This window comes from Canis aureus, chromosome 11 (assembly GCF_053574225.1).
Source record: "Canis aureus isolate CA01 chromosome 11, VMU_Caureus_v.1.0, whole genome shotgun sequence".
Classification (NCBI taxonomy): Eukaryota; Metazoa; Chordata; class Mammalia; order Carnivora; family Canidae; genus Canis; species Canis aureus.
Window position 1 is genome coordinate 30,049,313 of NC_135621.1, and position 59,522 is coordinate 30,108,834.

A 59,522-nucleotide genomic window follows, 5' to 3' on the forward strand; every position below is an offset into this window, starting at 1 on the left:
CCTGGATCACATGCCCCACCTCCTGGTCCAGAGGCAGGTGAGAGCGGAGGAACAGCCCCACCAGAACTGCCAGGAAGAGGGAAGTTCCTTAAAGGAAGGATAACTGGGTGGATAAAAGCAACAAATGTCTACTCTTGCTATTTTTGGGGGGGTAAATATTGATTTTTTTAGTGACTCTCGTTTTTCTGCTGCAGATGATCCTGGACTATATGGATCGGTATAGAATGTGATCCTCAACCCAGGGCTGAGTGTGTGTGTCTCTACATATAGTTCCGGGGTCAGAGGCAGACTCTGGAGCCAGACTGCCCGGGCTCCGATCCCGACTTCGCCGCTTTCTCACCATGGTCTTGAGCAACCGATCCCCAGCTGCCTCATCTGTAAAATGGGCATAATAACAGTGCCTACTTCATATCATTACTATGAGAATTAAAGAAGTTAACCTGTGTCAAGTACATTTGACTGGTGCTTGATGTGTTGTCGGTTTTGGATAAATGCTAGCCTTTGTAGATGCCTAGAGCAGAGGTTGTCAGCCTGACGGGGGTCAGGTAAGCTAAATGAGGGACACGGACCTCCTTGCAGGCATAACAGGAAAGGAGGGGGGGTGCTTGTGGCAAAATGGAGAGGCTTGCCCCGTGTGAAGTGGCCAGCTGACTGTTGCCTTGAAAAGACAAGAGCCAGGGATGGTCAGATCTCTTTTTCAAAAGGATCACTGGATTTACACATTTGTGTGTGATATTAATAATCAAGTCTTTTTTTTTAAATTGCAAAATGCAAAATGCTGAGCTGCACAGCGAGGTGAAAGCCAACAAAATGGGTGGATCTGGCTCATGGTTCACCCGTTTGATGCCTCAGCTATAAACACAGGAGGGAAGGATGTCCACCAAAATGTTAACAGATATATTGTTGCTGGGTTGTGGGAACTGGGGTGATTTGAATCTTCTTTGCATTTTCTCTGTTCATCTGAGACTTGGACTCAGATCCAGCCCTACCCGTGTGGCCTGGGCACATGACTTTACCCTGTGAGTCGGCTTCCTTATTGGCAAAGGGGAGATAAGAATGCCTCCCTTTTTTGTGTGGAGGAGGTTGCAAAAGCAAAACCTGTAAAGGGTCGTGGCCCAGTGTTCGTGGTGCAGGTGCATATGGGATATAGAGCCAGCTGGAATCTAGGTGTGATGCCCAGTGCAGGCATCTGAGGACCTGCCCCCCTGTGCTGGAGAGGTGTGTGTCTTCAGGATCCCCAAATGGTTCAGTATGAGCATGGGACTCGGGAGGTAGAATTTTGAAGGAAGGGGAGATGTTAGGTGAGAGTCATCTTTTCACACTGAGTAGGTGGCCAGGAGTTCCTGGATGCAGCCTAGTGTGTTCGGTGGTAGGGACAGAAAACTCAAGAGCCACCAGCAATACTCAGTGGCAAGCCTGGGGCTTGAGGGGCTCGGAACCCATTCACTGAGGGCTTCACAGAGCAGGGGTGCCCATCCAGAGTCTTGGGTATTTGTTCAAGAAAGGAAAGAATCCTCTGGAAGGTCAAGCAGCAGTTTGTGCTTCAGAGAAGGGAGCGGTGGGAGGTGTTCTAGGTTGAAGGAACAGCATGAACAAAGGCTCAGAGGTCTCTTCCTCCCTTGACTCCTCCTCCCAGGCCTCCGCCCCCTACTTCTCCTTTCCAACACAGGAGTTTCGGGTTGGGGTTGGGACTGTAGTTTCTTCTGGGGACCAGAATACACTACTGCATATGAAGCATATGTATACATGCATGTCGTGTGCACACAGAAGGCGGCCCCAGGTTCTATCCTCCTTGAAGACTCCCTGGAGTGGGGCCTGGAAGAAGCAGAAGCCTCCAGGGGGCCTGGGGGGCTGTGTTGTGGGGTGGAATGGAGCCGAGGTCCATGTCTCCCCGCACTCTGCCTCCTTCGGGTTTGCCCGATGGCTTTGACCGTTTCAGGTGTCTCTACCTGTTTGGCCACACCCACCAGAGCTCTAATCATCCCATTTGGTCCAGGCAGGTCAACCTGGACCTCACATCTGGATGCAAGGAATCCTGGGAGACAGGACACTTGGCATTTGGAGCATGTAGGTGGGAGGTGGGCTCCCCCAGCCAGGGAGGTGGAATGGAGGGGGATGCTGGGTGTTAGCCTGTGGGGCCTTGGAGGGAAATGTTGCCACAAGGCTGGTTGCGGAAAGGAGGGAGCAGAGGGAGGCCCAGAAGGAAGCCGGGCATGGTCCGAGACCCCAAGATGAGGGCCTTTGAAGAAGTGGTCAGCAGTGCCTCTGGTGGGTGTTGGGGAAGTGAAGGTCTCTGAGCACCCAGTGCATTAGCAGCTTGGGGTGGGAGGTGGTGGGGCAGGGGCCACAGGCAGGAGGAGTTGAGGAAGTAGAGGCAGAGAGGAGGGATGTCGAGAAAAGATCAAAAAGTAGAGTCCACTGGAGCAGGGATGGGGTGGGCAGGGTGTTTTTAAGAAGGAGCAACTCTATTGGGGTTAAGTCGCCAGAGACTCAGGCGTCTGTGGCTGGAAGGGCTGCTGGCAGGAGGGGACAAGAGCCCCGAGGAGGGGGGCTCGGGCCTCAAGGGAAAGGCCAGAAGGTTCCCCTGGCCTGAGCAGACATCTCCACTGCCTGCCTTACCGATCAGGAAACAGAGGCTCCGAGGGGCTGCTGCCAACACGCAGGGATTCCGGCCCAGAGTTTGGTTCTGACTTTTGTGTTCTTGTGGTTAAGTTTGAGTCATATTTCTGGGACATCAGTTCTAGTTATTTTGGAGGCCACTCCTCTAGAGTTTTTGTCTGTCCTTCAAAGATTGAAATCTGATACTTGAGGATTTAAACTTATAGTAGGTTCGGTCTACTGTGGAGACTCATTTTTTTGTTTTTTTGCAGAAAAAATGTCATTAATGACTTGAACAAAATGATCTGTTGACACATGTTCTCATGGGTCCCCTTTCTGCCTTTTTGGTGTCATCTCTTCAGCTCCCGGGGTCACGTTCATGGGCGCAGAGGCCTGGGGAAAGGCCGGGGCTCCCCAGCTACACCTCGTGGGTTGCAGGCCTGGTCTACCAGTTGCCACGCCATCCAGAATCTGGCCCCTCCCCTACCCTGGGGCAGTGATGGGGCTCCCTGGGACTTCCTGCTTTGAAAGCCAACTGGTCGCATCACTCTTCTGCTTAAAAACCATCCGGGGCTTCCCCCCACCCTCCAGATGGCATTGAGACTCCGGAGCATGAGCTGCGAGTTCCCCTGGAGGCTGACTGCTGCCCACCACTCTGCCCTTTGCCCTATGCTACAGCGCCATGGACCATCCTTCCTTGTCTTGATCGGCCCATGTTCTCTCATGCCCCAGGGCCTTTGTAGATGCCACTTCTGCACCCTGACTTACTCTTTCTCCTCACTGTCTCTGGCCAGCTCCTACCAGTGCTTTAGGCCTTGGCACAGAAAACTGTGCTTTCTCTGGGCACTGTGTCCTAACCTGAGTGCTCATGGCTCCTGCACACTCTGCCGGAATCTTAGAACCCATCACCCTAATCACTTGCTCAAAATTTGTTTTCATCACTAGAGCATAAACTCTATGAAGGATGAGGCCGGGTCTATCCGACTGGCCTGTGCTGTCTGGCCTGGTGCTAAGGTAGGTTTTGCTGAATGAATACTAGCTGACATGGGGGTCAGGGATCTCCCGCCTCAGCTTGAGGGGCCTATGGATCCCCGACTTATGATGGCCCGCAACAGTCCAATGCCATTCAACTGAAAGGCAGCCGCCCAGCTGGTCGGAGTCCGAGCATCTTCCCCACCGCTAACCTGTGTCAGAGGTGGTGACACTCCCTCCCTGTGCAGCCCCGGGAAGTGAGAGCAGAGTCTGGCAACAGTTTCCAGCCAGGCTGGAAGTGTGGGGCTTGGGTCCTCACGCTTGCCCTGTGGTTGGCCATCCCCATATTGGGGGGCGACCCCGGTCATCAGGTAACCTTAGGTATCCAGGTGTTGGGTGAAACAAAGCAGCCTGGGATGGCAGTGAGCTTGTGACCCAAGTCCTCAGACGTCCTGCTGGAAAGTCCTCAGGGATCGTCTGAGGTCTGTCCCCTAATGAAGAGAAAACCATGGCAGGAGCGGGAGGCCGGGGACCTGAGCACCCCGAGGCCTCCTTTTTATTCCCTTTTCCTATTGCCCTTTCTATTCCCCTCAGCTACCCTGGGAGGAGGCCACTCTGGTTTCTCTGTGTGGTCCCAGGTCCCCAGGGTCCCAACACAGCCTTGGCACAGATGTGGGATGCAACTTGCCCAAAGTCAGCACAGAGGTGGGAGGGACAAAAGACTCCTGAAGCCCACCTGCTAGAACCTTCTATCTTGACCTGATTGTGTTTTGAGATCAGGACATGGGGCCTCACAGGTGGGGGTCACATTGGGTAGCCTGAGAGCACAGGTTGGCACACAAAGAGCAGGGGGCTTGTGCTCAGGTAAAGCCAGCCTTGCCCCTGGCTTTGTGCCTCCCGGCCGTGCGATGGGAGCTGATCACTTGGCCACGCTCAGCTTGGTCTCTAACTCTGCAGGATGGGACTGTTCATTCCCTCAACCCTCAGACATGTCCAGAATGCATGCCCTCTCCCTCTCTGGGCTCCGTTTCCTTTCCTACAAAACCGGGAATAATGACGGCACCTCCCATGAGGATAGGTGTGAGGGGGGCATTGGAAGGGCCTGGCTTGGGTCCTCAGCTCCAGGGAGCCTGGGCCGGAAGGAGGAGCCAGACGGAGGTGGGGTAGGATGGAGTGGGATGGGGGCACTGGAGGGTCGGTCCCCTAGGTCACCCCCTTCCTCGGGTTCCCTCACAGACCAAAGGCAGCCCGCGGGCTCCTCCCTGTGGTGGCGGCAGGGATGCCACTCAGAGAAGCCACAGCCTGGGATTCCCTGGGGGCGGGGGTGGAGGAGTCCTGGGGCCGGGACTGTGGCGGGACTGGAGGCTGAGCAGAGCCTGGCAACCCGGTCCTCACTCCATTCCTCCTGACTCTCCATTACTGGCCTTGGGGCAACGGTGGGGGTGAAGTGGTGGTGGTGGGGCGGGCGGCAGGAAGGTTCTGGGTTGGTAAGTAGGGCCTGGACCACGGTGAGGTGGGTGAGGTCACACCAGGGCTGGTTCACATCCTATCTTTATTTAAGTGGTGGATATTTTTCCCACCATGATTTATTGCTTTGATTTTGATTTATAAAACTATCACAAATTATTATTTATCTTGATTCGTGAAGTTTTGGCTTTCTCTTAGATTCTGAGGTTAGTGTCTGAGGTTAAGTGTTAGTTAAGTGTCTGCTCAGGTCATGATCCTGGGGTCCTGGGATGAAACCCACAACAGGCTCCCTTTGGGGAAGAGTCTGCTTCTTCCTTCCCCTGCTCATGTGCACACTCTCTGTCTCTCTCTCTCCCTCTCAAATCAATAAATAAAATCTTTAAAAAAAAGAAAAAAAGATTCTGGGCCTGAGTTGATGCCTTACCTGCCTCCCCCTCCCCTAGCCCTGTTGGGGGGTGGGGGGAGCAGGGGAGGAGTGGCTGGGCTGCAGCTGGAGTTTGAGAAGGCCTCTCATGGAATCCCCCAACTGTTCCTTTGTCCTCTCTCCCAACCTCCCTCCATCTTCCACCATCCATCCCTTCATCACCTGTCCATCTGTCCATGGTTAAGAACCTGCATTCTCCAGTTAGGTGGTCTGCGTTTGCATCTTGGCTGCCCATCCTGAGCGAGCTATGAAAATTTAAAATTTGGGATCCCTGGGTGGCGCAGCGGTTTAGCGCCTGCCTTTGGCCCAGGGCGCGATCCTGGACACCCGGGATCGAATCCCACATCGGGATCCCGGTGCATGAGGCCTGCTTCTCCCTCTGCCTGTGTCTCTGCCTCTCTCTCTCACTGTGTGCCTATCATAAATAAATAAAAAAAAAAAAAAAAAAAGAAAAAAGAAAAGAAAATTTAAAATTTTGTGTGTAAAATTCACCATCAGAGTAAAAAGGCAACCCACAGAAAGTGAGAATATATTTACAAATCATACATCTGATGAGAGATTAACATCCAGAACATACAGAGAAATTCCCAGACTCTGAAAATAAAAAAGCAAGGGCACCTCGGTGGCTCAGTTGGTTAAGCATCTCAGCTCAGGTCTCCATCTCAGGGTCATGAGTTCAAGCCCCATGTTGGGCTCCATGCTTGGCATGGAGCCTACTTAAAACAAAACCCAAGCTTGATTAAAAAATGGGCAAGGCCTTGAATAGATCTTTCTCCAGAGAAGACATACAAATGGCCAAGGAGCACATGAAAGGATGCTCAACGTCATTCATCATGAGAGATGCCAATATAAACTCCAAGGGATATCAGCTCACATCCATTAGGATAATTTTTAGTAAACAAACAAACCACAAAGAAGTGTTGGTGACGATGTGGAGAAATTGGAACCCCGTGGGCACCTTGGGCTGGAAGGTAAACTGGCGCCAGTGTTGTGGGAAACAGTATGATGGCTCCTCAAATAATGAAAAATAGAATTACCAGATGATCTAGCAATTCCACTTCTGGGGACACACCCAAAAGAATGGAAAGCAAGGTCCTGAAGAGATATTATAAACCCGTGTTCACAGCAGGATCATCCACAGTAGTTACAACGTGGAAACGCCACACGTGCCCCTTACAGATGAATGGATAAGCACGTGTGCCTCCTCCTTACACTGGAATATTTTTCAGGCTTAAGAAGGAAGGAAATTCCACCATACGCAACAACGTGGATGGACCCTGAGTTCATTATGCTCATGAAGTAAGCCACAAAAAGACAAACACTGTATGATTCCGCTTATATGAGGTATTTAGAGTGGCCAAAATCAGGGAGGCAGAAAATAGGAGGGTGAGGGCCGGGGGCTGGGGGAGCAGGGGGTGAGGAGTTAGTGTTTAATGAGGACAGAGTTCCAGTTTTACAGGGTGAAAAGAGCTTTGGGGACAGATGGCATTGCTGGTTGTTCAACATCATGACTATATCCAATACCACTGAACTGTCTGCATAAAATGGGTAGGATGGGAAATTTGATGTTATGTGTATTTCTGGCTGTGGCAAATATTAAAAAATTGGCTCACTGAACGGGTCTTGAGCTCCACAGCAAGATCTAGTTAGGAGAAATGTATCTGGGTGTCATTGACATGTATCCGGGTGACCATGAGGTCGTAGGACTGCATGTGCATGTTCGTGGAGGCTTTGGACAATTGAGTTCAGATCCTCACAGAAACCAGCACTGTGGGGTCCATGCTGCAAGAAGGGCCCAGAGCTGAGGATGATGTCAGAGAGGTAGAAGGACCAGAGGAGACTACTCAGGGAAGGCCACGGAGGGAGTTAGAGGCATTTGTCATTGATGCTTATCAGGTATCAGATTCAGAGTGTCTTTTGGGACCACCACACCTTCACTTCCAGTCCATGTGATTGACGAGGCTGACTCCATCCCTAGATCTGGGAAGGAGAAGGCAATACAGAGATCCAGCTAGTATAATATTCCATTTCCTTGCTGCGGTGATTGGCTCAAGGGTGGACCTGCAACCAACATAAGGCCAATGGGATTCAATCCTGGGATTTTTGCTGGAACAACTAGGAAAACCAAACTCCTTTCAGCTGTGATTTCCAGGCATGAAGATGATGCAAATCTGGAGCTGCTAGTGCCACCAGAGGGATCCTGACAGGAAGTAAGTGACAGATGGAGAGCAGGAGATTGAGTCTGGATGATATCCTATGGAGCTTCTGGATCTGCCAATGCCTGAAGCCTGGACAACTTGCTTCCATAAGCCAATGAATTCCCTTTATGACTGTGTCAAATATTAAAAATTGGCTCCCTCAACACCTATTTTCAGTTTGTCTCCCAATTTTTTCCTTCTCCTATAGAATTTGGAAAGCTAAATTATTTCCCAGTGTCCTTTGTGATCAAAGTGGCCATCTGATTCTGACCAATGAGGAAGTCCCTGGGGAGGGGGGGTCCCTTCCCAAATAGAGGGAGATGCTCATTGGGAGAATGCTATTTGGGCCTCCCTTCCCTTCCCCTTTCCTGCCTCTTGGCATGTGGGTATGAGGCCGGGAGCCACCATCTTGCAGCCAAGACAGCAAGCCTGAGATGCAGGATAAGAGCTAAGGACGGTGGGGACAAGAAACAGGATGAGTCTGAGTTCCTGATGGCTTCACAAGGCTGTTGCTCCAGGCCTTGGCTGCCTCCTCCAGGCATCTTGCTGAACAAGGGAATAAACCCCTGCTTGTTCAGGCCTCCGCTGCTGGGTTTCTGTTACCTGCAATTGAGAGTCAGCTGGGCCCCTTTGGGCAAAGGAGCCCAAAGCAATGCAAGGTGAGCGCATCAAAAGTACTTCAAAGGGGATCAGGAGCCCCCCAGCAGGTGATGCAGAGAATCTGGGAGCAGAGGGCCTGAGATGAAGCTGTGGGTTGGCTCACTGGCCTTCTGCCCTTCCTGCTCTGCTGTGCTCCCATGAATACAGGAGCCTGGAGGGCTCAGAGCACCGTTTTTCCTGGGTCCCTTCCAACTGTGGTTTGGGACACCAAGGCAACTGCACCAGCTAGATCTGCTGTGTGGGTCTGGAAGGTGTACGTGCTGCTCCTGGCAGCTGTGCACGTGGAGGAGCCGCTGTAGCCGAGGAGGCAGGGGCCAAGGGGGGGAGGCTGTGAGCACACAGGTGCCTCCAGGGAGGGGCAGGCCAGTGCTGGAGGACAGGGCCGTCTCAGGATGGGTTTGGGTGGGGTGGAAGCTGAAACCATGTTCTCCTGAAGGAGAAGTTGGGACTTCCAGAATGGGGTCAGGGGAGGGTGTGAAGGAAAGCACTGGAGGCTTGGTAAGGGGATTGTTGAGTGCCTGGGGCCTTGCTGAGCCTTCCGTGGAGTCCACAGAGGGGGATGGGGTGGGTCAGGAGGTCTAGGCTCCTGGGTGGGGGCCAGTCAGGTGTGTGGAGACAAGGACAAGGAAGGAAGACATCAGGGTGGTCTGGGGAGCTCCTGCAGGATGAGGAATCTAAGAAGGGGCTGCAGGCTGGGGGCTCAGGGGGAGGAGGCCCTGGGCACGTGGCTGGGGGCAGGGCCGGAAAAGTCTGGAGGGGGACACAGAGAGGCCCCAGGTAGGTGGTAGAAGGGGCTTTCTTCTCTCCTAATCCCTCCCAGTTCCTCTGTCTGGATGGGGAGGCTGGCAATGGGAGGGAGCCTCGGCTCATGCAGCCCAAGGCAGAGAAGGAGGCAGCCCCGAGGAGGGCCGTCGGGTGGTCCTGCCTGTCTTGAGGGGCACTCCTCCTGCCACTTTGAGTACAACTGCCTCGGGACAACTCCAGCTTATGTCCATCCGGGATCTTTCCCCTTGCTCCAGACTCATCCTGCGACTGTGCACTTGACATGCCCTTGTCTAAAACGCTTCTCAACAGGGGCGCCTGGGTGACTCAGCCGTTGAGCCTCTGCCTTTGGCTCAGGGCGTGATCCCGGGGTCCTGGGATCCAGTCCCACATCGGCCCCCCGCAGGGAGCCTGCTTCTCCCTCTGCCTGTGTCTCTGCCTCTCTCTTGTGTCTTTCATGAATAAATAAATAAAATCATAAAAATAAAAATAAATAAAAGGCTTCTCAATGGAAACCCTGATTCCTGACACTGCAAACTCTCTCCGCCCAGTCGCTCCTTCCTGGTTAAAGGACACGTCCGTCTTCGCGGTCGCTAGGAATCGAACTGGCGCCACCGTTGACTGCATCAGCAAATCCCGTGGACCGACGGAAGATACCCGAGGTCCGCCCCCCCGGCCCATGTCCGATGTCCTACCCTCCACACCACCTCCCTGCTCCCGGTGCTGCCGGCCTGGACGCGGCAGGGAGGTGAGCGCAGGCTCTCCCCGCGGCGCCCTTGTCCCACTGGGGTCTAGTCCTCAGGCGGCCGCCAGGGGGCGCCTTCTCGATGCGGATGGGGTTTCTCGCTCAGGGCAGGAGGGTGCAGTGGTCACGGGGCCTCCAGGCCCCCAGCCGCTCTGCTGGTGCCCGCCTTCTTGCCGCCCCTGAAAACGCCCAGCGCCTCCCCGCTTCTGCCCCTGGCGGGTCCTTCCGCCCGCTGTACCCTTCCCCGTCGCTGCAGAGCGCAGTCTGGCTTCTTCTTTTTTTTTTTTTTTTAATTTATGATAGTCACAGAGAGAGAGAGAGAGGCAGAGACATAGGCAGAGGGAGAAGCAGGCTCCATGCACCGGGAGCCCGACATGGGATTCCATCCTGGGTCTCCAGAATCGCGCCCTGGGCCAAAGGCAGGCGCCAAACCGCTGCGCCACCCAGGGATCCCCTGGCTTCTAATCCCATTGACTGCTTCCCTTCTCCGTCTCTCTCTTCTCCTCGGCCTCCCCTGTTAGCTTTTTGCGGCACTTTCACCACCTGTATTACCATTGTATGCATTAACCTGTGTCTTGTCTGGGTCCCTACCAGCATGTGACCTTCCCCGGGGGGGGGGGGGGGGGGGCAGGGACTTGGCTTTGCCCACTGCCATTTCCCCGAGGGCCTAGCACCCAGGACTAGTTTGTTAAATACGGGTTGCATGATGCCTGGTGTGTGTTCCGAAAAGGGCCCAGGGGCTCGCAGACAGGAGGCCATCCTCCCCGCAGCCGCGCGCCCCGGAGATTGCAGGTGTCTTCCCCTCCCTGCTCAGATCCGAGTCCCCTGGCCCACCCAGCAGTGGAGCCAGCAGAACCAGAGGGCTGGCATCCAAGGCCAGGCATAAGGAGAAAGGCAGGAGCCAAGGGGTTTAATGGCCTGGGGGTCCTTGGAGGAGGAAGGAGACTTTGAAAATCAAAACCCAAGACCCATGCTTGGACAAGATGGGGAGGATGCACTGCATGGCATGGAGAAGTTGCCCCCAGACTCCTAGAGTCTGTCTGTCCAGGGCAAAGGTGTGTCCCTACTTTGGCTTGTCCTGTGCCCTTTATGTGCCTGCCTGAAGGCTACCGGGCAGGCTGCGGTTGAGCTCTCTGCTCCTGCCCTTCCATGAGAAGGACTGAGGTGTGGGGAGGTAAGCAGAGGGTGCGGGGCTCCAGCCAGGGGGGACACCCAATGCTCAGTCTTGGAGGAGAAACAGGATTTCGTCAGGTAGAGGGGGAGGGTGGGGATTTTGGGTGGAGTGAATGGCAGATGCAAGGCCAGACTGAGTGTGGCTCTGAAGACCTACCAGCGGTCTGGTCTGGGCCTGGTGGAGGGACAAAAGAGTGGGGGTGGGGACAAACATGGGGACCTTCCCTCCTTGAATCGGAGTGAGCCTCCCCTAGGGCCAACATGATCCCATTACCAGTTGGGAAAGCTCCTGGCCTTCCTCCCACAGCCCCCAGCACCTGCACTCACCTATCTACATTCTTAACTAAAGCTGTGGAGGAGAGGGGTGGGAGGGCGCAGCACCTGGGTGGCTCAGTGGTTGAGCATCTGCCTTTGGCTCAGGGTGTGACTCTGGGGTCCTGGGACTCGATCCAGGCTTTTCACATCGGGCTTTCTGCAGGGAACCTGCGTCTCCCTCTGCCTGTGCCTCTGCCTGTCTCTGTGTCTCTCATGAATGAATAAATAAAATCTTTAAAACAAAACAGAATTAAACTAAAGCTATGGGTGGAAAGTGGGAGCCCAAGTGGAGAAACAATAGGAGGGAAGAACTGCAGGGCCCTGCAGGGGCCTAGTGCTGGGTGCTGGGACTGAGCAAACAATGCCCCATCAGAGGAGTATTCAAATGCATGAGCAAACTTAGGGGAGGTCAAGGTAGCTTCTCAGTCAGCCGGGAGAAAATCCACTGTTTGGTAAATGGCTCTGCTCGATGAGTAGCCATCTGGAAAAAAAAATAGCATTTGGTCTGTAGATATGTAGCAAATAACCAAATGTAAAAAGGTAAACTATAACACGGTGCACAGAAACCATAGAAGAACGTTTCTTAAAATGTGATTTCAGAGTGGCAAGGCCTTTCTGGGAATCACAAAGAACCTAGACGCCATAAAAGAAAAGCCTAATGAACTGAACAATATCAAGATGAAAAAAAATCTCCATGGTTCAAATCACTATTTAGTGAAGCCAATGATGGAGCTGGGAAAACACGACTCTGGCGATGGAGGGAGAGCTAATTTCCCTAATATGGAAATCAATGAAAAGCCCCAACGCCAAAGAAGAAAATGAGCTAGGGTATGAAAACACAGTTCACAGAAAAGGGAAATGCTTTTAACCCTCTGGAAAAATGCTCACTCATACTAAAAGAAATGCAAATGAACGCTCCATTGCAGTATAGCTGTTTTTGTCCTGGAGCATCAGAAATAAGAAAGTCGCCTGAAAGCCTGTGCTGGGAACGTGGGAGAGGAGCTTTCGGGTGCTGCTGGTGGGAGGGTGAAGGGGTACAGCCCCCGTGGAGGGTATTTGGCACAAAGGATGCCCCTGTCACCAAGCAGCCCTCCCCAAGGGAGGGGCCTTCAGATACTCGCACCTGGGGGAACTGTGCAAGTGCACTGTTGTACAGGCCACGGGGCAGGAGGAACAAAAGGTGGGGGGAACCTACCTGTCCTTTCTTTAAAAGATCTTATTTATTTATGAGAGACAGAGAGAGAGAGAGAGAGAGGCAGAGACACAGGCAAAGGGGGAAGCAGGCTCCATGCAGGGAGCCCGACGTGGGGCTCGACGTGGGGCTCGACGTGGGGCTCGACGTGGGGCTCGACGTGGGGCTCGACGTGGGGCTCGACGTGGGGCTCGACGTGGGGCTCGATCCAGGGTCTCCAGGATCAGGCCCTGGGCTGAAGGCGGTGCTAAACCGCTGAGCCACCCGGGCTGCCCCTACCTGTCCTTTCATCGGAACTAATCAGAATAACTCAGGCCGAACAATGGGATTCACCTGCAACAATGAAGCAGGAAGCTCTTTCTGAACCAAATTCAGAACAAACTTCAAGGTACACAGTAAATGGAAACCAGCAAAGTGCAGCACACTGGGCATTCTGGGCTCCTTTTTGGGGTGAGAGAAAGGAAGTGAAGAATGCTTTTTTTTTTTTTTTTTTCTGCTTGAAGATCCCAGGAAGGACACACGCAAAAATGGCAATGGAAGTGACCTTCTAGGAAGGACTGGGTGGCTGGGCGGTGGGTCAGGAGGGTGACTTATCGTAATAAGTTCTTTTGTAGCTTTTGAATTTGGGGCCAGGTGAATGTATTACTCATTTAAAAGTAATATGAAAATATTAAATTATAACCAATAAACTTAAAAAGGTTTGCTGTCTAGATCCCAGGTTGGGGAGTGGGATGGTTGTGTTATCCTGGGAGGAGGATGGGGGAGATGTTGAGTTGGAGAGGCTGATGGGTGTCTGGGATCGGTTGAGGGCATCTCCAGCAGGTCTCTGGAATGACGATGGGAGCCCTGGAGTGGCTGGGGTGGCCCCGAGGGTGTGAAGAGAAAGGCCAAGACAGTGTACTAGGAGCAGGTGTATGAAGTAGAGCAGCAGAGTGTGCCTGCAGAGGAACCAGAAGGAGCCACTCCGTGCATCCATCCATTGGAGGAGGGTGGCCTGGGAGTGCTCCCTGAGGTCCAGGCAGGGGACAATGGGAACCTGGCTGTGCTGGGTCTCTAGGTGTGTCTGGGGCAGAAGAAAAGCCCCTAATGAAGAGAGGGGTCTGCACTCTGCATCTAGGGCTTCATGGGAAAAATCCCCTCCTTGAATCTGGAATTTGCCCTATGGAGCTGTTAGCCTCAAATATGGTTCCTCTACCAGGAAGGAAGGAGATGGCTGGAACTGACCAGTGGCCCAGGGAGTTTGGTTGCAGGTGGATGCGTCAGGTGTGGGGGAATAATCATCAGCTTCTATCTGAATCCACCTTCAGTAATTTGACCCCAGAGCTCAGTCACTCTGGGAGGACCCTGCTAGACTGGGGACCAGACTCCAGCCCCTGGGGGCTGCTCTTAGAACTGGCCACGTCTCTTTGGTGACTTCTCTTGGTTGTGACACTGAACTTGTAGCTGATCCAAGGCAGAGGGGACCTCCACCCAAATGGCTTCCCAGGATGCCTCCAGGGGGTCTACCAGAGACACCAAGGGCACCTCCACCTCCCAGGGGTTTCCTCATGTTTTTTTTTTAAGTTTTTATTTCTATAATAATTTTTAAGTGCTAGCTTAAAATATAACATAATAAATATAATAAAGTCTTTAAAAATGCTGGCTGCTATTTTAATAAAAGTTTACATATTTTTAGTAAGATAAAGTAATTCTAGAGTTTTATGCATATGATAGTAATATAGCCTAAAGATTTATAAAGGAAAAAGAAAAAGTGAGGACAGCCCAGTGGCTCAGCGGTTTAGCGCCGCCTTCAGCCCAGGGCCTGATCCTGGAGACCCAGGATCGAGTCCCGTGTCGGGTTCCCTGCATGGGGTCTGCTTCTCCCTCTGCTTGTATATCTGCCTCTCTCTCTCTGTGTCTCTCATGAGTAAATAAAATCTTAAAAAAAGAAAAAGAAAAAATGAGAGAATTACAAGGAGAATTGACAAATTTACCATCATGGTGGAAGAACTGACATACCTTTCCAGTAGCTGATAGATCAAGCAAGAAAAGGAAAACAATTTATAACGATATAAAAGATTTGAGCAGGGCAGTTAATACCTTTGGTTTATTAGACATATAGAGAACACTGATTATCTACATATTTATGGAAATATGAGCCTCGTACTAGCTCACAGGGAAGTCTCAACAAATTTAAAAGTATTGGTGTGATGCAGTCCATGTTCTTTGACAATACCACTAAGAAAACGGTAACAAAAAGACGATTCCTTCCTCCAACATTTGAAAATTAACACACTTTCAAATAACTCAATGATCAAAAAGAAAATCAGAATGAAAATCTTAAGATATGTAGAACTAAAACATAATAAAATGTTACATATCAAAGTTGTAGGTTGTGACAGATATTATGTATATTTTGCCACAACTAAGAAGAAATGGTAGGCTGCAGCTAAAGTTGTATTTGAGGAAAATTTATAGCCATAAAAAGTTGCTATTAGGAGCACAAGAAGGCTGAAAATTCCTGGACCATGCATTCAAAATTGAGAAGTAAAATAACAACAATGCAATAAACCCAAAGGAAAAAAATAAAGGTAAGAACAGAAATTAGTTAAGTGAGGAAAAATTGTATAATAGGGTTAAAACAGCCAAAAGTTGGTTCTTTGAAAAGCTCAGTCAAACTAACAAATCTGGGGACCAATTCATAAAAAAGTTTGGAAACAAAAATAATCAATATAGGATGAAAAGAAAGAAGAGCTGTAACAGAAATTAAAAAGGAGATGTTAAAAGTTATAGAATACTATGAAGAGCTTCCTATCAATAAGTTTGAGAACCCAAACAAAAAAAAAAGGCCCACACTTAGCCAACTGAGCCCCCCCAGGTGCCCCCATATGGCTTTGTTAATGGTACAAAATATTCTAGTAGAGACAATTTCATATTATTCAAACTCCTCTAAAAATAGAAAAAGAGATAATGTCAGGGGGTGCCTGGGAGTCTGCTTGGGGATTTCTCTCCCTTTCCCTCTGCCCCTCCCACTTTAAATAAATAAATAAATAAATAAATAAATAAATAAATGTTTTTTTAAAAAAGAAAGAGATAAGGTCACTAAACTCTTCTAGTGAGACTAGCACAACCTTGATTCCCTCCCCCTGCCCGCAAAAGACAGTATGAGAAAAGGAGGGACATAATGTCCAATCGTACCCATGAACAGGGGCCCCACCCCCACCCCATATTGACAATTTGAAGTCGGCTACATACACAAGACAATCATCCCAACTGCATTCCTAAGGGTGCAGTTTAAGCTGTGATAACAAAAAGTTGATAAAGCACAGGGCTTGAAAGAAGGCACGGTGTATTTCTTTTCTTTTTTTAAAAAAATTATTTATTCATCAGAGACACAGGCAGAGGGAGAAGCAGGCTCCTTGCGGGAAGCCTGATGTGGGGACTCAATCCCAGGACCCAGGGGTCCCGACCTGAGCCCAAGGCAGACGCTCCACCACTGAGCCACCCAGGCGACCCAGCACAGTGTATTTCTGTCTCAAGTCCAGAGTGAGCCACCTCCATCTACCATCCCCCACCCGTCCAGGATTGCACCAGCATTTCTATTTCATAGCCAGTGGGGAGAGGGGCAAAAAAGATGGACAGGACAAAGGGTTTAAACCTTCAAGGAGATGATGACTCAGAAATTGCCCGCATTAATTCCCTGTGTGCCCTCCTCTGCCACACTTAATCATAAGGACACATATCGCTGCAAGGGACGCTGAGAAATTTGGTTTTGAACTGGGTGAGCCTGTGGTGGGGCTGCAAGCCCTGCAGCTCTGTTACTAAAAAGAAGGAACAGAGAGTGGCTAGTGAGGGACCGCCAGCAGCACTCCCCAGAGTGACTAAGTTGGGTTCATGCAGGAATGCACGGGTAGTTGAACACTAGCAAAATGGATTAGTGTTATTCACATCTCCATAGACACAGGGAAAAGAAAGCATTCGATAAAATTAAACACTTGTGATAAAAACAGAACAAAACTGCTGTTACTAACAATAGCAGGGAGACTTCTTGAACTGATAAGAATATCTGCCAGGAGCCCACATCATCTTTAATGGTGAAAAGATAGAAGCACACTTTTAGAAATCAGAAATGAAACAGAGACACCCATCATCACTCATTCTATTCAACACTGTGGTGGGGGCTCCAGACAACCCAAGGAATTAATATTGTAAGGCTTAGCAGGAAGGAGTAAAACTGTCCTGTTCCACAAATGAAGGCTATCTACAAAGACAGTCTTAGACTTGCTAGTAGCAAAATCTCCAGATAAATTATAATAAGAATTTCTATCCATATGGCCATATATAAAGGTATAATATATATATAAGTCCAATATGCAAAATTTGACATTTTTCCTGCATAGAAGCAACAAACAGAAAATGCAATTTTAAAAGGTGTTCGTTACGATGCCAGTGAAACTAATAAGGTATCAAGGAATAAATCTCATGCAAAAATGTGCATGACCTTTCTGGGGGGAAATTATAAAACTTTATTGAAAGATATAAAGAGGAAATATAACATGTTAATGGGTAGGAAGACTCAATATTACAAAGATGTCAATTTTCCCCAAATTCCTCTATAAATTGAACCGAATTCTAATTAGAATCCTGACATAGTTCTTCCTAGAACTTGACAAGCTTATTCCGAAATTTATACGAAAGAGCAAATGGTCAGTGATAACCATTATGAAAAAAGTTCAAGAGAGGAGAATTTTTACCCTGCCAGACATAAAGACCTAGCATAGGATTTCGGTAATTAAGGCAGCGTCATGCTGGCTTCAGGGATGACAAATAGGCCAACAGGCAGAGGAGCTAGGAGCAGACTCACACCCGGGCAGACACCTTCCAGGAGACAGGTGGGCAAGCTGCGGCTCCTTGGGGAAAGGCAGGCAGGGTGCCTCAGCCAATTGTGCCAGAACAGTTGGTTATGGAAACAACACAGTTACATCCATATTTCATCATATCCTAAAATCCATCCCAAGTGTGTAAAGGCTTGAACATGAAAAGCAAAACTTTAAAAGCTTTATTTTTTTAAAAGATTTTATTTATTTGAGAGAGAGAGAGAGAGCACGAGGTGGGGAGAGGGAGAGGGAGAAGCAGACTCCTCTGCTGAGCAGGGAGCTGATGTGGGGCTGGATCCCAGGAAGGACCCTGAGATCATGACCTGAGCTGAGGCAGACACCTAACCAACTGAACCACCCAGGCACCCCCAAATTTTAAAAGCTTTAGAAGAAAACACAGGAAGACGTCTTTATGAAATGGGAGTACCTAGAGAAGGATTTCTTACGACTCACTGCATAAGCAATGTCACCAGAGAAGAGGTTTACAGGAGACTACATTCAAATAAAAACTGTTGAAAAGTCATGACTACTGAAAAGACACCTCCAAGCCTGGAAAAAAAGATATGCAATGCACTTGGCAGTTTGGGAATCAGAGTATACAAAGAACTTCCTCCAAAGAAATATAAAAGAATGGAGGAATGGACCAAAAAAAAAATATGAAGAGGCAGTTTAGGGAACAGGACACACAAATATCCAATAAATACTTGCAAGGATGCTCGATGGCACCAGAAGTAAGTTAACATAAATTAAAGCCAGCATGAGATGCCAGTTCACATCCATGAGGTTGAACAAAGCGTAAAGCCTACAAGGCCGAGTGTGGACCCTGAGCGCCCCTTAAGCATGACTCCTCGCTCTCTTGGGGGAAAAGGTGGACGTGGCCTCCAGCTCTGCGGCTGCATGTCTAAGGAAACCTCACACACCAGCTCCAGGAGTCCGCATGCATCATAGCAGAGCTGTTTGTAAAGCAAGCTTTGCAAACCTCACACATATCCATTCACAGGACATTGGATAAATATATTCTTCATATCACGGAAGATTACATCCCAGCAAAGATAACCGAACTAGAAGGAGAAGTTAAACATTTACCAGCACGTGGCTGGGTGGAGGCTGGGCCTCCCAAATCCTCAAGCTTCTGGTGAGGAGGGAGTGTGCTGACCTGAGTGGCCTCAGAACCAGGACCTCAGGGCAGCCCGGGTGGCTCAGTGGTTGAGCATCTGCCTTTGGCTCAGGGCGTGATCCTGGAGACCTGGGATCCAGTCCCACATCAGTCTTCCTGCATGGGGCCTGCTTGTCCCTTACTTGTGTCTCTCTCTGCCTCTCACTCTGTGTCTCTCATGAATAAATAAATAAAAACTTAAAAAAAAAAAAAAGAACCAGGACCTCAGCGAGGACAAGCTAGGGGGGGTGGACTGGGGCTGAAATGAGCTGGGGTTCTACAATAGGCCCAGGTACCTGAGGATGGGAGAGACTGTCTCCTAAGGAAATGAGTTCCCCATCACTGGAAGTATGTAAGCAGGGGCTGGGCAGCTGCCCTGTGGAGCCAAGGGCTGGATACCGCCGATGCAAGGGCGGGGTTGGGTAAACACGGCCTTGGTGCTCCCTGCACGCATGCTCAGAGGCCCCGCGGTTCTGTGATTCAGGGTGGTCAGGGGGACAGGACTGACTGAATAACCAAACTGTGACACATCCCGGCGATGGAACCTGCCTGCTGCTGAGAGGGGACAGGCCCTGGCACATGCAGCAACGTAGATGCGTCCCCAGGACACGCTGAAGGAAAGAGGCCTTTGCAAAAGGTCACATACTGCGTGATTCCCTTTATGCGAGATTCTAGAAAGTGCAAAGTAGTGCACATCACAGCTTCTGTGTGGTGGGGGGAGGGAGGGAAGTTCCACAGTGGTGGAAGTGTTCTGTGATGATGTCCGGAATCTTGATCCGAGGCGGGGTGTTTAGATCTGTCAAAATGAATGGGATCATGTACTCTAAATGGACCCATCTATTGTGTGTGACCTACATCTCAATATAGACTCTTAAAAAGGAAGAAGAAAGAGAAGGTGGAGAGGACTGGAAAGGAGGCCAGGGCTGCTGCATCATGGCTGTGGTCACACGACTAGGGCCTCAGTGTCCCTCTGAAAGGAGGGAGCACCTAAATTCATTTCCAGTGTATGGCCACAAAAGTCAGCGAGTCTCTCTGTGCCTAGGTTTCCTCATCTGTAAAGTGGGGGGAACAACAGAACCCCCTCCAGCCACGTGCTCAGAGCAGTGAATGTCACGCTGGAAGCATGCAGCCGTGGCTACCGTCCCTCAGCCCTGTGTCCACCCGGATGCTGAGTCTGGGCTGCTCACCTCCCATCTTGTTCCTCTGCCAACCCTGGCCTCTCCACAGCCTGAGGGCCACCTGCAGCTCGGGACCTCCCAAAACAGTGGTTGCAGGGTGACTGGGTCGCTCTCACTACATTTCACAAGTTATTAGGGGCCAGCTTTCTTTTTTTTTTTTTTTTAATTTTTTTATTTTTTATGATAGTAACAGAGAGAGAGAGAAGAGAGAGGCAGAGACACAGGCAGAGGGAGAAGCAGGCTCCAAGCACCGGGAGCCCGACGTGGGATTCGATCCCGGGTCTCCAGGATCGTGCCCTGGGCCAAAGGCAGGCGCCAAACCGCTGTGCCACCCAGGGATCCCTCGGGGCCAGCTTTCTAATCTGGTTTTGTGTCCCCTAAAGTACCAAGCCCAGGGCTAGGTATTCAAGTGGTATATAATCAATGCATGCAGAGTGAAGGAGGGAGTCTGACTGCCCTACATCAGGGAGAACTTTGCTTGGGTTTTTTTGGAGTGGCTTTTCCACACGGAGGGCAGGTGCAGTTGGAGGGCCACACTCTGTATAGTTGGGCAGGCTGTTAACTGCATAAGGAAGCTCCGCCCCGGAGGGGTGAATGCGGGATAAAACCCAGTACATATACCCCTTTACAAGTCATATGTGTCTTACCAAAGAGGTGCATTCTTCTTCTTTTTTTTTTTTTTAAATAAACATTTTGTTCTGGAACAATTTTAGATTTACAGAAAGTTTACGAAGCTAGGAAGAGAATTCACCTATATCCTTCACCTGGTTTCCCCTTACATCAACATCACTTACACAACCATGGTCCGTTTGTCAAAACTAAGAAACAAACATTGGTACAACGCTGTCCACTCAATTTGAGATCTGATTTGGATTTTACTACTTTTTCTGCTAATGTTCTTTTTCTGTTCCGGGATCCAACCCAGGACATCACATTACATTTAGATTTTTGTTGTTGTTGTTTAGATTTATTATTATTGTTGTTGTTGTTGTTTAAATTAACAGAGATTGCCCCAGGGACTAGCAGTGCATGGGAAAAAGAAGGTGGGCACAGGGGAGCACCCGGAATAAAGTCCTTGGGTGATTTGTGAGGGAGGAAGCCCAGGGTGGGTCACGGGGGAGGACACTGGCCTTCCTGACCCGGTCTGAGCACCGTGAAGTGTTTTCCACGGTCTCAGCTCAGCTTATGCAAAGGGCAGAGGAAAGTTATCAAAATTTGTGGGTTGGTTTTAATCATCGACTGGCCAAGTATTGGAGCAGGCCGCTGTCCTGGGGTTTCCTCGTTCGTCCTCAGTGACAGTCGGGGGTGGGTGACCAGTGGCTCTGCTTACTTCTTTGCTTGGTGTGGGGAGCAGTGACAATGAACAGTAAGATCCAGGTGAACTCGGATCCCACAGGGAGGCCCAGGGAGGCCCAGATCCCAAGTGTACTCATGGCTAAGGGGGAGCACTCCTCCTCCCCACGAGCTGCAGAACTCGGGCTTCTGTCTCCTTCTCTTCTCTGTGGCTGGGATGCCAGAAAAACCTGGAGTCACCTGGCCCTGGGTCCGATTTCAGCCAACTGCCTTCTCAGACCTTCCATTTGCCCGCTGTTAAAATGAGCCACGGATCCTTGTTCTGGGGTGCCTAGTTCCCCAAGGCAGCCTCCAGCACAAGACTGGCTCCTGTGGGGTACTGCCCATCACTTCCCTTTTACTTTTTCTCCATCAGCTGGCCTCCACCCCCTGCCTGCCCCAGCTGCCCCCCCCATTCCCCTGTACCTCCCATCCTTCCACACTCCAGGACCCCCACACTCGCACCTGCTTGGGGGAGCCTTGCACTTTGCTCACACAATCCCTCATCTGGAGTGCCCTCTCTCTGGCACCACCTCTCAGGCACTGGCTCAAATGCTCAGAGGCCCCAACTCTCCCTCTGTGTAGCTCTGAGTTCCCCTCCCCAGAGATCCCCCACCCTGACCCCATCACTTCCTGCCTTGTCTTATGGACACATGTGTCAGGTGGCATCTTCCCCAGGGATCAGCTGTACCTTTTGCACCCTGGACTCGCCAGCATCTGACACTATGGCTGGCATACAGCAGGCACTCATTAAATGCTTGACACTTAGAATTAAGATGAACTGAATTTCTGGAAGCTTAAGTCTTTGGAGAACAACTGTGGCCCTACCCCAAGGGCAAGCGGGGAGGCCCCAGCACAGAGGGTCCCCAGGTCCCCTGCTGGCGTCCCAGCCCAGCACCTGAGGGGCCCCGAGTCCTACCAGACCGCATGCTCCGCCTTCTGCAAACGGCTGTTGGGGCAGCAGCTTGGGTAAGTTCCCCTTCCGCTTCCTCCTGCCTCCTGTCCTGCTGCTGCTGCTCCTCTGGCGGGGCGCCTTGCCAGGCTCTCCAAACCCCTGGAGCCCGCGGAAACGCTCTGTGCCCTGAGCTGTCACCGGCGCTACCTCCCAGGCCCGGAGCGAGATGCAGGCCATCAAGTGTGTGGTGGTGGGAGATGGGTAGGTACCTGGCTGCACCTCCTCACCTGGCAGAAGCTCTCTCCTGGGCTACCCCTGAGGCCCGCCTGCCCTGGAGTCTCTGGGGGGCAGCTGGGAGAAACCACTGCTCCCTTCTTGTCCTGGGGCCCAGGGAGAGCCCCCGAGGTAGGGAGAGGACAGCTTCATCCTCTTTGCCCACTTCACTCCGGAAGCTGCCTGGGTGGAGGTGGGTGGAGGTGGGTGGAGGGCACAAGACTGAGGGTGGAGGTGCCTGGGGCCCTTCACTTGCACCCTGAGAGCTGGAGCAGGTCTCTTACGGGAACCATCTTCAACTCTGTGGATGCAGGTGGAGGGTGGCCTTTTTCATCAGGCTGGCCTGGGCTCCAGTGGCTGGCTTGCATGGCTGTGTGTCCTTGGGCAAGCCACAGAGCCTCTCTGAACCTCAGCTCTGCCATCTGGGAAGAGACCACGCCCCCGGGATTGATGTGAGGGTCACCTGACATATTTTGAGTGGCTGTCCTGTGCAGAGAGTGCTCAAGAAGTATTAACCCCCCTCCCCCCTCCGGTGCTGTCCCCTCCGCCTCAGCCTGCCTGGTTGGGGAGGATGTGCGGGGTTTGTGGGCGAGGAGCAGAAGGGGGAGGGGGACACGAAAGGAAGGTGCAGCAAGGAGGGACAGGAGGGTGATTGGGAGGGTCAGTGAGGGCCAGGCTGGGCTGCGGGGGGGGGGGGGGGGTGGGGGGGCAGGGGAGGGCCCTCAGCTGTCAGGTCTCAGTGGCCTCAGGTTGTCAGGTCCCCGCGGGTCTCTGTGTAACGACTGGTCTAAGCTGCCCATCTTGGTGCTGGCCAGCGACAATGTCTCTGGGTCCAGCCACCTGGGGTTTTCCGTGAGTCCAACCCAGCAAACCCCCCAGCATTTCTAGCTGGGCGGGCCTCCCTTGCAACTCTCCCATTCTGCAGAGGGGCAGCCTGAGGCCTGAAGAGACCCAGATCTTCCCGGGCCCGGGGCCCCGTGGCCCTGACCTGTCGGCCTGACTTGGGCTCTGATCAGTCTCATGGGAGCGGGTGCATTACCAGGCAGCCCTCTGCTGATTCCGAGGCACCGGCTTGGCCTTATCTGCCCCCGGCCCAGCCCCGCTCACTTCCTCTTTGTATCTGATCTGAGGAGGGGAGGGCAGAAGCCAGCATTCAGTCATTCAGAGTCACCTTGGTGGCAAGCTCTGGGGAGGGCAGCGGTGGGGAGAAGGTGGCCAGCCTCTTCAGCATAGGACGTGGCAACACCAGAGTGGAGCTGGAGGGGACAGGGCTGCCCCTCTGGCTGCTGGACTTCCCACTGCACAGCCCAGGTCCCCTCCCAGCCCAGCGGCCCCGCAGGCCCAGGGAAGGCAGCGCGCCACGGCCATCGCTGGCACTGACTACGGGCCAGGAGCTGGACCCCCTGGAACCCCTCCCATTTGATCTTCCCACCAACCTAACACTAGGCCCATTTTACAGGTGGGAAAACTGAGGCTCAGAGAAGTCAAGTAATTTGCCCAAGTCCTCGTGGGATTTGAGGCCAGGTCCCTCTGACTTCAAAACTCAGTGCTCTTAACTGCTGCTCTCTCGGGTGTCGGGTGAGGTGGGACGGGAAGAGGAGGGAGGTCAAGTAATTTGCCCTCATGTAGACTGGCTGCTACACTGTGCCAGACGTGGGCTGGCTTCTTCTATGGGCTTCATCTAATCTACCACTCAGCGCGCTCCTAGGAGAAGTAGCTCATCTTCTCCCCATTTTCTAGATGGAGAAACTGAGGCTTCTGGAGGCTGAGTGCCTTGCCCGAGGCCGGAAGGTGGTGGAGCTGGTGTCTGGAGCTCTGGAGCCCAGGCGCGTGATCGCAGAGCCCTGGTCAGGCACTGTGGCTTGTCCCCTTCCGTTCAGTGGTCTCCTGGGTATCTCCCCGCCCCCTGGCCCCTTCTTTTTTTGGGGGGGGGGGGCTGCACACTCGCATTATTTTATTTTGCTTTTCCAGTCTGAAGCTACTATCATGGGCGTTTAGTTATACAAATGACACAAAAAATAAAAGACCAAGACACCCAGAGTGAGATGTATGGCCGAGATGAACTGGTAGGGGCGGCTGGCAGGGGCAGGGCTGGGAGCCAGGGGCCTGCGGATTCCCCATGGGGCTCCCGGTGGAGGGTGACGCCCAGCTACATCCCACCCCGAGACCCGAGGAGTCCAGGACGGGGAGCACCGATCACACCGGGGGTTCTGGCTGAGGCGGCGAGGGGGCTCAGCACCACCAGATGGGGACAGAGGCCTAGGCAGCCCCCGGCCCCTTAACCCTGTGCCCCACATCCGGGTCACCTGGGAAAGCTGGTTAAAAATACAGATTCTGGCAGCCCCGTGGCTTGGCGGTTTAGCGCCACCTTCAGTCCAGGGCATGATCCTGGAGTCCTGGGATCAAGTCCCACGTCAGCCTCCCTGCATGGAGCCTGCTTCTCCCTCTGCCTGTGTCTCTGCCTCCCTCTCTCTCTCTCTCTCTCTCTCTCTCATGAATAAATAAATAAAATCTTTAAAAAAATAAATACATAAATAAATAAAAATTAAAAAAATAAAAATACAGATTCCCAGTTCGACCCCACCCCCCATGATCAGAATCTCTGAGGTAGGACCCTGGAGCCTGCCCTTTAACAAACACCCCTGATGACTCTCAGGACTTGGGTTCGGGACCATTGAGGTCGGCATCCGCAGGTGGGGACACTGAGGCCTGGGGAGGTGGGCCTGGGTCTTCCCTGAGGGCTGGGCTCGGGGACGGGGCGGGCACCCAGAAAGCTCCCAGTGTCAGGGGCAGGGCCATGACCGCTGTCCTCTGGAACTTCCTGTCTTCCAGAGCCGTGGGCAAGACCTGCCTTCTCATCAGCTACACCACCAACGCTTTCCCAGGAGAGTACATCCCCACCGTGTGAGTCCTGCGGGTGCGCGGGGGGCTGGGAGGATGGGAGACACATCATCGCCAAGCCCGCCTCCTTCCCAGGCACGTCCTGTGTGCTGGGGCCCAGGGTGGGCACCTGGGGGTCTCTCTGCCTGGCGGGGCTGCCTGGTGATCCTAATGACCAGTGTTGCAACTTTGCGACGGCCAGTGAGGACCAGTGCTGAGGCCCCCGGCCCCCGGGTAGGGAGAGATTGGACGTGGTGGGGTGAGGCAGGAGGCGAGTGGCGCCTTGATGGGCCTGGGCCAGAGTGGGACACCGGACTGGGGTTGGGCAGTGGGGGGGGGGCGGTGAGGAGGCGGCTGTCAGGGCCTTGACACTAGGGGACAGACAGCAGGACAGGGGCTGTCGGTGGAGAGGGCCCAGGGAAGCCCTGCCCTCCTGTCGGGTGTGGAGGCGGGTGTCATTGCCGTGTTAGGAGTTTGTGGGTGGCAGCCTGGGTGGGGGAAGGGTAAGTGGGGAAGCACCAGCCCTCGGAGGCCCCAGCACTCACTGGACAACTTCCCCACCCCAGCACCGCACTCAAGGCTCCGTGTGGGCTTCTCCCGACCTCGCCTTCCTATGTCACAGCCCTGTCACTGCTTCATGTTCTGTCTGCTGGTCCCCACCAAGCACTCCCTGGGCATTTCCTCTTCAGGGCCTTTGCTCAGGCTGTTCCCTCTGCCCAGAGAGCCTTTCCTTCCTACGTGTCTAAGACGTCCAGGCCAGCTCCTCCTCCGGGAGCCATTCTCATCCAGCCCCAAGGACCTCTCACCCCCTGGAGTGACTATATCTGATCTTCCCCGTGACTCTGAGTCTCTGCAGGGCAGGGAGCCTCACCCAGTTCTCGGGTGCCCCCATGATCTTATGCACACTACGATCTACACATTGTCTTATACACGATGGACGCGTTTTGAGTTGACCTGAATTGAACTTCATGGAGAGGCCCCCTAGGAGGATCCATCAGAGCTGCCCTCCATCTACTGAGCACCTACTGTGTGCTGGCCCCCACACAAAATGTCACCCATGTGTACCCTCATTTGATCCTCAGGAGAAGCGGGTGTTCTACCCAGGTCACCCACGAGGGTGAGGCTCAGAGCAACTAAGGGGCCTGTCGCCCAGGACACTGGCCAGCACCTCGACCCGGGCCGGAGGAAGGAGGTAGCCAGGACCCAGCAAAGAAACCAGGGCAGGGAGCCTGCAGCACTGGTTTTAGCCCTAGCTTGGCTCCTGAGTCCCCAAACGCCTGGTGCCAGCGCTTGTCCCTCTCTGCACTTGCCCTATTTGCACCTTTGCCATCAGTCATCAAACGTTTATCAGGCACCTTCTAATGCTGAGGGAGGGCTGGCTCGAGGTGGGAGGTAAGGCGGTTCCTGCAGAAGCTCATTGTCACCAGTGGCATGACTGTACCCCTGCCCCTGCCTGTCCCAGCTGGGCTGGGGGCCCATGTGCTGAAGAGCCTTAGACCAATCACTTCCCCTCTCTGAGCCTCAGTTTCCCTTTTATAAGGCCAGGGCTGGACTGGGCAACCCCAGGCTCACTGCCAGGGTGCCTCCCGTGGCCAGGGAGAAGAAAGGCGTGTTCTCTGGTGCAAGATGGTGGGACTAGCTAGGGCCAGTTGTTCTCAGCGACTTGGAGAACAACTCGGGACACCGGACGCCCTTGCAGGACAGACAGAATGAAGCAGGCAAGGTCTATGTTCCCAGGATTCTGGGGAGTTGGGCAGATAGTAGGACAATCTTGAAATTCTTAACCTTTGAACAGGAGGTTTTGCATTTTTCATTTGGCATCAGAGCCTACAAAGGATGGTCCAGTTGTGCATGTCACCCTCCTTTGTCATCTAGGACAGAGTTGCTCAGCTCTGGACAAGCCCTCCGAGGGGCTCCTGCTACAATGCCTGTACTCCCATTGTCAGGGGGAGATAAATCATGCTGAGCCCTTGATGTTGGAAGTTGGGGGTCACTGGGGAGAGCGGAATTGGGGAAAACAGGGGATCTTTAGCACAGAGATAAAGGTGGGGGTACCTGCTGCGGCTTGGGGCTGGGAGGGTTTGCTGGGGGTGGGCGGGTTTCCTGGGACCTGGAGGCATGTGCTGCTGCACACGATCAGATAAGCAGGTGAGCTGAGCTCAGCTCATGGCCAGGGTGGGGGTTAATAGCTCAGGGTCATACCCCGTTTCCTCAGATGGGGGGACTAAAGCCCGCCCTGTGGATGGTCTTGTGCTGGGTGTCAGGGATACCAACACATGGCAGGAAGACCCTGTGATCTAGGGGCTCTCCCCTTCTACCTCTCCCCTGTACATTCTCAAAAGGAAGCCCAGATGAATTTTCAAAAATGAAAATTAGATGCAGCCATACCTAGGCCTAAAAACCCCCCAAGGGTCCCCTTCACTCTTGGGACCATCTCTTCTCCTGGCATGTGAAGCCCTGAATGGCACCTGCTCCAAGCCTCACCTCTGGCCATACCCCCCCTTACCCACCCTCTCCAGACTCCTGGGCTTCCTTGCGGATCCCAGACACACCTGTCCCCACCCCCCATGCCTCTGTCCTCCTCCTTCCCATCACTCAGCTCCCTGCTCGGGGGTCAGCACCCTGACCCGCCGTCCCTCCTGGCACCCAGGCCCCCCCATCCCACCGCTCCATGTTGTTCAGGCCCTCTTCCTAATCTGACTTCCCCTGCTGGCAGGGAAGCTCTGGGAGGACAGGGCCCTGGTCTGCCCAGTTCACTGCCATCACACCACCTTCTAGGGCAGAGTGAGCACATCACTGGTGCTCTGCAGTGACTGGATGTGCTGGCCGGCTCTGAGAAGGTGCCAGAACTCAACCACCAGTGGGTAGCTCAGGGGTGGTAGGGAATGTTCGCGGTTAGTTTAGGTCGGATTGGCCAGTACTTGGTGTTCGCCTTCATTTCACCTCCTGGCAAGTGGAGCCTGGTAATCCATGAACACGGAGACACCAGCGGCCCTGCTGGGCTCTCACTGCCCCTCACCCCTACGCCTACCACCAGGGGTGTGATTCACTCACTGGGCCCCGCTGCCTCCAGCCTCCCTCACTCATGCACCTTCTTCCGTCCCCTCGTGGTCTGCCTGGGACTCCCCCCTGCCACCCTCCCCTCTCGCTACCAGCTTGGTAAGACCCTCCGCACTGGCCCCCCACTGCCCCTCTGACCCTTCTCCCAGACTTCTCCATCCAGTGGCCAAGAGGAGCCTTTTTTTTTTTTTTTTAAGATTTTATTTATTTATTCATGACAGACACAGAGAGAGAGAGAGAGAAAGAGGCAGAGACACAGGCAGAGAGAGAAGCAGGCTCCATGTAGGGAGCTTGACGTGGGACTGGATCCCTGGTCTCCAGGATCACACCTTGGGCTGAAGGCGGCGCTAAACCACTGGGCCACCCGGGCTGCCCAAGGAGCCTTTTCTAAAGGCAAATATGATCACGTCACCCCCTGCCTGGTGAAGCCTCTCAGCAGGGCCCCGTTGCCCTGAGGACCAGGACCAGAGTTCCAACACCCCTCCTGAACGGGTCAGTCCCCCCGGTCCCCACGTCACCAGCCATGCATACTCCAAGGTCTCTGGGTTCCTGAATACACCACCTTCCTCTCTGAGTGTGGGCTTGGGTGGGGGTCAGGTGATGCTGGGTGCAGAGCCCCCTTCCTCCTGCCCCCAATCCCCTCCTCCTCTCCATGCCAGGGTCAGGGCTGGGCCTGGAGCCCTGGGGATGCAGAAAGAGGCTATGGACACTCTGGGTGAAAACACTCCATCTGTGTGACCTCGGACAGGTCACTCCTGCTTTCTGAGTCTACACCCTCAAGTATAAAATGGGGACAATGGTGGCATCTGTTAACTGGGCCCACTTAGGTGGTCTAAGTAGGAAGGGCCTGGAGAAGTCATTGACACCCGCGGGTGCTCAGCAAACATGAGCCATCTGGGAAGCCCCATGCCCAGGCTCAAACCACCCACCTTCCAGCCATGAAACAGCCCCCGTGTTTACCATGTGGGATTTTCTGAATTGGGGAACAGCACTTAGTCCTTGCTCTGCCACCAACTGACTATGAGATCTTGGGCAAATGCCTTCCTGTCTGTGGGCCCGTTTCCTCATCTGGAAAAAGGGGTGAGGACTGGCCAGGCTGGTGTGAGGTTCCTCTGGTGCTGGCCGCCTGTGAGTCTCAGGAAAGGAGACCCCCGGGAGGCGCGGGTCCCCGCTGGCTGCCTGCGGAATCTCTCTGGCTCTGGAGGCTGGACCTCTGGGGAGGGACCAGTGGGTATGTGTGAGGACGTGGAAAATGAGATCACTCAGCTCCTCAGCATCTCCCCTCCGGGTGGCTTGAAAGTCCTTTCTCTTCGGATCTTCCTAAGGGCCACACGAGAGAGGACTTTTTTGCACATTGAAGAGCGTGAGGCTCAGAGAAGCTAGGTTACTCACTCAGGGTCACACAGCCAGGACGAGGCTCACAAGGAGCCTTGTGCCCTCCTAGCTCTGGGTAACTGTCCCTGTAGAAATCACAGCCACGCCCCCAGGTCATTTGTCCACTTGCTTACAAGAGGTGTCACAGAAGGAGCAAGGCTCAGTCCTGGCTCCTTCACTTATGATATGGAAAGGTCACTTGACATCTTGAGGCCTCAGTTTCTCCATCTGTCCAATGGGAGTAACTTGAGGTCCTTTTCTCGGGTTACATGGGACTTCAAGATCTAACATATAAAAGTCCCTAGCCTTCTGCCAGGCCCCCTATTCGGTGCTTGGTGCTGCTATAAGGTCCCAGGACCCAGCTCTAAAGGCCCCATCACCATGGCCCCTGAGACCCTGGGGATGGCTCTGAGAGGACCATGCCTTTGGCTCAGGGAATCTTGGGAGGCTCTTTGGCCCCAGAATTTCAGGCTGGACACTAGAGAGGAGAGTGTCCCCACACCCTAAGTGTGATCCAAAGGAATGTTTCTGACTGAGGCCAAGGACAACCCTAGGTGCTTCTTTCCCCATCATGCCCTGTGGTGTCTCCCGGGACAGCGCCTTATTCCTGAAATCCCATGGCTGTATGGGCGGCATCCAGAGTTGGTACACGGGGCACCTACTACGTGACACGTGCTTTACTGGCCTCAGGATGCAGGGAAGAGCAAGCAAGGCAGGCTCCCCCGCTGTTTGGGTAAAGATTGCTGGGTTGGGGCCTGGACTAACTGGGGGAGCAGGGAAGCCTCCCTGAAGGAGGTGACCTTGAGATAGGGCTAGAGGTGGGTGAGGAAGAGTCAGCCGGGCACTGGGGACGAGGAGGGAGGGAGGAAGAAGAGTGGAAAGTCAGAGGAGGAGTGTTTGTAGGAGCTTCCAGGCAGTAGGGAGCGAGGCCATCTGAGGAATGGAGAGGTGACCGGAACACTCCATGGATGAGTACGCATGGTATATACTTCATGGTGTGCATACTCATCCATGGAGTGTTCAAAATCTCAGACTGCTCACTTTTGTGTGTTTGTGTGTGTGTGTGAGTTTCTCAGAACAGGTGTCTTTGGAGTTACTCTGAAGCATTAGGACTTCTTCAGCCTGTCAGTGAGCAGCATTCTGTGAGGGCTTCCTGGAGGAGGTGGCATTCCAAGGGCTTCAGTTCAGTTTGCTTTAGTTCCAATCCACCCGCATTCATGGGTGCGAAGCCTGAGATTGCAGATGAACCCGGCCTGGGCCCTGCCCACTCGAGCCCACGGCCCTTGGCAAGACAGAGACACATTAACTGCAGTGTTTAAGGTCAAGACAAAGCAGTTGCCTAAGGGAGGGAACAAGAAGCTGTTTCCAGGTGGGGGACAGGGAAGGGGGTGGCCTGAAGGCTTCCCCACAGAGGAGGAACTGCCTGGGCAGGACTTTGAAGCATGAAGAGGAGACAGGGTGAAAGGGGGTGGAAGGGTATTCTAGAACGAGGCACAGGCAGGAGTGGAAAGCCTGGAGAGTGGGCAGGACCCCATGGCAGGTCAGCAGGAGTATTTGGACAAAGAGAGGTGGGGAAGGGCTTTCTGGGGAGGAGCAAGGACAGAGAGGTGGGCAGTGGAGGCCTTGCTTGGCTGGTGTATGAGGGGAGGAGAAGGAGGAGGAACCTGAGGTCTCAGTGGGCCAGGGCAGGGGACAGAGAGCAGGGCCAGCGTGGGTGGCCTCAGTGAGGAGAGACAAAGTGATGGCCCTTAGCCCTCCCAGGCAGTGGGTGAGCACAGCTGGACACAGGGCCGCGAGTGCAGGTGTGAGCCCTGGAATCACACACAACTGGTTTCTCACTTAGTTTGGCCAGTCGCTGGCTGTGTGGCCTTGGGCAGGTCACTACACCTCTCTGATCCCAGTCTTCTTTTCCACAGGCTGAGAAACCCGCACCTTCCTCTAGGGGTTATGTGTAGTGAGAAACCCAAATTGTTGCAGTGAATTAAAAAAAAATCTGGAAGCTTGTTTGGTTGCCCCGGGGGCCCCTCTGGGGCTGGCGGGAGATTTTAGCTGTTGATGCCGGACACAGCATGCGTCTTATCTGTGTGTGGGGGTGGCAATTCTTGAAACTGTCTGTGAGGATGGCTCTCGGTGTGCACTCCAGAGTGGCCTGGAGGACCAGGGACTTAGTGTCTGGGGACATCCTTCTGCCAACACAAAATAGAGATGCTGGATAGGAAGCCTCAGGTCCCACCGCGCGCCCTGCAGCGCCGCTGGCCCTTCCCAGTCCCTTGCCCATCTCCTCCGGAGGCTCCTCTGCACCACCTCCTCCTCTCAGGGTTTGTTCGGGGCAGCGGGGGGGAGGGGGCACCCCAGCTGAGACGGAGTTCAGCTGGGGGAGGCCTCAGTCCAGCATAGGATGTGGGAAAAGTTGATACTGATGGAGCCAACAGTGTGCAGCCTCCAAAAATCACCTGTCGTCAGGATAGGCAAGGGCCGAAGGGTGATGGGAGACGACGCTTTCCTCGTGATGCTCACCTGCATTTAAAACTTATTAATGTCATGAATCAGCAGTGAGAAAAAAGAAAAGGAATGAAAAGCCGAGGGCACGGAGCTCTGGGACTCTGCCGCTGTGGCCATCCCTTAACCCCCCTGGGGTTGCAGCCTCCGCACCCCACGAGGGAGGCTGGATGGGAGGGCCCAGGGGAGGCTGACTCTTCCGCTCACCTGCTCCCCACAGGTTCGACAACTACTCGGCCAACGTGATGGTTGACAGCAAGCCGGTGAACTTGGGACTGTGGGACACGGCAGGACAGGAGGACTACGACCGCCTCCGGCCACTCTCCTACCCGCAGACGGTGCGCTGCCCTGGCCTCCTCCCTGGCCTCCTCCCGGGCCGGGCTCGCCCTGCTGCCGAAGGGGCCACATCCGGGCTTGGGGGCTGGGGGTCCCCGCCCTCCTTCGGTCCCCCAGTTCTCTCTCTGCCCATCTCCTCAGCCCCTCTACCCCATGGGCTCTGGCACCCCCTGGCTCCCAGTGGTTGGGGGGCAGACAGACCCTGGATGAGGCTCCCATGGGGACCCCAGGATTCTGAGTCCCTGGAGGAGAGGTGGGGGCCCGCCTGGAGGTGGCTGCTGGGTGTGGGCATCCTTGGCCCTCCCTCCAGGCTGGCCAGGAAAGGGCTGGTGCCCGGGGAGGAGTAGGGGCTCTGGTGGCTTGCCCCTGACCTCACCTTCCCCATCTGTAGATCGGGGTGGGAGCGGCACCTGCTGCAGTGTCATGTGAGGATTAGCCTCGAGGGACAGGCCCTTCGGGGTGGGAAGGGCCCGGGTGGGAGGCCACCAGGCCTCCCCTCGTGGGTGACTGTTGCCTGCTCTGTCCCCAGGACGTCTTCCTCATCTGCTTCTCCCTTGTCAGCCCTGCCTCCTATGAGAACGTCAGAGCCAAGGTGAGCAGGACAGGGTGGGGCCTGGGGGGGCGGGCAGGTGACCCTGAGCAGGGGAGGGCCCCGTGACTTCAGGGCAGGGGCAGGGGCCGCAGAGAACATCCCCATTGCCTGCCCACCAGGGCTGGGGCGGGAGTGGGGGGACTCGGGGGGAGACTCAGAGGGGGCTCTGAGGGGCCTGGGGTAGTCAGCTTTACCCCGCCCTCTATAACCTTGCCCCTCTCCTCCCCGCCCAACCTCCCAACCTCTGCCTGCCTTTCTCCTCTCATGAAATCTTGCTGCTGCCTCTCTTCACCCCCTTGTGCCCCCTCTTCTCTTCCATGCTTGGCGCCCCCACCTGCTCATGCCTATGCGCCCTTGGGCTGTCCCCCACAACTTCTCGGTCCTGCCCCCCTGCCCAGTGGTTCCCTGAGGTGCGACACCACTGCCCCAGCACGCCCATCATCCTGGTGGGCACCAAGCTGGATCTGCGGGACGACAAGGACACCATCGAGAGGCTGAAGGAGAAGAAGCTGGCGCCCATTACTTACCCGCAGGGCCTGGCCCTGGCCAAGGAGATCGGTACGGGGCTCGGGCTCAGATTGGGGAGCTGGCTGCCAGAGGGGCCCGACTTGGGCCCGGGCCAGGCTGTGTGACCCTGGTTGAGTCTCTGTGCCTGTGTTTCCTCATGAGCGAAACATGGCATAGTAATCATTCCCAGCAGTTGGGGGGCATCAAATGAATTCACACCCAGGGAGCTCCCAGCTCGGCACCTGCAGGCCGCACTCAGGGCAGGTCAGCAGCAGCACACGCGCCCCGTACGCAGACACTGAAACAAGTGCGCTGGAGCTGATGGAGCAGGGATAGAGTGAGGTGCGCCGTGGTTGCTCTGAAGATCAGCTGCCAGGTCAAGCTTGCGTTGTCCAGGAAGGCTTCCTGGAGGAGGTGCCTCTGCCTTAGTTTGAAGGGTGATTTCTCGCCTCTCTTTCCCTGGCCTCCCTCCTCACCCCAAGTGCTCTTTGCATCCCAATCACTGGGCCAGAGAAGTGAAGTGACTTCTCAAGGTCACACAGCCAGAAGGTGTCAGATCTGGGATTTGAATGCAAGACAGCAGATTGCTGGCTCAGAGGCCCTCCTCCCCGGGGCTCAGGGCTGCCCGTATCACTGATGGGTCTGGCCTCTCCCCTGGTACCTGGGCCTGCTGTCCCGGGTCAAGCCCTGACCGGCCTGCAGCCGGGGGATGGGACACTTGTCCACGAGCCTGGCATCCCTAGCTAGGTGGGGCCGCCGTGAGCTGTGATCCAGCTGCCCGGACACTCTGCCTCGGCATGGGTTCCCGCAGGTCCAGGAGGTAGGGCCTACTTGGAACCCCAGTAGGTAGGGCCTCCCCGCCCCAGCCCTGCCTTGGCCTCACCACTCTTCCTTCCGCCGGAACTGGGAGGGCTCTGGGGACTCACATCTCTACAGGAAGAGAAACCGCAGCTGCCACCTCCTCCTTCCTGTGACTCGTCCAGCGACATGGCCATCTTCCTCAGGGGGCCTGGGGCTGCTTCTTAAGCCTTGAGTCCCCAGCCCCATCTTGGGCTCTTTGGCTCCTCGGCCTGCTGGCTTTCCTCACAGATGTGGGGCTTGTACCCTTGCTTTCTCTTGTTCTCTGACCGGCCCCAACTCCTTCTGCCCCCCGCTGACTCTCTAGCCAGCCTTGGACACGTCCCCTTCTAAAGCACCTGCTTCAGGACAAGGAGAGGGGCTAGAAGCCTGGATGCTGGTCCTGGCTCCAGCCTTGACCATGTGTGTGGCCTTGGGAACGTGGCTCCCCTTCTCTGTGCCTCAGTTTATCCATCTGTACAAGCTGGCCTGCGAGATCCTCAGAGGTCCTTTCTCCTCCGTAAGGAGGGGGCTCAGGGTCCTGCCTTGATCTCTAGCCAATCTCTCCTGGAACTGATCCCGAGTGGGGGTGGGGCAGGGGCAGTGACTGTGAACTTGACGAGGACCAGCCTCAGCCACAGGGGGGGAGTCCCGGGGGACCCACAGCTGCCTCTGCCCTGAGCCTGTGGTGGTGAGTTGTGGGGCCAGTCGAGGCCCCAGCCGATAATCACAGCAGGCTGATGAGACTGAGCACTTCTGGGGTGCCGGGCCCACTTTGTTCTCACAGCAGCTACGAGGGAGGGTCTCAGTGCCCCCACTTTACAGAACTGGAAAGTGAAGCTCCAGGAAAAGTCATTGGTTCAAGGCCACCCAGCCAGGCTGGGGCAGAGCCCAGATTCAAAGCCGGGCTGCCTGACTCCATTAGTCATGGTCATTGGGGCACCTGCTGCCGCCTGCCCACCCCCTGGCCCTCTGCTGCTCCTCTGCCCCACCTGGCTCAGCTTGACAAGCTGTCCCAGGTCCCCATGTCCTAGACAGATGGGAGAGTGAGACACAAAGAGGGGGCTGGCTGGCCAGGCTCCTAGGGTGGACAGAGGCAGCGCTGAAGGGAGCCCAGCAGCCCCCCACACTCACCTCCACCCCTGCTCAGGACCCTTGCTCTGGAGGCCACCAGGCCAAAAAGAGCAAGAGGGTGGCAGGGTGCAGGGAGGTGACAGTTGGCCAGTGTGGAAGAAGTGGACACTGGCTATGGTCCCTTGCAGGGAGACAGTGGCCAAATGCCTGGTGACACGATTCTTGGCGTAAGAGGTTATAAGGTGATGAGGGTCCCGGACAGAACCAAGGGCACTCTGTCCCCACCAGCCAGGCCCTTGGGACCACTACCCACGCTCCCCAGTGGGAGTATGCTCCCAAGTGTGCCAGGGACGTGCTCTGTGAACCTGTCTCCTTGTCCCCGCCCCATCTTTTCTTTCTCTCTTTCCAACCCCAGGTCATCTGTGGGCTTCCTCCATCTGGAGGTCCTGGCTCCCCTCTCCCCAGCTGTGTGTCTCTGGGCCCCATGCTTCTCCCCCCTTAGCCTGTTTCCTCATCTGTAAGTGGGAAATCACAGTATTTCTTCACAAGGGTTTGGAAGCACCCAGCTCGGTGCTGGGCAGAGAGCAGGTGCCCATCAGCGCCGGTCCACTTCCTTCCCCCACAGGAGCGGACTCCAGGGTGAGGGCAGAGTTCCCCTTCCTGCCCTTCTCTTTCCTCTTGTTCCTGAATTCAGCCCCCAGCCCCCTTCAAAGAAGGGGTGTTGTGGTTCCTTACTTCACGGAAACTGTGGTGTAGTGGTCATGGGAACTCACACAGGCTCCTTCCGGAAGGTCATGGAACACTGGCCCTGGGAGCGGGAACTCAGCCTGCCTTTCTGGCTGTCTGCTCCTCAGGCTCCTGCTTGGAGCCGTCAGGTGGAAGAAGTCTGGTCCCTTCAGGGGGGAGGGAAAGCTCTCTCCTCCTGTTCCCCTCCCTGGCAGCCCCCAGCCACCCCGAGGTGGAGGAGAAACTTCCAGCATGTGACTCTGGACAGATGAGTCCCCGCCTATGAGCCTCAGTGTCCTCATCTGTAAAACGAGGTGACGCTAAGGAATGGTCAGGTGACATTTGGAAGGTCTTGGTGCCTGGGCCATGAGGGCCTCCTGGGGGAAGCATGGAGGCAGGTGTGTGGCTGTTTTCTAGAAGAAACTGAGGCATGGAAAGATTCAGTCACTGTCATGTTGCTCGAGCCCCTGTCTCCGCCAGGAATGCCTCCACATTCCTGCCTGCCTTCCAGAAAGTAAGGGCTTCCGCATTTAAGAGAGGTCCGGACCTGCCTTGGGGGGCTCAGCCTCTCCTTTGGGGATCAGGCTCCCTCTTCCGGGCATGAGGCGGTGGAGGCAGAGAGTGGTGGTCACCCTACCCCACAGCCTGGCACAGGGGGTGCTCGGGAGAGGTTTCTGCCCATCCCCTGACCTTGGCCTCTGCCCTCTTGCCGCCCCACCCTAGACTCTGTAAAATACCTGGAGTGCTCGGCCCTCACCCAGCGAGGCCTGAAAACCGTCTTTGATGAGGCGATCCGGGCGGTCCTGTGCCCCCAGCCCACGCGGCCACAGAAGCGTCCCTGCAGCATCCTGTAGGGGTAAGAGCGCCCCTTCACCGCTTCCCCACCGCCCCCCACCCGCACACAGTAGGCTCGGCCGGGGGTGGGGGGGGGTGGTGTCCAGCCGCTGCCCAGTGGCCTCCCGTATCTCTGGGAATAATAGCATTTAGCCCAAGACAGAAGGGGGGGGGATCAAAGTGGCCTCAGTTTCCCTATTTGCCTGAGCCAATCCAACTCAGGGGAGCCTTCTTGTTTCCAAGAAGGAAGGTGCAGGGTATGGTATCAGAAAGTGCCAGAGCCATGTCAGGAGTGTCACCGGGCTTCCACCCTGCTGACCCTGCAGGAGGCCATGGAGGACAAGGGATGGAAGCAGAGCCCAGTGGAGTCAGGGAGACTCAACACCCACAGAGAAGGGTGGAGGCAGGGCAGACTGAGCTGAGAGCCCCTGGGGCGGAGGAGGGACCAGCATGGGGTGGAGGCTACCTGGTGGGGGGACAAGAAGGATGGAGAGGGTGCTGTGTGGTGGGCAAGCAGGGTGGGCTGGTGGGAGCTCCAGCCCCGAAAAAAAGTTGGGAGGTGGCAGCGAGCCTTGAGTCGGGAGCAGGCGATCTGCTTGTCCCCAGGTTCTCACCCTGCCCCGCATGTCTTCCTTCCAGGTTCCACCCAGCTCTCCCAGCCAGATGGTTCTGACCTCCGGGGCCCTCACCCAAAGCCCAGTGGCACCCTGGCTGGCCCTGCTGTCCCCTCCCCGTGGTGTTTCTTAGCAGATGGCTGCAGAGCTTGGTTGATCATCTTCTCTGGGCTGGAGGCCCCCTGGGGCTGGAAGGCTGTGAATTTGCAGGCTCTGCACCCAATCCCTTCCTGCTCCTGCCTTCCCAGGGGTCAGAGGGGAGCCACCCTTGCATTACGTGCCACATGTGGAAGCATCTGTCCATTTACCCCAGGCCCGCCCGATGCCTGAGTCCCCTCTGGAAATCTCGGGCCGGATGGTGCCAGCCACCACTTGCGTACCTTTAGGGGTGGGTCCCTCCTGAGGCAGGCTACTCCCGTATTGATGGTCTTGCTTGTCTGCAAGTTCTCCTTCTACTGAGCTAAAATGAGTGTCTCAGAAGTTTGCACCTGCGGCCTTAGTTCTTGTTTTTGGGACAACATAAAACAAATAAAATTTTCTGAATGTTGGTGGGTTCCTGCAACAGCCAGTCAAAAACCCGGGTCCAGCTGGCTCCTGCCATGTCTCAGATCTTTGTACACCACTCACAGGATCCTGAGCTACATTTGCCTGTAGAAGTCTGGATACTTTCAGACTCTGCCAGTCAGAACTTTTGCCATTCCTAATTCAAGCTGCTTAAGCAGGAAATAAATCTATCGATCCAAATTTGGAAACATCAGGGGGACTCAAATCAGATCATCAGGGCTTGCTGTCCTGCACCTCTTTGCTCTGCCTCCTGCTGTCTGGTTCATTCTCAGGCAGGTGACTCGCAGAGCATCCTTCCAGGTTCAAGACTAGCAAAAAAAATCAAAAAACAAAAAACAAACAAAAAAGAACTTCTGCCCCAGGCGAAGTTCTAATCAAGGTTTACTCTGATTGGACCAGCCTGGCTCCCAGACCCCACTTCAACCAATCATATTTGTCCCCGTGCTAGAGCCAGGAGTGGAGGCAATCCCTTAAAAACCTGGCGTCCTAGGACACAGGGGTTGGTTCTCAACAAATGCAGAGTAAGACCTGGCTGGAATCTGGGGCTGTGGGTGTCGGGCAGCCAGAAGTCCCCAACCCCTACCATTGGAGGTCACGACAAGTGTCCCAACAGTGTGTCAGGTAGCAGTGTTCGGGGCAGGCCCTGAGCGAAGGCGAGCTTCTTTAAGAGGGAAGGTGGGGCTGCCGTGTCCAGCAGGGCCTGGTGTGGAGTGGGTGCCACGGGGGTGGGGGTGGGGGTGGTGCTTTGCTACTTTCCCGATATCTGTCTTTCCGCTCCAGCGTCATCCACATTCAATGCACACTTACTGCGCACCTTCTCACTGTGTTCCAGGTGGGGGGTGCAGCGTGGCGCATGAGTTCCTGCCCTCGTGGGCTGACCCTCCAGAGGGGCTACCGGGAGGGAGTAAAGAGAGAGATCTAAGCCTCCTGGCCGCCCCCTGACAGCACAGAAGTCCCCCGATTCCCAGGACAGAGATGCTTTGGGTTTCTGTCTTCTGCTGCCCCTGAGCTGCCCCCACCCCCAAGTCCTGAAGTTTGGGGGCTGGGCCCTCCAGCTCACTGGCCTCCTGGGATCCCCACCCTCTTGAAAGGGACAGGGATCCCTGGGTGGCTCAGCAGTTTAGCACCTGCCTTTGGCCCAGGGCGCGATCTTGGAGACCCGGGATCAAATCCCACGTCGGGCTCCCGGTGCATGGAGCCTGCTTCTCCTTCTGCCTATGTCTCTGCCTCTCTCTCTCTCTCTCTCTGTGTGTGTGACTATCATAAATAAATAAAAATTAAAAAAAAAAAAAGAAAGGGGCAGGGTTTGGGGGGCCAGGGGGGAAACCCCGTGGTGCTTCTCAGTTTCAGCTCAGAGAAGGCCTTTATGTTTTTAAGATTACTTCTCCTTGGAAACCAAACACCCCGTGAAAAGCCCGGGGTGCATGACGCCAACACTGACCCCACACCGCCGTTTAGCAGCCCCGGGGCGCCCCCTCCAGTTGGCCAGAGTCTCAGGAGAGCCTCTTTTGCTCCCAGCTCTCCTAGGGCCTCCAGGTAAACCTGGGACCCCTTCTGGTGGCCCCTAGTCTTGGTCACACTGCACCTCCTTCTGTCCCCTGCACACACCTCCACCCTCAGAGGGAACTCTCATATCCTCAAAGCCACCTTGACACCTCTGTCATCCTGGTCCTTCCACACCCTGGTCTGGTCCTCTTTCCTGGAATGATTTCCTCTGTTCTTCCAACTTCCTGGCATGCTGAGGGTGGGCGTGGCAGGGGGTGCCTCTGCCATGTGTCTCTTCCCCTGAGCCCACCCCAGTGGGCACAATCCTTGACTTATGCCAATAATAACGTGGGTAAATAAATTCTCTCACCACTGTGTTCTCATCTAACACATATTATCTCATTTAATCAGTCTTTCCAATGTTGATGCTAGCAGCTCAGTTTTGCAGAGAAGGAAACAGAGGCACAGGAGAACCTGGGACTGGGAGCTAGAGCTCAACTCACAGGCAGACACTCCCCTTTCCCATCTCCTCCCATTACTCCCATTCTTCTTGCTAACGGATACCTAGTTTCGGGCGGAGCCCTTTTACAGCTGGCGTCCCAAGGGTGCACAGTCACTGGCCAAAAAGACAAGTGTAAGTCAGCTGGAGAGGTGGTGTCTGTGACAGTGTTTGTTTTCTTCCACAAAAAAAAAGGACACTGCCCTTTGCTCCATCCTCTTCCCTGATGAATACTGAGGGGATGTCTGGAGCCGCAGCAGCCATTTTACACACTTGAAACCACAAGCATGAAGAAGATGCAAGCTAACATGCTAAGAATGGAGGAGCAGAAAGATCAAAAGAGCCTGGATCCTCCACGACTTTGGTTGGCAGCTGAGCCAATGCCAGTGGCTGCCTCATTATGGGAACAAAAGCTAAATGAAACCACTGGTTGTGCTACTGTTGGTCAGGCCTCTGTTATCATTAGCTGACAGCATTGGTATCTGACGTCTTTGGTCTCTTAGCTCTGTGCTCTTTCCACTGTAACATTGTGTCCAGCAGTCACTGGACATGGGGTGAATCACTCATTTCTGTTCTGTGAAGTGGCCGAGGACCAGAGGCCCTTTAGATAGGAAAGAGAAACTCGAGGGGAGTAGGTGAGGAGCTGGTTTTGAAACAGGAAGAACTGTTGGTTGCAGGCAGAAGCTGACAACACGGTGATGCTCACTCTGATAGTAACCACCCCCGAACACCCACCTAGTTGTGCCAGGCCTGGGCTAGGCTTCCGGGCATCAGACTGGGCGCCTTGCAGTGATACCATTGCCTGGCAGGCAAGGAAAGCACCTGCCAGATGAGCTACTTCATTTGGGGCTTTCAGTCTCAGAGCCTGGCTGCTCCTTGTTCATTACTCCAAAGCAGAGGCCTGGGGTGCGGGGATCCCCTTGGTTCCTCCCATTCCCTCCCCCAGCATCTACTCGTCACCAAATCTGGAAAATCTGGCCTCTCTTTGTACGCTAAACCCATCTCTTTATCTAGCCCCACTGCCACTCCCTGCTCCAGGCCTTGCATCTCTTCCCTAGACAATAGCTGTGACCATCTCAGTGGCCTCCTTGCATCCACTGTCTCTACCTAGACTCTGGCCCCGCTCAGGCAGCCTGGGGGCTCCTCCTTGTTTACAAACAACTGTGCCACTCAGATGCCACGATGTACACCTATTGCCTTAGAAAATGCTTGTATGACCATGGATTCATTCAATCATCTCATCACTTAGTAAATAGTTTTTGGGACCATGTACCAAACACAGGGTTTGAGGGTGAGTCAAGTGTGGGCCTGCCCATAGGAGCTCACAGTCCAGGGCAGAGACAACTGAGTCAGCAGCAAACCCTGAGAAACAGCGCCTCTGCTTGGATGGCTCCCCATGACCCTAGCGTGTATCTGGCACCTTGTAGATGCTGGATAAGTGTTGTTCATGTAAGTGAACAAGCAGATGGAAGAATAGACTTTCATGGAGAGAGAAACCCAGCCCTCCCAGTGACCCAGCTGAGCCCAGCCTTCCTGCCATCCTTGCCAAGGCACTTGTCATATATGTCAACTATCTTGAATGTGCCAGCCCAATCAAGTCTCCGGATGACTGTGGCCCCAGGCAAAGTTATTGTGCAGCAGAAGAGCATCCAACTGAGCTCAGCCACCTCATAAAATCATGAGAAATAATACCATGATGTACTGAAACAGTGGCTTTTCTGGGGCTGAGGTCTCTGTTATCTCTTCCTTTGATCCTTTCCCTCTCCTCCCTGCCCACTTAATTGCCCCACCACCAGAGAAATAGTCACCTCTGGGGACATATGACCCCATCCAGGTCTCATGGGATGTAAGAGGCAAGGCAGGGTAGGCTCTGAGGAGGGAGACAGAGATCTAGGATGGTTCTAGAAGACTTCTGAAGGCCCTCAGGTAGGTGAAATGATGAGCAGTCATCCATGTAACTTAAAGTTCAGTTCAGTTTAGTTCCTATGTACTAACCCAGGCTCCATGCCAAAGTGTGTGGGAGCTGGAGGTGTAGAGACAGTGAGACCCAGCCCTCTGCTCCCCAGGGACTCAGAGGCTAATGAGACAGACAGATGAGTAAATCAACACCTGCCATGTGGTTGATCCACATACCACGGAAGCGTATGCAATAGAGCAAGAAAGAGATTCTGGTCTCAAGATGCGAAGGTTGAGATGTTTCTGCCGCCTGCCCCCCCTTACTGAAAAGCAGCCACGACAATAAGGAGAACACGAAACAGAAACACAAACTCTCATCTTCAAAGAAACCAGGAGACACCTGTGACCCCAAACCACAGCACACAAGTACAGAGAGCAGATGGAGGGATGGTAAATGATTTAACAGAGCCCAGGGAAACCTAAGTGCCTGCTGTTCTGTGGTGGGGTGGGCTGGGTGGGGGGGTTGGAGATGGAAGAGATCCAAACCAACTGACCTTGCAGAACCCTGGGAGGTTCTGAAGTAGGGGGTCCAGACACCACAGATGGCAAGGCAGGAGGTTGAACGCCAGCAAGTTATTTGGAAGTTTGTTTTAGGAGCAATTAGATCCCCAGGTCCTTCCCCCTGTACTATGCACCCAGGCAACCATCCCTCCCTACCCTGGGCAGGAAAATCCAACCAGAGATTTCTGGATCCAAGGACACCAGCTACAGGGCAGATGGAGGCGAGGTCCCAGACTGATTATTTGGGGTGTAGTAGGTTGGGTTATGTTTGGCAGATTATTACTCCTTCCTCACCCACCTCCAGGGGAGGAACACATTCCCCATTCCACTGATGCTAGCTTTGGCCTTGGGACTTGCTTTTTGCCAGTGAGATGTTAGTATATGCATCATAAGGTAAGACTTGATGCACTTGCACCCTTCGGCATGCTTTCTTGTGCTGATGAAAGAACATGCCCTGGTAAGCCCACTGGATTCAAGAACGTAAGGGCAGAGGTGTCCAGCTGACCTGCATATCTGCCTAGCTTAGTCCAGCCCATTCCAGCTGACCTGAAGGTGTGAATTATAATAAAGGCTTATTGTTGTGCAGCACAGAGATTTGTGTGGTCGTTTGTTACACAGCAATAACTGACAGATGAAGGGGGAGTCAGTGAGAGTCTGAACACTGAGCAGGGTGTCCCTAGTCCTTTTCCCTGGCTGAGTTCAGGAATGCTAACACACAGGCATACATTTATCCCAGAATCTGTGGACAGGTTCTGACCACCTCAGAGAAAAGTCTTACAGATGCTGACATTGGGTAACATCTAGTTATCCCTGACAAAAGATCCAGCTGTCTCTCCAGAGATGTTCACTATCTTACAAGCTCTGCCTTTCTACACAGAGCTGCCAATCTGAGTTTTAATGCTTCATTCTGAAAAATGAATAGATAACAAAAGATGAACTGACAATTGAGGAAAGCTCTGATATGAAAGAGACCCAATTAAGAAAAAAAAACAGAGAAAAAGGAACTAGTAAGAAATAGAGACAAGGCAGAGAGCAGAAGAAAACTCGAAAGAAACCATCACTGCTATACTTGGAGAGATAAGGAAACATATTATACCCACAAATAAATAGAGAATACCATTTACAAGGGAATAATCAGAAAACAGAGAAGGCTCTCAGAAATTAGAAAAAAAAATTAAATAGAAGATTTGGAAGATAAAACAGAGTGAGCATCAACAACAAAAACAACTCCTAGAAGGGAGAATAAGATGGCCAAAGTAAACAACAAGAAAATTATAGGGTTAAGCCAAGAGGCCGATAGTCAAATAATAGGAGTTCCAAAAGAAAACAATAGAAAAATCTTGTCCTGGGGTCCCTGGGTGACTCAATAGGTTAAGCATCTGACTCTTGATTTTGGCTTGGGTCATGGTCTCAGGCTCATGGGATTGAGCTCCACATTGGGCTCTGCACCCAACTTGGAGTCTGCTTGTCTCTCTCCCTCCGTTTCTCTTCTTTCTCACTCTCTAAAATGAATAAATGAATAAAATCTTTTTAAAAAGAAAGAAAGATCTTGTCCATAACTGAAGAGCACAAATCTTCAGATGGTAACGGTTCACTAGGTACCCCCAAAAACTTGGTGTTGGAGCCAGGTATGTGGGGCATGGGGGAGGGGTGCACAACCCAAGCAAAGATCCTAGAATCTTCCAGAATAAAGGGAAAATGACCTAAGTTTACACATAATGGATTGAGAATAAGAACAGTACTGGGAAGCCAAACTATGGACTGTGGAGAGAGCCCAAATGTCCAGTGACTGATGAATGGATAAAGAAGAAGATATATATATATATGAATAAAGTGGATATATATCTGAGAAGTTTAATGTATATATAGGTATAAATGTATATATATATATGTCTATCTATCTATCTATAGGTATATATATATGAATATCATTCAGCCATCAAAAAGAATGAAATCTTGCCATTTGCAACAACGTGGATGGAGCTAGAGTGTATTATGCTAAGTGAAATAAGTCAGAGAAAGACAAATACCATATGATCTCACTCATTTGTAGAATTTAAGAAAGAAAACAGATGAACATATGGGGAGGGGTGGGAGGGAAGGGAGAGAGGAAAATAAAACATAGGAGACTCTTAAAAACAGAGAACAAACTGAGGGTTGATGAAGAAAGGTGGGTGGGGGATGGGATAGATGGTGAAAGGTATTAAGGAGGGCACTTTTTGTGATGAGCACCGGGTGTTGCACGTAAGTGATGAATCACTGAATTCCACTCCAGGAACCAATATTGCACTGTATGTTAACTAAGTAAAATTTAAATAAAAATTTTAAAACTTAAAATTTTTAAAACTTAAAATTTTTAAATAAACATTTTTAAAACATTAAAAGTAAAAAAAAAGAAAAGAAAAGAAAGAAAAGAAAAGAAAAGAAAAGAAAAGAAAAGTAAAAGAAAGGATAGTCCTGGGAGTTAGACATATGAACAAATGCCTTCCACCACCAGAGTCAAAGTAATTCTCAACCTAGAATTCTATACCCAGCCCAGCTATTAATACATGTGTGAAGAGAATGAATCTTTTCAAACATGCTCACTTGCTCAGGGAATTACCAGAGGATGTGTGACAACAAAATCAGGGAGTATACCATTAAGGAGGAAGATTCAAGAAATGGGATCTAACAGGAAAAAGTTGAAGGAAATCACTGCTAGAGTGGTGAAGAGAGATGCTCCTAGGGCAGCAGTCGTCACACAGGTATAGAGGACAGCCAGGACAGATGAGAGGAGTTTAGATGCCTCCAAGCAGAAATCCTCATGGAGCTCAGGACCTAGAAATTCCCCTGTGAGGTTTTATGAAGCAGTAGGAGCAAATGCAAATACCGAGTCCTAGGAAACTGAGATATAAAAAAAAAAAAAAAAAAAAAAAGACTAAGCAAATGAAAAAAATGAAGCAATTATGAACTCCAGGCTGGGCAGGTAATAATATTTCCAGTGCATTCCTAATGAAAACACTGAATATACACTTAATGGAGAATGTCATTTCGTGGAGAGGGTGGAGAGAAGGGACCAGCGTGTGTAAGAAACCTACAATCCTCATCTATCGTAACAGGAAGTCAGTAGATATTGGATAAAATTGAGGGGTCAAGACATAGAAAAACAAATCATATATTTAGCAAGATGGAGACAAACACAAGGAGAAAAAGCTAAGAGGTGGAATTGCCTCTGGGAGAAGGGGTGGGTCAGGACCATGGAAGGACCACTATTTTCTGCTGTTGTAAGTCTTTTTTATCACTTTGGTTTTTAAAATTTACTTGCAGGGGCACCTGGGTGGCTCAGCTGTTGAGCACCTGCCTTCAGCCCAGGGCATGATCTTGGAGTCCCGGGATCGGGGTCCCACATCAGGCTCCCTGCATGGAGTCTGCTTCTCCCTCTGCCTGTGTCTCTGCCTCTCTCTCTGTGTCTCTCATCAATCAATAAATAAAATATTTAAAAAATATAAAAATAAAATAAAATTTACTTGCAAACAGCACTTTGAGAAAAATAGAAGCAAATAAAAAAATAATTGTATTACAGATAAAAAAGAGAAGCCAGAGGAGGGAGCATCAGAAAATGGGAAGGCTTCAGAGCAGCTGGCGCTAAACGTGCTGAGGGATTAAGAGCTCGAGAGGGAACAGTCTGTGCAAAGGGCTTGGGGCACACATGGGGTTCAGAGTCAAGACCATGGGACTGTGGAAAGAGAAGAAGGGGCGAGTAGAAAGGAAGCAGGCAGAGGCGGATTCCACCGGCTTCTCAGGCCATGGTGAGGATAGGGGATTTCATTCTGCAGCAGCAGGTGGCCCTAGGAGGGTCTCAAGGAGGAAGCCACTGGCCTGACTTGGTTTTTAAAGGACTCACTCTCCCCGCTGAGGGGGCAGGATGAGGGCAGAAGCAGGGGGGACAGAGGAGCTGACAGTGGCCTGGCGCAGAAGGGAGGCTGGGGGGCTGGAGAGCAGCGAACAGGTCAGAAAGCAGAGAGTTCGAGGTGGAAGCCACGGATCGCGGTGCTGGAGGCCACAAGCTTGCAGGCGTTTCCTCCATTTGGCCATCGTACAGGAAGGTGGACACGTTCTACTGAAGGAGGGCCTTGGCAGAGGCGTTTCTCGAAGTCCCGCTGCTTGACTGGGCCAGAGCTGGGGTGGAAACTCACCTGCCCAGGCTGCTAGCCTTCCCGCCCCTGCTGCCCAGGAGGACGGGGCAGGCTCACGCTGCAGGTGGCGTCTCCGTGTCCCTGGAGCTGCTGCTGGGTGGGTGTAGGGCTTAACTAGTCCTCTTGTCTCCCCAACTCTGCATGGCGGGTGTTGAAGCTGAGAGACGGAGGCTCAGAGAGGCTAAGTCACATATTCGAGGTCACACAGCCAGTAAGCGGAGGAGCTGAGATTGGAGGCTAGCGGGAAACGGCAGGGGCCCAGAAGAACCAGAGGACACCTTTAACGGACTGGGAAGGTACTCTGGCTCACCTCGGCCTATTTGAAGGAAAGACCTTAGTGTCAGTGGCTCAGGCCCCCAGTCTACACTGTGGTCGGCTTTGGCCTGAGGCCTTGTGAGGGACGGGAGGGAGGACACAGCCCTGTCCTGGCTCTCAGGAATGGGGGAGCCTGGACCCCAGCTCCTGGAAAACCACCTGTCTGACATCAGAGACACGGTCACAGGTCTCCAGAAGCCCCACAGTCTGAGGGTGGAGACACAGCCCTCGTTTTGAGGAGGTGGGGGTCTGATGGCCCAGACACAGAGAGGCGGTCCAGGCAGCCCCTGCAGGACCCCAGGCAGACACAACGCTGTGCCAGCTCCGAGGTTAGAGGCCCTCGTGCTCCAGGACCTCGACGCCAGGCAAGGTGGGGCCGCGCTCGGCTCCGCCACCCAACATCCCCTGCGTCCCAGGCTCACCGATGTGGAGCGGCACTTCCCCTTCCTGCGCTGCCATCCCCAGAAGGAGAGGCTGATCAGGGATCCCGAGTCGCTTCCACTCGGGGAAGGCCCCCCGGGCAGGGGTCGGTGTCTGACCCCGGCCACACCTGCCCCCAGCCTGGTGTCCAGGACCGTACCAGCACTCGGCCCCCAGCAGACATCCTGCAGAGTGCAGTCTTCCTCCTCCGCCACCCTGCCCCTCGCCCTCCATCCACCTCCTCTTCGATAAACATGCAGCAAACACCTGCTGTGTGCTAGGCTGGTGCCAGGCCTGGGGACACCTGTGTGGCCGAGGTCTCTAGGAAGTCGAGAGGAGAGGCCTAGCTCATCTAGGATGGGGAAGACTCCAGGAGGAGGCCGCCTGAAGGAGGACTTCATCTCACACATAGGGGTGGGGTGGGGTGCGTGAGGAGAGTGGCCAGGGTGGGGGGCACAGCCTGTGCAAAGGTCCTGTGGAGAGCCAACACCGTCACCGCTGCCTGACTGGTGAGCCTTTGAAGAACATAAATTAGGTCGAGAAGCTCCTCTGCTCCCACCTGTGAGGCTCCGGACCCACCGAGACTGAGACAGGACCTTCCGTGGTCAGGCCTCCCGGCCTCCCTTGCCTCCAGCCACCCTGCTCTCCGCCTGGGCCCTCTTCCCTAGGACTGCTCCATTCCCCTCACTGTCTCACGGAGGCCTGAGCCCACCCCTCTAGAATTGAATGAATGAATGGGTGAGGCTGGGTGTGCCTGGAGCTCAGGGAAGAAGGAAATGAGCAGAGGAGGCAGAGGCTGGAGGCAAGGCCAGTGTGGTATAAAGCCTGGAGGGCTGCATGGGGTCGGTTCTGAGAGGGCCCCCGGCAGGGGAGGGGAGGGAGAGGGCCCCAGAGAAGCCTCCCTCACTCCCAGGAGCTGCCCACCGCCTACTCCTCAGGAACTTGCACCGGAGGAACCCTGAGGCTGGAAAGAAGGGCTGGCTTGCCCAGCTCCCCTGGCGGGTGGAAGGGGGGCTCCAGGGGCCTCCGGAAGCGGGTGTGCTCCTAGTCCCACTGTGTGCCGCAGCCCCCAGAGCGGCTCTTCTGGAAGAATCGGATTCCCGGCTCTCTGAGGGGCTACTCCACATCAGCCCGGGGTGCCCAGTGACGGAGCAGGTCCAGCCCGGTCCTGAGGCACAGCCCGTGGTGGAAAGGGGCCTGGGTGGTGCCTGGCACCCCGCAGGTGCTCAACGGAGACCCATTACCTTCCTTCCCCTCTTCTCCGCTGGGAGGTGCTGACGGGCACACCTTTAGCAGGACGCTCTTCCCTCTCTCCTCGCTGGCTGTGTGATCTGAGCAAACTGCTTTCCCCCTCTGAGCCCCAGCTTCCCGTGTGTAAACACTGCACTGCTCACTGTCATCGTCGGCGGTGTGGTGGCCACGACACAGGGCAGCGTGTGTGAAACAGCTGGCCCTGGTGGGGGGGTGTTAATAAAAAGCTGTCATTACTGGGATGCCTGGGTGGCTCAGTGGTTGATCATCTGCCTTCAGCTCAGGGTGTGATCCTGGGGTCCCGGGATCGAGTCCCGCATTGGGCTCCCTGCAGGGAGCCTGCTTCTCCCTCTGCCTGTGTCTCTGCTTCTCTCTCTGTGTCTCTCATCAATAAATAAATAAAATCTTTTAAAAACCACAAAAAACCCCTATCATTCCCAGTTGACCCCTAGGCATTTCCGATGCTTACATCCAAAGAGGAGCTAGGAATGATCTAGTCCAACCTCCCTACTATCCAGATGAGGAAACGGGCCCGAGGAGGGTGTTCTCGCCGTGGTCACGGGGTGGGTCAGCAGGAGCTGGGGCACTCATCCGGGGGCACCCAGGGGTGTGCTCAGGCCCAGCGCCTTAGCCCACAGGCTGGCACATCCGGCCCAGGGGCCCGACCCAGCCCACTGCCTGTGTTTTGTGCAGACGGCAACTAAGAGCGGATTTTACAGGTGAGCATTTGCAACCGATTTGAGGATAGGAAATACTGACTTGATCTCTGATGAAACACAATGTTACCCGCCCCCCCAAAAGAATTCCACTCTTCTCAGTAACATTGTTCTCGATTCTTATCCCATTTTGAGTTGTATCAATTTCTAAACAGTGGAGATTTGTTTTCTCCTGTACAGGATCTTTGATCCTGCCCTTGGGCCCCAAAGCCTGAAATCTGCATTCTTTACCCAATCCTCCCACCCCCACCCTGCCCTGGGCTCCCCGGGCTCCGGCCACCAGACCGTCTTAGGACTGCTGCCCCCACTTGGCCTTCCTCTGGCTGGTGTCCAGCCTGCGGCCAGGACTGTGGACTCCCAACCCAGTGCTCGCCCGCGCTCTCAGCCTCTCACCTGCCTGGCCCTGGGACCCAGCTGTCGCCTAGCAGGACACGTGCCACAGTGGCCCGGGGGGCGTCCAGCTCCCTAAACGCCACACTCTCCTCTCCGCCCCACCGCGAGAGCCAAGGCCAGCGTGGGTGGCCAAATCTCCGCGGTAACAGGGTCTGCCCCCCCACCCCCCCTGCCCTCACCCCCTCTCCCCCTCCTCTCCTAACCTGCCACCCCTCCCCCCTGCCTGCACCTGCTCTCTGGCCCCTCCCGCAGCCCCCCCCACCCCTGCTCCCTCCTTCCCTGGCTCTCCATGTCACCATCTGTGGCACAATCCCTCTCTGTCACTCTGCCTGCCACCCCCTCCTTCTTCCTCCTTCCTCGCTCTCCATCCCTGCCTCTTTTCTGCATCTCCCTCTCGCCCCTTCTCTCCTCTTTGCTCCTGCTTCTCTTCTCCCTGCCACGCATTTCTTATCACTCCCCCTCATTCTGGCTTTCCACCCACTCACTGTCTTCTCCCGTTCCTTCTCTCTCCACCTCCGACCGAGCCCCCCTTTCCCTCTATTTCTATTGGCTTCCAACAGTCCCTGCTCCCCTTTTCTCCTCCTTGGGAGATTCTCTGTCCACCCCCACCCTGCGCTCCTGCCCACAGACCCCCCACTCTGGGCCTCCAGCCACCCCCCCCGCCAGGACGTGTCCTGGAGATGGGGGGTGACGCACCAGGAGCCCGTGGGAAGTCAGGGCCGGAGACCAGATGGGAGAGGCTCTGTGGGCAGCTGTGGCCGCCGCAGGCCTAGGGGGCCCGGGCTGTAAGCCGCCTAGAAGTGGGCACTGTGGGGGGACCCCAGCTGAGGGTGCTCTGGGCCCTTGGGGACTGGGCAGGGAGAAGGGGCAGCAGAATGATAACCAGCCTGGCAGCCAGCAGGGGAGCCCTCGCCCCATGGGCAGGTAAGGAGGCTGGGGGTGGGGTGGGGTCCCAGAGGGTGGGGAGCTGGAGCACACCCTCTGCCCGGAATGAACCCGGGAAGCTGCGGCTGGGGGCTGGGAGAGGGTGGGAAGGCCCAAGGAGGAAGGAGGGCTTCCTGTGACCTCTTGGTGGGCTGTGGGGGGGTGGGGGGCAAGTCAATCTCAGAGTCTGGGGCCACGGTTCTCGAATCCTGGAATCATACAGCAGCAGAGCGTCAGAGCTCTGGAAGAAACCAAATGCATCATGTCGGTGGGCCTCCCCGGCCCTGGGGCCAGCTTTCCTGAGCTCCCCATCCATGCCGAGCACTGGGCTCCACAGTATCCCATTTAATCTTTACAGCCACCCTGGGAGGTGGGTCTAACAGTCTTCATTTGAATAGGAGGAAACTGAGGTCCAGAGACAGGAAGTGACTTGCCCAAGGTCACCCAGTAATTGGGTAGCATCTTTCTGTGGCACAGGCCAAGTCCCCCAACCCAGGGCCTGTGGGGTGTGTCCCTGGGGGTCAGGCCTCGTCTGGGAGGGGAGTATGCTGGTCGGCTCTGATGATCAGCACAATCCAGATCTTTGAGTGGAAGGCCCAGGGTTACAGACAGCAAGCAGAATGCAGTTGCCCAGGGGCAGCAGCCTGTAGCCTTTAGGGCCGTCCAGGCCCCAGTCCTGGATTCCTCTCAGCCCTCAGGGGAAGCCGGCAGGACCCGCAGGTACTGATGGTTTAGAAGTAGACAGAACTGGGTGGTAATTCTGGTGTCCCACGCACCAGCTAGGTGACCTTGTGTAAGTTACTGAACTTCTCTGAGTCTCAGTTTCCTCCTCTTTAAAAATCCTCCCTCCTGGGCTTTGTGAAGATCTCACAATGGGGGCCTGAGCCCTGGGCCCAGGAGCAATGCCCCATCTTGCTCCGAGCTCTACTTGCTGAACTGCTTGGTCTGTTCACGTTTCCCAGTGCGGGGTGCTGTGCCAGGTCCCGAGGCTAAAGAAATAAATAGCTTAGGGTCCCTGCAACCCAGAGCCAGGATTCAAGAGGGTAAGTGGATGGGAGCAGAAAAAAGGAAAGTGGATTGAGGTGTTTGGCATCTTTGAGGGGCTGTCCTGAATTGCTGTGTGGCTCAGGGCAGCCACTCGTCCTCTCTGGGCCTCTGTCCCCTCTCAAACAGTCCTCTGAAGAGTCCACCCCCAGCTTTCAGGCAAGCTGGTGCCAAAGATAAACCAGGCAGGGAGAAAAAATCCCTCCTCCCTGAGGATGAACTAGATCATGCACAGGACTCCAGCTCCTTAAAAGAAAAGGCGGCCCTTAAATTGCAGGTTGGCTTATGCCCGCAGAAAGCTATAATTTTCCTGCTCCTGGCACCCGGCCTGTTAAACTTTGACAGGGAAGATGCGCCCAGATGAGGGTGGAGGCAGAGAGTCCCCAGCACAAAGGCAGGGCCTGGCTGGCTGTGCTGTGTTCCCTCCAGGGTTGTGTGTGTTAGCATGTGTGCATGTGTGTGTGTGTGGGGGGGGGGCTGTGCACGCGTGTCCCTGAGCAGGAGGGGGGCTGTCCTCAGAGCTCACCTCCAGGCTTCCCTGGGGGCATCTGTCCCTGCAGCCTGGAAATTAGGTTTGCCCAGCTCCCTGCTCTCTCAGAAGAGAGCACTTTCCTGCCTCCTCCAGCCCTGGGCTGTGATTGGCTGCCCCACGGGGATGCTGTAAAGAGGATGTGCGCAGGGCAGCAAGGTGGACAGATGGGTGACGTAGGGCTCTCGGGCTAAGGAAGCCAGAAAGATCTCCAAGGTCTCAGATCCCACAAATCCAGGTGGAAGAGGGCTGATGCTGGCATTCAGGAGTTCTGACATTCTGATTCAAGGACATGGAGTCTAACAATCTATGACTCCACACCTCAGTTCTAAGTATCTAAAATTCTATTTTTAGGACCCTGAGATTCCAAGGGTTTGAGCCCCTGAATAGTCCAAGAACCTGGAGAGCAGGGAGGGGAGCTCTGCGTAGGCTGGTGGGAGAGTAGAATGCCGGCTGGGTGCCTCCCCAGGGCCCAGACTCAGTCTGTGAAATGGAGGTGGTGCGTGTGTTGGAGGATGACCCGAAGGGTTCGCCCAGGTCTGCCCCTTCCTAGCTGTGTGTCCAGGGCTGTGTGGCCTCACCTGTGTGCCCTGTCTAATGGTGGGGACAACGCTAGTCCCTCTCCTACAAGACCCCATAGAATGCTGCATGTTGCCAGCTTAGCCTGGAACCTGGCAGCTGGGGTGGGTGACAAAAAGCCGGCAGACCTGTTAGGATCCTGTGAGCCCTGTGTCCACTGTCCCAGGCTCAGGAGAGCAGATAAGATCCCAGGGTGATGACAGGTTAGGGGCTCCTGCCCTGGGGTTGGAGGAGCAGGGAGGGGTGCTCTGAGGCCAGACAGCCTGGGGTATCAAAACGGGGAGCCACAGCCAAGCGATTCTTTGCCTATTCTCTGCATTGCCCGGCCTGGTGCTCAGACCTTTATAAAGCCAGGGTCCTCGAGCAGGGGCAACAGGCATGCCTACCCACCCAGAGGCGTTTGCTCCAAGTTGGGGTTCCTCCCCTTTCCAGAAGCTTTGCATCTTAAAAATCACATCTGCATAGGGCAGTGCAGGTGGCAGGTCCCACTGGAGGTGATCCAGGCTCCGTGTGGGCTCAGAGTGGGGACATCAGAGGCTTTCCTTCTCTCTCAGGGTTTGTTGTAGGTAGAGGCAGGGGCCAGACAGGAGCCGAGGGATGGGGGGAGGTCATCAGAAAGGAGAGATGGGGAGAGGGCCTCCTGAGAGCCAGGAAGTCCTGCTGAGGGAGGCTCCAAGTTCTGAGGTGGGCGGCCTTTCTGAGCAGGGCTTGAATTTCCTTTGTCAGCAATTCATCCCCCCTTTGCATTGAGAATTGTCCACTCCGGGCTCCTCTGATTCATTCAGTGCCTCAAACACTGATGCAGAGCCTGTGCTGTGTGAAGGGACCAGAAGATGGTTCAAAGCTGAGAGCGTGTCTCCCCATGTAAGGGGAGCTGGTCTAGCTGGGGAGTGGGGAAGAGTCCTAGCTCCTTAGAATATGCAGGAAGCATGAGAAGAAAGGGCATGCTGGTTCCCACTGTGCCGCTGGGCAAACTCTTATTCGTGCCTCAAGACCCATCTGAAATGTCCCCTTCTCTAGGAAGCCTGCCCCACCAGTGTGGAGGGTGAGGTGGCTTCTCTTGCACTTACCCCAGTGTGCTGTGAGTTCCTCACCACGGGGTGAGAAGGGGCCCCACGCGCCCACCCCCAGCTTCACAGCTGGCCATCCCAGGCAGGGCCTCTTTGGGGGCCCCAGGGGATGGGCTAGGCTTAGCAGGTGCCCAAGCACTCTGACTCCCAGGAGAGGGGACATTGATGTGCCTGTGGCTCTTAACTGCATTCAGAATCTGAGGAACCTGATAAAACCTCTGGGCTCTACCCAGAAAAAGGCAAGGATGCATTAGTGTGCACCAGTTTTGGGTGTTCATGGATCCTGTGCAGTTCATCTGGAGACTCAGATTCAAGGTTAAAGACCTGTGATATGCAGCTGCTGGTTTCCCAACGTGAGGGCTGCTGGTGGCTGCCTTAGTCGGTTCGGGGCTGCTGTAACAGAATACTGCAACCAGAGGAGGGGGCTTATAAACAACATTTATTTCTCCAAGTTCTGGAGGCTGAATGTCCAAGGTCAGGGTGCTGGCAGATTCAGAGTCTGGTGATACCTGCTTCCTCGTTCATAGTCATCTTGCTGTGTCCTCACATGGCAAGAGTGAGGCAGCTCTCCGGGGTCTTTTATAAGAAGCCTGATCTCATTCAGGAGGGCTCTACCCTGAAGACCTAAGCACCTCCCAAAGGGCCCCCCCTCAACCTCCTAATATCTTCTCTAGGGGTTAGGATTTTAATGTATGAATTTTGGAGCAGGGAGAGGAACACAGTCAGTCTCTCAGAGTGGGTGATCCACTTGGGGTCCTGCCAGCAGGGGGCATCCTATGCAAAAGGGCAGGTATCGCTCTGTGAAACAATATGATTTCATTGACTTGCGACGTAAAACACACTGGTGTCAAAGACGTTTGAGAAAGAACAGGAAGGGCGTATGTTGCCATGGGCCGATTGAACGACCCATTCACTCCTCTAGTAGACATTTGTGGAGTGCTCACAGGTGCACGGGTGAAGGAGATGCTGAGGTGTGCAAGCCAGTGAAGGTCGCTGCCCTCGGGAGCCCGGCAGGCCTGCGTCCCACGCCACACCCTAGCTACATGACACGCTTCACCTCTCCGAGACTCAGCCTCCTCATCTGAGAAGTGGGCATACCTTGCTGGCCTACCTTGCCAGCCTAGGCAGAGTAAAAGAGCTGGTGTGTGTCAAACGCTGGCCGGGCATGCTCTAAGTCTCCAAGGTCAGTGCGATGGGGAGAGCATTGCGGAGAAAGCCATCATCCACCATGACGTGGCTGTGTCCTTCCTCCTCCAGGCCAATAGCTGACTGCTGACCACTCTCCCCTCGGCCATGGATACCCTTGGCTATCCTGCATCGGTGCCCACAACCCTGGAGCCCGGGAACACCTCCTCGGCCTGGCCCCTGGATGCCACCGTGGGAAATGTGTCGGCAGCCCCGAGTGTGGCAGGGCTGGCCGTCAGCGGTGTTCTGATCCCCCTGGTCTACCTGGTGGTGTGCGTGGTGGGCCTGCTGGGCAACTCACTGGTCATCTACGTGGTCCTGCGGCACACGGCCAGCCCGTCGGTCACCAACGTCTACATCCTCAACCTGGCACTGGCCGACGAGCTCTTCATGCTGGGGCTGCCCTTCCTGGCTGCCCAGAACGCCCTGTCCTACTGGCCCTTTGGCTCCCTCATGTGCCGCCTGGTCATGGCCGTGGATGGCATCAACCAGTTCACCAGCATCTTCTGCCTCACGGTCATGAGCGTGGACCGCTACCTGGCAGTGGTGCATCCCACCCGCTCGGCCCGCTGGCGCACGGCGCCCGTGGCCCGCACGGTGAGCGTGGCTGTGTGGGTGGCCTCGGCGGTGGTGGTGCTGCCCGTGGTGGTCTTCTCGGGGGTGCCCCACGGCATGAGCACCTGCCACATGCAGTGGCCCGAGCCGGCGGCAGCCTGGCGGGCGGGCTTCATCATCTACACGGCCGCGCTGGGCTTCTTCGGGCCGCTGCTGGTCATCTGCCTCTGCTACCTGCTCATCGTGGTCAAGGTGCGCTCGGCGGGGCGGCGGGTGCGGGCGCCCTCGTGCCAGCGGCGGCGGCACTCGGAGCGCAAGGTCACACGCATGGTGGTGGCCGTGGTGGCGCTCTTTGTCCTCTGCTGGATGCCCTTCTACGTGCTCAACATCGTCAACGTGGTGTGCCCGCTGCCCGAGGAGCCGGCCTTCTTCGGCCTCTACTTCCTGGTGGTGGCACTGCCCTACGCCAACAGCTGCGCCAACCCCATCCTCTACGGCTTCCTCTCCTACCGCTTCAAGCAGGGCTTCCGCCGGGTCCTGCTACGGCCCTCCCGCCGCGTGCGCAGCCAGGAGCCCGCCGGAGGACCTCCAGAGAAGACGGTGGAGGAGCAGGGGGAAGACCGGGAGGGGGAGGACCGGGAGGGGGAGGACGGGGCCGGGAAGCAGGGGGAGGGGAAGGGGATGAACGGCCGGGTCAGCCTCATCACCCAGCCTGGCACCAGCGGGCAGGAGCGGCCGCCCAGCGGGAAGGCCAGCAAGGACAAGCAGCCCCTACCCCTAGAGGCCTCGGCTGCAGACAAGCCGGGCGCGCTGCACATCAGCTATCTGTAGGGGCCTGCGGAGGGAGGCCCAGCGTGGCCCACGGAGGGGCAGAAGCTGTGGGTGTGCCTGGGGCATGCCGCCCATGGTGTCAGAGGCCCCCCGATATTTGGAGGCCTGGGCTCCGATCCCATAGCTGCCGAGGCTCGCTGTGTGGCCTGACCTGGGCCCCTTTCCTTCTCTGGACCTTGCATTCTCTTCTCTGACTCAGGGATGGGAGGAATCAGCCAGGACAAGCTCTATTGGATGAGAAGTCTGGAGGGGCATTGCTGCTGGCTGACCTTCCTGAGCGGGGTCCAGGTTCAGGGGACAGGTGCTGACTGGCCTTCCCCCTCCAGGACAGAGCATCCTGGCAGACTGGCCTGAACCTTGGTCCTTGGAGAGACGGAGTCAGGTTCACAGGAGAGAGGCTGGGGCCCCAAGAAGAAGAGAGTCTTCCCCTGTGTGGGGAGGGGTGCAAGCTTCTGGGGCCCCACAGCAGCTCTCCCCCACCTGCTGCAAGGCCTTGACCAGCTCTTCCTCCCCTCTGGGCCTCGGGCCTCAACTGCTGAACAACCCAATAACCTCCTGGCCCTTGTGGCCCATTTGGTCAGTGCTGGGGCTCTGAGTTCCTGGCCCTGAGAGGAGGTGGATCTTCCAGGGAAGCCCCTCAGGCCAGCTCCAGGGCCCCTTACCGCTTGGGCCCGCCCAAGGCCCTCTTATCTAATTTTGTACTTGTAATTTTATATTCTTTTTCATAAAGAGGGTCTCCAAACTGCGTAAGTTTAGGCCACCCAAAGCCCAGCTTCTGTTGAGGACAGCTGACCAATTCCCAAAGCAGCTCACTTTGTGTCCTGTGGCTGCGGGGGTGGGGGGTGAGGGGTGTGTCCTCTGGGTGTCTGAGGGCTCCGGGAGCCTCCTCAGAGCAGCACCCATGGGTGTTCCTCACTCCCAGAGACCACGGCAGGACCCGGGTCAGGCAGGCTGTCAGGGAAATGCAGTGTCTAAACAGCACAGTGAGGAAGGGGAGGAGGAAGAGGGACAGGGAGGAGGGTGGAGGACAGATCTGCAGCCATCCTTGGCCCCTCTGGGCTAAGCTCTGCCGCAGCCTGGCTGAGAGCAGGTTGTGGATGCCTGGTCCGATCCGCCTCAAGGAAAGGATGCAGTCGGGATGGGAAAGCAAATGTTCTGTAAGGTACGGCGCTGGCCCCCTCGAGGGCCTGCCTGCACTGCTAGGAGGGGCTGTGCCTTTACGGTGGCCTGGGGACAGAGCTGAGACTCAGGGCCCTGTGGGTCAGCAAGCAGGCTTCTCCATTCTCTGGATTGTCTGGGGCCACAGTTTGAGGCGGCCCAGGGAAGACAAGAGAAAGGGAGCTGGAGAGGGACCACAGGAGAGGCCACCATATAAGGACTCTCTCCCAGAGATAACCCCTTAGAGCCATGGTGGGATTGGTCCTGGGGAGAAGGGGACACCTCAGGCTAGACCCCTCCATCCCCCACACCTCAGAGGGCAGGGCGGTCCTCAGGGAAAGCACAAGTTGGGAGACCTACATCTTCAATCCATCTCAGGATCCTGGCCAGCTTTGACCTCTTTGGGGCTCCGTTTTCCCATCATACAATGGAGGTTGTCCCTGTCTGCCTACCGCTTGGATCTGGGGGGAAAATGAGTCATGTTGCGCCAACTGCCCCCCACACTACAATGGGTAGGGGTGAGTGTATCAGGTTATAAAATGGAAGCAGCCCCCATGTCGGGCTTGGCCCATACCTACTTCTTCATCAAGTGGCCTCTCTGTCTCCGGCCTTTGGCGGTAAGGATACTGCAGGTCCCAGGATCAGTGGCAGGGGGAGGCAGAGGCCAAAGAGAGAGAGGGGACTTAGGGGGTGCGGCCCACCCAGAAGTTCACAAAAGCGGACCTTGTGTGGATATTGGAGCAGGAAGCCCAGCCCTCAGTCTGGGGTTCCCCTGAGGAGGATCTAGGAGTCTGAGTGAAGAAGGATCCCCTGCATCTCAGCATTCCCTGGCCCACCCAGCCTTCCTGATTCCTGGGGCAGGTGAGCCTGGTCGGCTGGGGTGGCTGGAAAGCTCCAGAGGGAAACCCTTTGCTGCTCCTGCCCCTAAATAAATAAACACAATAAAGACAGTGACACATGGCCACAACTGTGATCTGGGGCAGTTCCTCTGCTAGGTGCTGCATGTATTGCTTGGTGTGCCTAGATGGGTGTGTGGGGGGCGTCTCTCCCTCTGTTCATCTCTCAGCTCTGCGAGCCCAGGTCTGTGTGCATGGCCTTCCAGAATCCCAGTCCTCCAGGGCACATGGAAGATGACCCGATAAGCCTCAGCCTACATCCTTACAGATCTTGATCACAAAGCAGAAGATGCATTCTTTTCTGATGCCCAAATAACAAATCTCAGGGCAGAAAGCTGATTGGCTTGGCTGGATCATGTGATAGCTCCTTGGGCCAGTCACCAAAGACAAGGTGATGGAGCGCCATGATTGGCCTGGTGGGGGTCATGTGCCTATCCTTCTGCCAGGGAGGATGTGGAACACTGTGACAGACAGTCTGGCCTGACCCATGGGGTAGGGGGTGAGTTGGGGACCCGCTGCCAAAGACAGGGGTGCGGGCCAGGCAGCAACAAAAGACTGTGTGCATTTGTGAGCACAGTGCAGGGTGCATAGTAGGGGCTCGAGCACCTCAGCCACATCCACAAGTGAAGGCACATTGCAGTGTTAAAGCCAAGGGCCTACTGTGCCCGAGGCAGGTGTGCATGAGGTGGGAGCAAAAGGACTGCTAGGGGCTGAGTGTCCCATGGGAGTGGTTTCCTGGCTAGGGTCTCCTCTGGATCCCGTGAGCTTCCTGCCACACGATGCCTCACTGCCTGTGCCCACTCACAGTCATGCGTGTGGAGGTCCCGCCGGCCTCGTCTCTTTATGCAAGGACTGTGTTCCCAGGCTCAGCAACTATGAAGACTTGGAACAAATGAATGAATCGGGGAATGCCATTTCGCAAAGCCCAGGGGGCAATTTTCACACTG

The 59,522-nt window shown here is 54.7% G+C and overlaps 2 protein-coding genes across 3 annotated transcripts; both read left to right on the plus strand.

The window, feature by feature from the left end:
- Window positions 1–21,997: 21,997 nt before the first annotated feature.
- Window positions 21,998–38,076, plus strand: RAC2 (Rac family small GTPase 2). Of its 2 annotated transcripts, XM_077914629.1 has the most exons (7): window positions 22,001–22,184; window positions 25,029–25,100; window positions 32,230–32,347; window positions 32,875–32,937; window positions 33,336–33,495; window positions 36,805–36,937; window positions 37,555–38,076. In XM_077914629.1, exons 1-6 carry the CDS (start codon window positions 22,150–22,152, stop codon window positions 36,933–36,935), a joined length of 579 nt encoding a protein of 192 aa, XP_077770755.1. In that variant the 5' UTR covers window positions 22,001–22,149; the 3' UTR covers window positions 36,936–36,937; window positions 37,555–38,076. The 2 variants fall into 2 exon arrangements, with proteins under 2 accessions (XP_077770756.1, XP_077770755.1); XM_077914630.1 differs by lacking the exon at window positions 37,555–38,076 and having other exon boundaries at window positions 21,998–22,184; window positions 33,336–33,502; window positions 36,805–36,880.
- A 12,044-nt stretch (window positions 38,077–50,120) lies between these two features.
- Window positions 50,121–58,646, plus strand: SSTR3 (somatostatin receptor 3). Its single transcript, XM_077914631.1, has 2 exons — window positions 50,121–50,728; window positions 55,208–58,646. Exon 2 carries the CDS (start codon window positions 55,244–55,246, stop codon window positions 56,519–56,521), a length of 1,278 nt encoding a protein of 425 aa, XP_077770757.1. The 5' UTR covers window positions 50,121–50,728; window positions 55,208–55,243; the 3' UTR covers window positions 56,522–58,646.
- The last annotated feature ends 876 nt before the right edge of the window (window positions 58,647–59,522 follow it).

What these genes read in the sequence shown, in the direction of transcription:
- RAC2 (XM_077914629.1), top strand. Translation starts at nt 22,150, where the DNA reads ATGCAGGCCATCAAGTGTGTGGTGGTGGGAGATGG. An exon ending in ATGAGAACGTCAGAGCCAAG is followed by an intron (nt 32,938 to 33,335) that starts GTGAGCAGGACA and finishes CCCCCTGCCCAG; the next exon opens with TGGTTCCCTGAGGTGCGACA. An exon ending in GGCCCTGGCCAAGGAGATCG is followed by an intron (nt 33,496 to 36,804) that starts GTACGGGGCTCG and finishes GCCCCACCCTAG; the next exon opens with ACTCTGTAAAATACCTGGAG.
- SSTR3 (XM_077914631.1), top strand. Translation starts at nt 55,244, where the DNA reads ATGGATACCCTTGGCTATCCTGCATCGGTGCCCACAACCCTGGAGCCC.